This window comes from Lissotriton vulgaris, chromosome 3_1, assembly GCF_964263255.1.
Source record: "Lissotriton vulgaris chromosome 3_1, aLisVul1.2, whole genome shotgun sequence".
In the NCBI taxonomy this organism is placed as follows: Eukaryota; Metazoa; Chordata; class Amphibia; order Caudata; family Salamandridae; genus Lissotriton; species Lissotriton vulgaris.
This window is the reverse complement of record NC_141689.1, coordinates 951166057-951237786: the sequence shown is the minus strand read 5'-3', so window position 1 is coordinate 951237786 and position 71730 is coordinate 951166057. Positions and strand designations below refer to the sequence as shown.

The 71730-nt window shown below is 44.0% G+C and overlaps 2 protein-coding genes across 5 annotated transcripts; one reads left to right on the top strand and one right to left on the bottom strand.

Annotated features, from left to right (window-relative positions):
- Window positions 1–22354: 22354 nt before the first annotated feature.
- RMI1 (RecQ mediated genome instability 1) lies at window positions 22355–48824 on the bottom strand. Of its 3 annotated transcripts, none has more exons than XM_086961312.1 (2): window positions 48664–48824; window positions 22355–24195 (listed from the first exon to the last, which is right to left on the bottom strand). In XM_086961312.1, exon 2 carries the CDS (start codon window positions 24152–24154, stop codon window positions 22559–22561), a length of 1596 nt encoding a protein of 531 aa, XP_086817438.1. In that variant the 5' UTR covers window positions 24155–24195; window positions 48664–48824; the 3' UTR covers window positions 22355–22558. The 3 variants fall into 3 exon arrangements, with proteins under 3 accessions (XP_086817438.1, XP_086817439.1, XP_086817440.1); XM_086961313.1 differs by lacking the exon at window positions 48664–48824 and adding an exon at window positions 47126–47227; XM_086961314.1 differs by lacking the exon at window positions 48664–48824 and adding an exon at window positions 39161–39227.
- A 462-nt stretch (window positions 48825–49286) lies between these two features.
- On the top strand, window positions 49287–60442 carry HNRNPK (heterogeneous nuclear ribonucleoprotein K). Of its 2 annotated transcripts, none has more exons than XM_086961309.1 (15): window positions 49287–49523; window positions 50852–50929; window positions 51057–51154; window positions 51250–51306; window positions 52351–52394; window positions 53142–53214; window positions 53382–53495; window positions 53792–53920; window positions 54427–54734; window positions 54836–54872; window positions 56708–56758; window positions 58210–58225; window positions 58321–58388; window positions 59264–59433; window positions 59970–60442. In XM_086961309.1, the coding sequence occupies exons 2-15, from the start codon at window positions 50884–50886 to the stop codon at window positions 60007–60009; spliced, it is 1251 nt and encodes a 416-aa protein (XP_086817435.1). In that variant the 5' UTR covers window positions 49287–49523; window positions 50852–50883; the 3' UTR covers window positions 60010–60442. The 2 variants fall into 2 exon arrangements, with proteins under 2 accessions (XP_086817435.1, XP_086817434.1); XM_086961308.1 differs by having other exon boundaries at window positions 49403–49523; window positions 53364–53495.
- The last annotated feature ends 11288 nt before the right edge of the window (window positions 60443–71730 follow it).

Here is a 71730-nt window from a genome sequence, read left to right as displayed (position 1 = left end):
GCTTTTACTCACTGAAGAGCACGATAATTTAGGGGACCCAGAAACATAGCTTGGATAGAGGAGGAAAGGACACAGAGTAACCGGACTAGTTCCCTCAAGGATAAATTCTTTTGTTTCAGAGCGGGTCTTATCTCTTTTCTGATTTTGGATATTTTCTTTGATGGGAGTAGAAGACATTTCATCCCTAATTTCATGGTATCTACGGTAAATCCCAAGAATTCCAGGGTTCGGGAGAGGGATAGTATCAACTTCTCTCTGTTTATGATGAACCCCAGGTTTTCTCAAGAGGCCTATTACAGTCTTCAGGTCTTGAATGATTTGAGAATGGTCCTGGGATAGAATAAGGATGTTGTCTAGGTATATGATCATATGAATACCCTTTGTCTTAGGGAAGAGGAGATTGATCTCATCACTTTGGTGAAACACCATGGTGCAGGGGAGAGGCTAAAAGGGAGAGCTTGGAATTGGAAGAAAAGGTTTTTCCACATATATTGAAGAAAGGGTTGGTGAACCTTGCCATAGGGATGGTAAAATAAGCGTCTTTTAGGTCTAGTTTGACTAGCCAGTCTCCTTCTGGTAATAAATCTCTCAGAAGTTGAATGCCCTCCATCTTGCAGTGCCTGTAAACAAGATATTTGTTGAGTTCCCTTAAGTTTATGAGGGGTCTCCAATCCGTGTCTTTTTTCTCGACGAGGAAGAGTGTGCTTATAAACCTTAACATCTCCAGGGGAACATCTATAGTTGCACACTTCTGAAGTATGGAGGATATCTCCTCCTCTATTATTTTTTCCTGATCTAAGGTGAGAGGGATGTCTCTGGGAAAAGATGTTTGAGGGGGAATTTCTATGAAGTCTATCATAAACCCTTTCACTGTATTCAGAACCCATGGGTCTTGAGTGGATAATTTCCAATTGTGAGAAAATAATTTGAGTCTGCCTCCCACCTTTGGGGAAAAAGAAGGGGAAGGAAAAGGAGATATCGTACTCACTTTGAGGGATGCTATTCGTGATCTGAAGTTTCTGGAGCGAAAGCCTCTTCCTCTTTGTGGTTAAAACGGAGGAGTATTTGAGGCTTGGTAACCCCTTCCGCTGTATCCTCTGGATCTAGGGTAGGGCCTGCGGTTGAAGCGGCCAGGAGAGAGGCCCCTTCTTCCGGCCCTTCCATAAAGGTTATTGGTGTTGAAAACCCTTTTCATGTTTTGATGGGCTTTGTCTAACGATGTAAAGGCAGACACATATTTACATGGTTTCTTGATAAGATCCTCACCAAAAAGAAGTCCCTTGGGGTTGAGAGAGGGCTCTTTGTCAGCCAAATCACTCAATTTCGGAGAGATTTTAGTAAGGACTACTCTTCTCCTTTCTGAATTGAGGCTGGTGGCGTTGCCCAGTAAAATTAAGGCTCTCTGGCTGAGACCTCTAATTACTTCAGTGTGCAGGGGTGTGCCGTTGATGTGGCTATCTTCAGCTGTGTCGATGATCCTGGCCAGAGGGCCCAGGATATCAAAAACCCAGTCTTGACAGCCCTTAAGGGATCTCTCCATCCCTTTTCTCGGGTCCCTCCTGAGTTTAAAGAGATATTTGATTAGTTCTGGGTCGAGGTTTGGCAGATTTTGTTGTCAATAGAAGACCTGGAACATTCAGTTCTTAGAAGGTTACGAGTGTCTCTCTCCAGAGGGTACCTTATCCATTTTTTTATGAATTTGCTTATGTGTTTGTGGGGGAACCACTCTGAACTTCTAGGGTGTTTTATATTGAGGGGTAAAAACATTTCCTCACCTAGAGGGTTTACAATATTGTCTTTAGACGAAGAAGGGAGGTAGTCTTCAAAAGGTTGAGAATAAAACTCCTGGTCATCTTCGTCTAGATCCAGGATATATTCTTCTAGAAGGTCAGAGGCATCATCATCATCCTGAAAATCGTCTTCTCCAAACTGGAGATCATTATTATGAGCACTCCGATATTTTGTGCCGCTAGGGACACCCAGATAGTTTGTGCTGCTGAAAACACCATTAAGAGTAGTGCCGCCGAGGACACCATTAAGAGTTGTGCCGCCAAGGACACCCAGTGTAATTGAGGTGCTGGGACCTCACATAGTGCTCTTGGGGGTTGTTTGATCAAAATTCTTATTCTTTCTAAGTCTTTCCCCCCCCTTACTTCAATGAGATTGTCATTGGGTAGGGTATGTTGGTTTTCAATGACATCATCCTCCTCAGAGGGGAGTGATCTTTTAGATACATTAACTTCAGATAATGTCTCCAACATACAGGATCTCATTTCTTTATGGATCATACTTTTGAACGCGTTGTTATCCATACTAGGGATGGGGGTGCAAGCCTCATCAGAGTCTACATCAGACATAGGATAGATGTAGGAGGATTATTAGATAAACAGAGAAATGCCTTATCTGACCTCTTTTTTTATATTGTAATAAAATTAGATAAATTGTGCCCCCCTTTTTTACATTAATACAGCATTAATAGGTAGGTCAAGGGAGTAGGTCAACACTGGCTGGTGCCGTTATGCAGGAACTTGGGATTTAGGAGTCACCTGTATGCGTACAGAATACTGAAAACTAGTACTCTGCCCCATATAGTTTTTGCAGTTGCTAAATTCTTAATGGCCATGTGGCAGATAAGAAAAAAATCATTGAATGTACGGACACTGATATAAACTGGTTTTTAACCCTCATCTATGCCTGGATTATCATGATCATGGACTATTATGGGAAGTAATTGTATGTAATGTGTTTTTATAATAGTTAAGTTTTAACTGTGAATATGTATTGTATCTTTTATGGTCTAAATGACCGAAATAAAGAATTTTTGGATTGGATTGGAGTAGGTCAAACAAAAGGATGGCCGGTAAACTATAGCCAAAGTCGGTAAAATATAGCCCACAAGAAGGTGTTTCAATAAGAGAGTATGAAACACTAAAGATTCATATCTAGTTAGAATTGAATTCATATATAAAACAAAACCAGCCTCTAAAATCAAAGAAACAAGCAATGTCAGCTGATCGGGGGTCGAGCAACTGTCAAAGTTCTCGAGCGTCCGATCAGCTTGATCTCGCTATGGAATAGGAGAAGAAAGCACCCTGGGGACGCGACGCGCTCGTTGGTAAGGTGCCTTCACCTAAAGCGGCACTCTCCGAAAAGACGGAGTAGTCAGCAGGCCGCATGTACGGGTGAGGCAGCGATCGGGAAGTGGCATTTAAACAAACAGCGAGGATGCGTGGAGGATATATCCTGCACAGGTGGGGCCACGCAAGAGTCCGCACTTGCACGCGGAAATGGGGTAAAGAGTCATGGGGGAGAGGTGCCGATGGGAGGCAGGCCTCTCCCACTAACGAAGGAGTAAAGAGAGGTTAAATAAAGTAATATGACAAAAAAGGGGAGAATAAAGGAGGTCCAGGGCCAATCTCCATAAATTGGAGATAGGGTTGACCGGAAGAAAGAGGGGTGGAGGGGGGTAAAGGCCCCAAGTGAGTTAAGAGTAAGATTAAGCAGAATAAAACAGTATTAAACAGTTTTAGGCAACAATTTAACAGTATTATAAAACAAGAGCAAAGTAATGTAAATGAACTTATCTGCTTGTAGCCTCATTTAAAAGAGGCAGATTGTTATGGGCTCATACCTTTTATTTGCTGTTAATGTTCTATTCTGGAACCTTTTTGCTTTATGATGTGTGTGGCTGCTTGGGGTTGTATTAAAAGAAATATGCATAATGGTAGCCTTCGGTCTTGTAATCAAATCTTGTTTTCACAGAGGAAGGCTACAACCACTGACATGCACTTGGATGCCTGGGTGCTGATTTTAGTCTGAACTGTAGTACCTAGTACTGGTAGGGAGTTCTGCCAACAAAGGCCTTTTTTATGTTTTTTTCTTTACTGGGATGCGGAAATAAGCATCCCCTAGATCAATACAGCACATCCATTCTCCTTTCAGGAGTTATGGATACATTTGATGCAGAGATAGCATCCCTTCTCCATTTGATGGATTTGTTGGCTTGCCTCAGGTCTAAAATGGGTCTAAATATTTTCTCTGGCCCTCTTTTTATTTAACCAAAAAATACCTTTAATCAATATATCTTTCCCTTGCTGTGAGAGCAGGAACAGTTCTATTGTTACATTTTGGATTGGAGATGTTATTTTCGCTTGTAGATGAAGCAGCTAATGTCGCAACGCTTGCTTTGTTGCTATTGTCAATGGGGGACACTTTAATTGGATGTTGTACCCTCTCTGATTGATTTGTAAGACCCATTTGGTAATGAGTTTACCCTGCTCCAGGTGTTCTGATAAACTCCCTTCCAACAGAGAGGCAAACACATTAGACAGAGGGTTCTGCTCTTTGTTGTTGTGGGAGTGCGATTTCCCTGGAGTGGACTCTATACAAGTCTGTTGTAGCTGCTATTGTCTGCCTCGAGAAGGTGTACAGTAGTACTGGGGCTGGTGATGTTGTCTCTATTACCCATGAGAATGGTCGTATGACGAATGAGGGGTTAGAACTCTCTGTCTCTGTTGAAGCCTAGGTCACGGCATCTAAAGTGAGAACGATAGACAGTTTATTTTCCTCTATGCCCACAGCTTTTAGACTGCCAGATTCTTTTTTCTTTCTTTCCATCCCTTTGTCAGCATGTGGGATGAAGATGGCAGGACATTAGGAAGGCAAGTTTGTTGTTTTTTAAATGTGCATCATGTTTTAGAGATGGTATACACAGCCATGATGTTCAACATAAAGTAATGCCATGACACACCTACGCACCATAAGTGATCACAATTGTTTTCGTAGGAATTTAAAGACATGGATGTTAGACATGTTAATGTTAATGTTATGGGAAATTTGTACAAGCGCGCGGCTACACTACACAGGACCGGCTATTGTCCGGGACCTAATAACACAGTATCAACCTAGCAGAAACCTTTGTTCTAGCCAGGCTTGTATGGCCATAGTCCCCAGAATAAAAAACGCAAGAGCTGGCGGCAGGATGTTCACTCACAATGACGCCAAGCTATGGAACACACTTCCTTTTCAACTCAGGTCCAATCCCAACCTTTCCGCCTTTCGGAAACAGCTGAAGACCTTTCTGTTTAATGCTCCACATTAACTCCTCAGTGATTCCAGTCTGTTAAGCAATCTTACACTGGCCGCTAGCGCTTGGACGCCCCATGGCAGCAATCGCGCTCTACAAATTTACATTTCATTTCATTACTCTAAGGAGTGTCCCGGCGCTACATCTAACTTCATTGAAGTCTTATCCTCTCAGAGACATCCACCAGCGCCATGAAACTCTCGAGTGATATGCGCGCTCAATAAATGTTCATGATTTGGTTTTTGATTTATGACAGTAAGATATAGCCAGCAGTATAGACTCTATGGCAGCACTTCTGACCTGATTGGAGACAATCTGCCCCTCACTCAAAAATTGAAGGAAGTCTTATCTTCTATCTTTTGGTAGGTCATCTGTGAAAATGAGCAGAGATTACCATAATGCTGTCCTATCTGCCAAGAAGATCAGTCACTTGCCGACTTGAGGGCTATGGCCGCAGACTGGCAAAGTTTTCTACCCACCACATCCATCTTTTTTGCTTTATCTTTCTGGTAGTACTGAAGTACCTGGAGCCAATTAATGTTTATTGTGCCACACAGACAATAACGGACTCTGGGTTGGACTCTTGGCATAGATGTTGAGCAGGCTTGTATTTTATGCGGTGGCATGGAGTGGTCGATGTTAAGGTGGCTGGGGTTAAATATTTTCTTCCATGAGCTCCAAGAGAACCCGTGGTAAAAATGGTTTAGATGTTGTTTGGGGATGTAATGTTTTCAATGTCACTAATACAGAAGAGTAAGGGACCCCTATTTGTATATTGAGGTTTACACAAAAGATGAGAGGCATTGTTACAAAGGCAAAAAATTAATCGGGTTTAAATCCCACAAATGATGGAGGAAGGTGATAACCAAAGTGGTCAGTCTTTCAACTAGATGGTTTTGTAGATTCTTTTATTCACAATTTGATGCACAACAGCCAACTCGTTTCACCCTTGCGGGCTTCTTCAGGGCGAGTAAATAGTTCACACCGTCGAAAAAGGTGTCCAATTCGGTCGACACTTTAAGTGTTTAACTTCTATTGCAGAATCTGAAAAAGTATTATCAATGTGCACTGATCCATAGTAACTTATCCCATTCAGGGATTAAGGTGTTTTCCTTAAACACTGGATGTGATACGATGATGGCCGCATGAATAGGCTGGGGATTGAGCACGCAATACACCTTAATCCCTGAATGGGATAAGTTACTACGGATCAGTGCACTTGATAACACTTTTTCAGATTCTGCAATTGAAGTTAAACACTTAAGAAAGTGTATGAGAACACTGTTCGTTTTAACTCAGACATACTCAAACCGACCACTAAGGTAATGACCATGCTCCCATCCCCATTTACACCGTTGTTTGGTAACCTCGAATACATGTTTGGCATAGCGAAACCCGTATTTCCCAAGAGGGCAAATGCTGGGTGTAGAATGCCACGTGTCTGCTTACAGAATGGAGAGATCAAAGAGCTCCCTCCGTGCAAATGCGATCACTAAATGCTACAGAAACACTGCATACACTATTTTCAATTGCACCACTGGGCCCTTCATACCCCGAACAAGCTTGGGGCCATGAGAACACTTACACCATGGGAGAAGCTTTTTGCCACATACAGTAGTCCAAGGAGGCCCATGTATGACATTTATACTATACAGCCTGACACACCACCCAACACGGCGTGGTTCTACATGGATAGATGGGCTCGTAGCCTGGGACATGATATTACTCCCTCACAAAGGGCCACATTGTGGTCAGACATCCCAGCGTGTAGTGTAGTTCCTATTTTCCCAATAGGCCCTGCGCATTGGAATAACATAAACAGTAGTATCGACGTAGAAGTGCGGATCTTCCAGGCCTCCACTGACTATGCTAAACTTAATTGGGTTTGTTACCAACTAGCTCAGAGGTCACTGGAAACTTTCTTGACTGAATAGGAAGTGATCAGCTTCCCTGGTACAGACAAGAAGGGATTCAGTTTTCCAACAACCGTGCAACATGACAACTTTGCTCCTCAGATAAGAGTAAATCTCTAGGGTCGTGAGAAACAATAGACAGTTATTTTACTCAGTCAGTGGTTGTGCAGTTTACTTTCACAATATGTAGAGAATAGAGAGACAGGCGTTTTCAATAAAGGGTAACATTTATTGAACAGTCTTTCTTCTCGCACAAGAGAAATGAATTGCCACAATTGCAAGACTTGTTATTATAAAAAGTACGTACAGTAAGATAAGAATTGCGAAATAATACTGTAAAAGCATTGATATGGTTTCTTAGCCATACAATGGATTAAAATGAATAAAACATATATACATTCATATATACATTAGGCTAAAATACTCAACTGGTGCTTCTAACTACGCCTACCCCAGTGTACCTGACCTAAGCCTAATACTTGGGAGGGGAGTAAGTAAGTAGCTTTAAGTTGGTTTTGCCAAGGTTTGCTTCAAGAATTCTCTCTAAGGGTTTAGTCAACACCATACCTCTGGAATAGAATGATGGAGGTCTGGTATCTCCTTCAGGGGGTCTATATCCCAGTCACCAGCAAGGGTAGCCTGGAAACGCCGGAGCTGGATTTCTCTGCAGGAGAAAAGACAGCGTCTCTCTCAGCGCGTCGAGGAGGAGGAGCAGCGTCCGCGGGCAGCTTGCATCTGCTGGGCTCTTGCAGGGGGACGGCTGTTCAGCTCCCAAATTCACCACACCATCGTTCGCTAGTTAGTAGCGATAGCAGTAGCGATAGCAGCTATGGTATCATCAGCATAACAGCAACTTCAGCAGCAGCGAGACAGCGTTTGCTTAAGGCAACGTTGGTAATATTTATACCTGAAAGGTGCCTTGTTTGACGTACGTTTTTGGACATAAGACGTCAATAAAGATGTCACTAGGAAGTGATCGTCTATCAGTGCTCATTAGAGTTCTATTACTAATCAAAACATAGCAAGCGGGGATTTCCAGGTTGCTGAGTTTTTATCTTGTTGAAGAACTCGGAGTGTTAATCTAGGAATCTTAGATAGTAACTTCTGCTATGTCATTGCACTAATTGGTTGCAAAGGAAGTGGCAGAGAAAGCGATTCTGAAATGTGGCTCTGTTCGTGTGAGGCCAGAGACGAGTTTCTGAATATTGCACTTGAACGGTTATGGCAATATAGGGAATAAATGGATTTATAGCCGAATAGGGGCCTAAGGTCACAGTATCTATCAGGGTCCTAGATTAGAACACTACACCCACTCCACGAATTCATGTCCATCAAATTACTAAAACTAGAGCAATAAGATGCATGTGTAACATTGCCCACCCCAAAATACATATATGCATTTGAAATAGGCGTATTTGTAATACGTGAAAATTTTAGGTACTGTACGTTTTTGAAGCATAGAAATCATTCAAAAATTATAGCATATGAAAAAAGATGAATATTAAAAAGTGTTCAATTCAAAAGAATTATTGCCTCAACGGGTAAAATAGAGTTCCAACGCTTTTAGCAGTTTTTGTTGTTCAAAACTGAAGGCCGAATTCAGAGTTCATGGGAACGCTGTGTGTCGGAATGCTTCTCTAAAGTTATTGTTTCTGTTCGGGTGAGAACATCATATCAGACAGGCTCTCAAAGAATTGGTCTACAAAATCAGGTAACAGTTCGACCAAATTCGATAGTGCTGTAACTTGGCAGGTGTGAGAATGATTGCTGTCATCAAAGGCTGGATCAGCAATGCTCACAGAAGGTCGTACCTGGGTGATGTTGCTTTTGTCACTCGCTCCACTGTTACCTCCTAGCCGTAGCACAGGAGTCTCAACAAATGCCGTCATCAGGATTGTGAGCCGTTGGGGACAACACAATGCGTGAGCCGTTATCGGACTTAGCAAAGTATCGATATCCATTGGTACTGCTGATTGAAGTGAAAGACAGGTGTCCAACACGCACTCATCTCCGCATAGCATACATCGAAGTACAGGTAAGATGCAGTTTTGCCATATCGGTCTGAATGAAAGGAACCAGGTCATGTTTAGATCTCTCAGCCTGGCCAATCCAAGGACTCTAGTTATTCTGTCCCGGTAGCGGATTGCTAGGATTGTTTCTTCCATTCCCATAGGAGTCATGTCTGAGCTGTGGCTTGCCATAACGAAGCAGGAGGGTCAAAAATAAAATCCCTGCTAAAAGTCCCAAAAATAGGGGTATGCCGCCAAAAACAGAGTGGACAAAATTTGGAACGATTCCCAGAATTGCTTGAAATGGTGTTAGCAGTTCCGTAAAAATCGTCTTAAATATGCCTGGGATGCCTGTGGCACTAGACATGTTAAGGAGTTGGCTCAACATTTCTACGAAATGCACGGGGCAATTTGTTGATAAAAGGTCATGAACCTCCGTAGCTGTCCTTGCAACTAGGAGATCATACGTCTCTTTTGATGACGTGATGGGCACTGTTGTCTGCAAAAGCACAGACTTAATTTTGCTTAAAGTATCAATTCGTATAGAAGAGAAATGCAGACGAGGCCAGATGGGAGTCTCTATGTCTCCAGGCCCGCTCGGGAACAATGCTTGCATACAGCATTTGACCATGGAAGTTACGCTTACGAGATAGGCTTTTCCTGGCACAAGGCCACAACATCTGTGATCTGTCCTAAGAATGTAACTCCCATTCGCAAGTTGCATAAAGAAGGGCTCTATCTGCGTTGCAGGTGTGACAAGCTGGTGGCATGAAAGGTTGTTAGAATTACCTTCACAGGCTCCGTGTAAATGAATACCCTGGCACAAAAGTATACCGCTTAGTGAACGTTTACAGTTTTCACCACTAAGAAATACATTTTTGTCGCTGTCACTATAGCATGAATGTGTGTATGGTAATTTCCATGCTGATTTTACATATCCTTTACCTAATCGTTCATACTGGCCAGTAGGTATGTATTCAAGGCACTTTTTAAATCGGAAAGTTGTTATCGGAATAGTGATAATTCCGTGTATTATCCATTCAATGACAGGACTTTCTGACATTGTCAATGGTAATCTCTCAAGTTTTTCGATGCTCAGGATTGTATAGTCTGCTCCTTTCTGTGCCAAGCTGATTTGTTTATCAGTAAGGTTAAAAATGGAAAACAATGACGTCGTGTTGATTAAACGCCAAGGCACATAGCCTGAACGAAGATTTTGCAGCGTCCAGCCTAATTGTACAATAGAACGTAATTGTGGCTGGCCATGCTTTAACATTAGCAAGTCTCTGTCTATTATATCAAAGGCAGAGGATACAATATTGTCCAACGAATATATACTGGAGGACAGAGTCATTAACCCATTGTCCACTACAGAAAGTGATTTTTCCAAATTAATACAATCAATTTCTCGTATTTTTTCTGCCGTTTCAATTTGTGTGACTTTCCAAGCCTCGTTGTATGCAGCATAGATGCTGGCCGCTATGAAACGCTTTTGACGCTGTTTGCGTGGTCCAAGAATGAAATTGCGCAAATCAGCACCATCTTTAAGTAAAGACAAGTGTTGCTTAATTTCAGCCAGTGTGGATAATCCTAGCCATTTGAGGCAGAGTTTCCCTACACTGTATGTTGTTACTATCCCTGGATGTTGTCTCTGGGAGTATCTAGGGTCTTGTCTGGTCATTTTTAACCCCTGTGTTTTATTCAGGAATCCATCTTGACAGTTGTTTGTGTCAGTAGGCCAGATTAACCACTTTTTCCAATCAGGATGTGTTCTGTTAAAATGTAAAATTTTAGTTAAGTCTATCTCAATATCTGTTGTTGCATTTTCAGGTATTGGTTTCGGAATAGACGGTTTGTTTAGGTCTTTGATCTTAGCTAGGCCAAGACAGGATGTTTGGTGAATTGTGTCATTTAAAAACATCATTTGTTCTGGTATCATGCAGGTTCTGAAAAGTGCTTCTAGGCCTTGTACCTGCCAATCTTTCGTACCCCAAATGGTTTTTGTTTCAATGTTATTTTTCCAATAATCAAAACCAAATGTCATCATTTTTTCATAAAATGCTTCTGAATATATTAATTTAGTGTTTGTCAGCATTGTTTTCATTCCTGTTTTATCTAACAGTTTGTAATAAAACGTTTCTGCATCACTGGTGTTAAACCCTGAGAAGTACTTGAATTTCTTAAAAAATGTTTTAGAACTGCTTTTAGGTGGTGTAGCACAATGTTCCCATTGATTATACTTAAAAACATTTCTAGGCTGGGCAGATTTATGCAAATAATGATCGCCATAATGTGTATAACAGAACAACTATTCATAACTAGACGAACCTTGTAAATAATCATGTTCTGTGAATCTAGCGGACATTACTAAATCAGACATCATGTCATTAATACTGTTAAAGTCCCAATCATCAGAGAATGTACTAGGTTTTACAAAGTCACTTAAGGAAACCTTCAGTTGATGAGGATACTTCAAGATCTCGACCGGACCATAGATCTCATAGTCAGTTTTCTTCCATACTACCCCACCGGGTATTGGAATGGCTGTGACATTTACTGTTGACAGTTCTCTTTTCTTCACGTGGGATGATCTGTGTGGTTTGAGGACTAGGTTGATGTTCTGACTTGCTGTGTCCATTGTACTATATTTTCCCTCAATGAATTTTCCCAAACAAAGTACCATGATGAGCCAAAGCAGGAGGAAAAATACACCTAGACCGAACCAGAACTCTAACCAAGGGGAAATAAGGTAGATTTCCTTCAGTTGATGAAAGAGTTCCGTTGCTTTTTCTTTAAGAGTCTTTTTTATTTCTGGCATCACTTCGGGGTTGCTTTGATCCTCGGAAAAGTTGTCGAAGTCGATGAAATAACCAGAGGCAGTTCTGTCAATTGTTGGGATTGTTCTTTCAATCTGTCTTTCGGTAGCACTTTCTGATGCCACATTATTGTAGACTGGTGTTTCTTGATGAACTGTTTCAATCTGTGTCTCAAGAGACACGAGTTCCATGGCATTATTGCATAGTCCTTCTCTGTGCACTGCAGGCTGATCGAATGTGATTAGTCTTTCAGTTTGAACCTCTTGGATTGTTGCAAGTTTGGGTATTCTGTTGTTTCTTGGGAGTCCACTGGGCCTACTGTTGATTATAGGCCACATGCTTGTGGTTTTACCAGGTCGATAGATACAACTCTGTTCTCCTTTTTACCAGCAAGGGGCGGTAGTACTACTGATCTTGTTCCGGTGACTGCCAAGACAGGTACTGCTTTTCTGTAAGAAGGCCCAAATTCCTTCTTCACCGCTATTTTTTCTCTGACTAAATCCCCAATCTTTGGAATCCAGACAGGCCTTGCTGGGGCTGTTGCTTGTGGTGCCTCGTCAGTGGTAGCTGGCTGTTGCTTTAACTTTATGTTGCTTAAGGATTTTCTTGTTTCATTCAAGTCCTGTAAAACAGCCAAACGATCTTTGATGTCAAAGTTTGTTTTCTTATCTTGTACCACTGATACTTGACTATCTAAGTCCTGAATTCTCATTCTAATTCCGAACAATAGTTCGTATGGGCTGAAACCTTTTAGAGAATTTCTTGGCAAGTTATTAAGACTGGTTTGGACACTTATTAAATGTTTGACCCACCCGGCGCCTGAACCTAATACCTTTGCTGTTATAGATCGCTTTATGTCCCGGTTTTTTCTCCCTACCACACTATTCCCTTCGGGGTGTGACGGACAAGAATACCGCAGCCCAATTCCCATGCTGGCCATGGCCTCCTTATAAGCTCGAGAGCTGAAAGCAGGACCCTGGTCAGAATGGAACATGGCAATTGCGTATGTGCCGATAAAGACTCGCAGATCTTTTATAACCGTTCTGGCGTCAGCCGAGCGCTGGAGGCCACATTTTTTAAGTGTGTTTAGCCTTAAGGATGCACAATACAGAACTCCTTCTCCTGAATATGGTCAAATTTGAATAAGATACATCCCTAGAGGGACGTTCTCATTGAGAGACAGTGGAATTGCAGTGTTGTATGGGTTACTAAATTTACAACTACAACAATCTATTGGACCCACAAGTACTATAGAGACCTTATGCACACGGACAAAAGTTTATATAAAATGTCATTATTTTATTTTATAAAGGTTAAAAACTCATAATAACATAGGGCATGTTATATGAGGCAACAAGAAATACACTTACAATTTTTGCAAAAATATACACTCAAATGTTAAAAGACAATAATGAAGATTAAAAAATGCTATCATTAGCACTGTGTACATCAATATGTTAAAAAATCACATTTGTTAGTCAAACAATCATAAAGGAACAAACTGCGAACCCAAGTATAATGGTGTTCACTCTTTTCAAACTGTCAGTTTGTTCCTTTATGATTGTTTGACTAACAAATGTGATTTTTTAACATATTGATGTACACAGTGCTAATGATAGCATTTTTTAATCTTTATTATTGTCTTTTAACATTTGAGTGTATATTTTTGCAAAAATTGTAAGTGTATTTCTTGTTGCCTCATATAACATGCCCTATGTTATTATGAGTTTTTAACCTTTATAAAATAAAATAATGACATTTTATATAAACTTTTGTCCGTGTGCATAAGGTCTCTATAGTACTTGTGGGTCCAATAGATTGTTGTAGTTGTAAATTTAGTAACCCATACAACACTGCAATTCCACTGTCTCTCAATGAGAACGTCCCTCTAGGGATGTATCTTATTCAAATTTGACCATATTCAGGAGAAGGAGTTCTGTATTGTGTATGATTGTGACCCAATCCTTTTCCTGTCAGAAAGGGTAGCTCCCTACTCAAAACTTTTTAGCCTTAAGGATGTACAATGGGACGCGTTTCTCTTTTTTGATAGCGCGGATAGATTGCCTAATGCTTTCTATTAGGGCTTCTGACACTACACTGGCCGGTTCTCCACTGCGATCTCTATTGCAGTCTTTACAGTTTTTTGCAAACTCATGAATGCCTTCACTCATTTCCGGCCACCAGTACTCTGATTCTAATTCTCTCAGAGTCCCTGATTGTTTGGTGTCTTCGACCCAACCCCATATGTGCTTCCTGTAATAGGAAGCTCCTCCGGTCCCTGTTTGGAATTACCCTATCCCCCACTCCAGGGATTCGAGCAAAAGGAACAGAGTTTGCATCGATTACGTATGCATAATTGAGTGGGTAGTTCACTGGTAGTGCTGCACAGTCGCCTTTTACGGTCATTTTAACTGCCAGCATGGTTTCCCCGTCTATGTATTTTTCTGTACGCTTTTTTGTGGCTACGGAAGCCGGTTTAGTTGCTTCCGCTGTAGCTGTATTAGCCAATGAATTCCCTGCAACGTGAACGCCATCACGTTGAAGACTCTGTGCGTGTATCACGTGAGTCTTTTGTAGTTCTTTCTGTAAAAGAGCTACCTGTTTCCAGAGCAATTTATGCTTAATTGTGGCACCTGTGTCATCTTTGTAATCGTGTTCAATCCAGCTCTACAGTTTATTATTGTAAGAGTTGATGCAAAAATGAGAATCGCACACGATTAGTGTCGGGAATTCACGTTCTGCATTTTCAAGCGCCATCTTTAAACATCTGATTTCAGCTCCCTGAGCCGAACAGTACTTTACTGATTCAGTTTTTGTTACTTTCGGTCTGAATTTACCGCACAGCCAACGACCTTTAACAATCGCACAGGCTGCATCGTAGGATTTGCTCTCTACGTTGAAATGCTGTTCAAATCTATCTGTATAGATTATACAGGCGTACTGTGGGAGAGGCAGTAGTTCGATTGGCAGAGGATATTCTTCTTCATATTCTAAATCATTCAGTTCTTCGAATTGCGGGGCGAAATAGTATTTCACATCTTCCGCTCCTAGAGAATCTATACACTGTATCCATTTCGGATCAAGTGACACTGTAGGCAGGTTTACTGGGCTGAATAGCGCCTCGAAGGCGGATTCCGCTGTGAGGATGTTAATCCTTTTGCCGTGTGCTAGTTCTCGTTCATTGGCTAATGCAATTTGCACTGCTTTCACAGTATTTTCTGTGTGACTGAATGTTTTTTCTGCTTGTGTGTACAAGTGAGATTTAATTGAAATTGGTACCTTTTCTCCCTCATTAGAGGTCAGGTACGTGAATCCGTATCTTCCTTGGATGACTCGGATTACAAGATCGCGTGTGTTGTCACGTGTATCTAATTTTGTTTTTGCTAACATCTCAGTTTGCAGTGATCTCAAAATTTGTGTGTTTTTGAGTCCAGGTGATTTGTTTAAAATCAGGTTTTATTAGTTCGTAGAGAGGTTTAACTCTCTCTGCGTAATTTAGAATGTAAGTTCTTCCGAAATTCAGAAAACCTAGAATGGATTGTAAATTCTTCAGCGTTTTTGGAGCTTGGAGTACAGCGCACTTCTCTAAGAAGTTGTCCGCTAGGCTTTTCCCTTCACTTGATAATTCGTATCCTAAGAATAGTACTGTCAGATGGGCAATTCGAGACTTTTTAAAGTTGAATTTGTAACCCTCTGCTGCGAACCCAAGTATAATGGTGTTCACTCTTTTCAAGTGAGTATCCAAGTCGTCGTCTGTGAGGTAGATATCATCAACATAAGATAATGCCTCATCATCATATATTTGTAGTAACTCTGTTACTCTAGCTGAGAATAGTCCTGGGCTGTTCTTGAACCCCTGTGGGAGCCTACAGAAATTTTTCTGAGACCCCATTACGGAGAAAGCGGTCAAATACCTGCTTTCTGGTGCAATGTTTTGACAAAAGAAACCATTCGATATGTCTAATGTCGTTTTATATTTTTTCCTAACTATGTTGTTCATTAGTGCAGCACTATGCGAGTTTTGTACTGCAAATGTTTTGCAACATGCATTAAGGTGTCTGTAGTCCAAAACTAGACAATATGAATTGTCTGGCTTGGAGACAGGAAACAAAGGATTGTTCATTTGAGAGGTGCATGTTTCAATCACCCCCTGGTATTCAAGTTGATCTAAGATCTCCCTGACTTGTTTTTTAGCTTCTTGCTTAATGGGATATTGCCGTTGGGCAGTTGGTTCACTTTTTAACTGGATTTTGTGAGGAGGTGAGTCCTCATCCCATCCTACATGATTTTTATATAATGCCGGTGCCTGAGCTACTGCCCATTTCCTTGCATAAGTATATTTTTTGTGAATCGGAATGTGATTCGAGAAGGCAGGCATAATCATTTCTTCGCCACGAGGGCACTCCCTGACAAACTCTGGGGGCCAATCTTTGTCAGCTAACAGAACATCATAGCCTTTTGAGAGTTTATCCCAAAATAGACCCTTTATTTTCCTAGTCTTATCACCCTCTATACGCAATGTTATTTCGTATATCTTATGGGGCTCGCTAAGTCTGGTGTCGGCAGTTTCAACCTGAATGTATTCATTCGTGTCCACTGTCTCCAGATGACTCATCAAGATCTTGCGGGCTATAGTGATTTCTGCTGCACTGTCCAACATTGTCTGTGCCTACTCCCCGTTTTTCAACTGTGTCCTCAGTATTCTCGGCATGGTTGATTACTCTAATACTGGCTACCTTCTTTTTCGGAAATTGAGATTTTTTACTCTGAGCAGATTCCTTGTCTTTGGACTTGGTGTGCTCTCCTGGGTCTGACCGTCCGCTTCTTTCCGATTTCTGCGAAAAAGATCGAGAGGGACGTGTATCAATACTTTGATAGCTATCTGGTTTTTTCAAATTATCCCTATTTCTAAGGTTATATCTTTTCTCAGAGGGCTCCCTCTGGGGAGACATGTGTTCTCGAGTCGGAGTTCTTTCCCTCTGTCGAGGAGACCTTCCTCTGGACTGGAAAACTTTTTCCTTGGGAGTGGATTGTTTATTTCCATCCCAGCTCTTTTTAGGAGTGTTTGAATTATTTTTAATAAATAATTTTTCAGGATTTTCGAGCAGTTGGGGTTTTACCGGTTTTCCACCCAAGCTGTCTCTACCTAATTCTTCATAGCATTTTTCTATGATTCTGGCAAGCTCAACTGGCTGATCTGTTATATCTGTTTCCTTCAACTTCTGGCGGATCGCCACAGATGCTGCTTCTCCCTTTATGTTGGTTAATAATATAGCCGAGACCTGCTTGAAGTCTTTCAGTAATTTCATACCAAGAGTTAAAGCAGGTTCAGGACCGTATTCATTTTGAATCTGTCGTAGTACATCTGGTATTACTGCCATAGACGGAACACCATGTGTTTTTGTGTAAATGGAAGCAAAGACTGTACCCCAAGTATCACAGTCCTCCACGTGTGGTGTGATTCCCATAGGAAGGCAGATGGTCAAGATTCTGTGTTTCTCGATAGGGGTAGTATCCGGAAATACTGCCTCTATTTGAGTGATTTTTTGTGCTAACCAGAAAGGAATTTGTTCCTGTTTTATGGGTGTTTTACCAAGACATGACTGTATGTTCTGTGGTGTAATTTTATTAGTGTTCCCCTGATGAGGGGTCAGCTGTGGTACATTAACAGCTGGTTGGACTGTTGCAGTCCGCATTACATATTGGACTTATTGCCTATGTATTTTTATTAATGTTTTTAGCTGTACTAACAGCTCTTCTTTTGACATTTTTGCAATGCCCGGATGTGGTGTGTAGCAGGCTAGAACCGGCCACGTTGCTCCTGGTCTACCTAGTGGACCGAGCCTGGTAATATGATCATTATGTTTTAGGGCGCCATTAAACCAGAGCAGGTGTTCTTGGAATTTTAGAGGGATTTCAGTCTCCTCGAAAGGAGCGTACTCATCCGGAGGTTTCTCTATTTTGTAATAGTGAAACTCTTTTATTCTAGCGTTTGCCGGTGGAAAGTTTATCCATATATAGAATACCTCTGTCTGCCGATATTCGTGTGCCTCTATCACGAAAATTACTGTACCACCTTGTGGTGTCAGTCCGTTTTCTATAAGTTTTAAAGTTATAGACTTTCTTAAATGTACCGGGATGATTATTGCATCCGGTTCAGTCTGTAGGAGACTCGTGTCTTCCTCTATTAGTAGGGTTGCCAGTCTAGCTGCTTCCCTTTCTTCTTCACTGTCTGACATTTTATTGTCAGGAAGGTTTTTGCAGAGTAGGTCTCCAAGGAGACAAAGATTAGGTGCACAATATTATGGAACACTGTATCCTTCAACGTTGAATAAACCAGAGCTTTACATAGGAATCTCTTCCTACTGAGTTCGGGCAGATTTTAACCTTTCACCCACTCCAGACGTCTATTGGAGTATTTACGTGAGAAAGGGTTCTGTGTGAAAAATGCACGACTGAGTTACTCTAACGTCTTGCGTTAGTTTATCGCCTTACCAAACGTTTGGGCGCCATGTAGTGTAGTTCCTATTTTCCCAATAGGCCCTGCGCATTGGAATAACAAACAGTAGTATCGACGTAGAAGTGCGGATCTTCCAGGCCTCCACTGACTATGCTAAACTTAATTGGGTTTGTTACCAACTAGCTCAGAGGACACTGGAAACTTTCTTGACTGAATAGGAAGTGATCAGCTTCCCTGGTACAGACAAGAAGGGATTCAGTTTTCCAACAACCGTGCAACATGACAACTTTGCTCCTCGGATAAGAGTAAATCTCTAGGGTCGTGTGAAACAATAGACAGTTATTTTACTCAGTCAGTGGTTGTGCAGTTTACTTTCACAATATGTAGAGAATAGAGAGACGGGCGTTTTCAATAAAGGGTAACATTTATTGAACAGTCTTTCTTCTCGTACAAGAGAAATTAATTGCCACAATTGCAAGACTTGTTATTATAAAAAGTACGTACAGTAAGATAAGAATTGCAAAATAATACTGTAAAAGCATTGATATGGTTTCTTAGCCATACAATGGTTTAAAATGAATAAAACATATATACATTCATATATACATTAGGCTAAAATACTCAACTGGTGCTTCTAACTACGCCTACCCCAGTGTACCTGACCGAAGCCTAATACTTGGGAGGGGAGTAAGTAAGTAGCTTTAAGTTAAGTTGGTTTTGCCAAGGTTTGCTTCAAGAATTCTCTCTAAGGGTTTAGTTAACACCATACCTCTGGAATAGAATGATGGAGGTCTGGTATCTCCTTCAGGGGGTCGATATCCCAGTAACCTGCAAGGGTAGCCTGGAAACGCCGGAGCTGGATTTCTCTGCAGGAGAAAAGACAGCGTCTCTCTCAGCGCGTCGAGGAGGAGGAGGAGGAGCAGCGTCCGCGGGCAGCTTGCATCTGCTGGGCTCTTGCAGGGGGACGGCTGTTCAGCTCCCAAGTTCACCACACCATCGTTCGCTAGTTAGCAGCGATAGCAGTAGCGATAGCAGCTATGGTATCATCAGCATAACAGCAACTTCAGCAGCAGCGAGACAGCGTTTGCTTAAGGCAACGTTGGTAATATTTATACCTGAAAGGTGCCTTGTTTGGCGTAAGTTTTTGGACATAAGACGTCAATAAAGATGTCACTAGGAAGTGATCGTCTATCAGTGCTCATTAGAGTTCTATTACTAATCAAAACATAGCAAGCGGGGATTTCCAGGTTGCTGAGTTTTTATCTTGTTGAAGAACTCGGAGTGTTAATCTAGGAATCTTAGATAGTAACTTCTGCTATGTCATTGCACTAATTGGTTGCAAAGGAAGTGGCAGAGAAAGCGATTCTGAAATGTGGCTCTGTTCGTGTGAGGCCAGAGATGAGTTTCTGAATATTGCACTTGAACGGTTATGCCAATATAGGGAATAAATGGATTTATAGCCGAATAGGGGCATAAGGTCACAGTATCGATCAGGGTCCTAGATTAGAACACTACAAGCGTTAATCAAAAGCGTACAGCATACAGACGAAGAAAATGATGATGCATTTGTACATCATACTAGTCAGATTAAAGCAAATATCATGTTCTGCTGGGAATCATTGTTGGAGGGAATGTGAGCAAAAGGGAGACACGATACGTGTATGGTGGCGATGCCGGAGATTGACTTTGATCTGGAAAGAAATCCTTTGCCACTTTAGGGAAGTCATAGGTTATCTAATCAGAGGAAACCCTGCAGTGATCATTCTTTACATTCAATCCTTGGAGCTGAAGAACACGTCGAAAGGACACTCGAGACTTTTAACAAAACATGTTGCTGGCTGCGAAACAACTGATTGCATTGAAATGGAAATCTTCGCCTCTGCCGACGATTCAGGAATGGACAGTAAAACTAGGGACATTGCTGGCTATGGAAAAACTGACATGGTCCCAAAATGAAAACCAATGGCAACCGCTAGTAGGTTACTTGTTGGTCTATTTTAGGCTGCCACAGATCCGTGTGATCATTATGCTTGTCAGCTTGAAGCTTAAGAGACCAGTATTGGACCCTATTGTTAGTTTGGAGCTCTCACCAACACAATGGCCAGATGACACAGCTTATGTATCCCTATTCTGTTCTCATTATTTAGTTTTCAAGATAGAGCGAGGGGGAGTTTTTTCGAACAGCCCATGACAACCAGGGGTGAGTGCATGTGCTGTGTATTACTCATATGGCTGTCTGAGAATTCGGTCATGTGCATTTGTTGAAAAAATATTTAAGCACCGTTGGAGGAAAAAAGAAGTAGAATGAAAATGAGCACCTCAACCAGTTGTTACAACACAAGTGTTTAGACACTGCATGTGTTTTTCTGCCAATACTCTTGAAGAGTAGCTTTATTCACAATGTGTACTTCTTTTAGAAAGTGTCACACTGTGCCTTATCTATAACACAACATAAAGGCCATAATCTGGCACACCCAAACATTGAGAGAAGACTAAATCAAACACAATGTATCATCATGTTAGTTCATAAATAAAAATACTTAACAGGTTCAACATCACAGATAACTTGTTGGAATTAACACAGTGCAACAGGTGGTGTGTATCCAAAGCACACACTGAATCCCAAAAATATCCTGACACCCAACATTATCAAGTACTGACTTTTCACAAGCACTGTTCCTCGTCAAAATTATTGGAAAAAAAACAGTGACATCTACCAGTACCACCAAACTAACTGCTAACACCTCAACTGCTGGCTTAGTTTCAGACCATGCTGCACCACTAAAATGATGTCAATTGAAGTTGCCAAAGGCTTCTCTGATGTCATAGATAGCATCAACCCCTGCGTTCTTGTTACGATTCATCTATCAGCAGCCATCAGTACCACCAACAACCAAGCAATGAGTAACATCCTGTAAGCAAGCATAAAATACAATATAACCCTACTACAAATTCCCTCCTTCTGCCTATCCAACAAACACCAACATATTCAAATGGACACTCCTGTTCCCACCAGCTTGCACAATACATCAAGGATCCATGCTCTCCACTTGTGAACTTCTATTAGTAGAGGAAGCTTCTTGAAGTCCTCCATGCCAACGAGGAAGTCAAGATGTACCAAAACGCTCAGCATACACAAACCTATATTCTCCAAAATGAAGGACCTCCACCATATGAAAGACTATCTTGGGGAATATCAAGCTTAGTTGGTACATGGAAACCTTAAACTGAACCCAACACAGACCACATTTGTCCGCAATGCCACTAGTACCAGGCAAACTAAGATTCAACATTGCCTCTCCAACAAACACTGATATATTCACACCCCCAACTCTCCTAAAAAAAAGATCACTTGATTTATCATCAGTAAAAAAACTGCATAAACCTCATCGACTGTAAAAATCCAGCTCTTAGTTAAAATATTTAAAGCCTATTTCCCCAAATGAGGTGTCAAAACTACAACCAAAGCATTGTTATTCTGTTTCCCTAAATGGTTGCCCTAGCCGCTCTCTTACAAAACATCCCAGTAGCTCATCTGCCGCTCAACTCAAAGGACTAAACAGCTATAATGATATAACCCCATCTTCAGGCTCATGCATTTGAGCCTGCCTATGATGACATCATCTTTAACTCCGGCTGCATCACCTGCAAGCCAGTACAGAAAAATGTGTCACCCTACTTGGCAAAAAAACATGTCAAGACTTCATTGACTCTTTTGTTGTGATCACTGGACTAGAAGCTAATAAATGTTGAAAAAGAAAAATATCAGAATGGCTTCTAAAGCTATGCACCCATGGTATGAAACACTTCTCTAATATATAACACCCCCCTGTAATTCTTAGTAACAAACTCCAGCTCTCCCCAGCACTTCAGAAAGCATCAGAAAAGAACTCTTGAAGGAACACCACATTCTCCACTCATTATAAACTTTGTCACAAAAATGAAGAGAATTTCCCTACCCTGTGTGTTATAATTCCTTTCACCCCGCACTTTTTTTAGATCGCACAACTTGCAACATCGCAAGGATCCACATTTTATAAGCACCAATAAGGAAACCATTTAAGTTAACATTACTTTATAGGTAATCTTTATTTGCCAGTATTCATGTTAAACATTGTTAAAACCTTCGAAAATAAAAGTGTTTTCACTTTACTGTTTGCTTTTAAGATACTGAAATGTCTATGAAATGGAGTCTAAAAATATACTGGAATCTTAAACCTGGTCATGTTACCAGCGCATATAACAGAACTATAATTTTTGCTATCATCCCTCAGTTATAAACGTTTCTTCAACGTTTCCAAAACTTCCAGGTTTACATCTTGAATATTTATGACAGTTGCTTTTGCTGTAGATGGGTTAAATTCAATGGTCAGTATTCCACATAGATCCGTGAGTTCTCTTTGGCATTTCTGCAGGCCTGCTGCAAGTTTTTCACGATGCTTTGCATCCTTCTTTAACTGTTTCATTTCTAGAACCGAAAACCCAATTAGTTTAGCTAGAACACGGTCACTGAAATCTACATTCAGGTAAGCAGTTCCATCAGAGATTGTTGCTTTTATACACCACACACCATTGGTGTTTGTGAGATTTCCTATTAGAGTTACAATAAATCCTTTGATTTGTACAGTTGTTAGTGTTTCATTATTGTTGGCAAGTAAGAGTGAAATGTATGTAAAAGGTGACTGGTCAAAATCCGCATGTGGGTCCTTCTGACCAATCCGTTCAGAGAAACGATCAGCTAAAGATGAAGATATAGACAACTCTGTGAACCTTCCAGTTGGTATGTCTTTGTGGTCATTGTTGAGCTGAGTATGTGTCATCTCTGCTTCAGCACATTCTCGCCGGATCTCTTCTTCCAAGAAAAGGTCATCCTCCAAATCATGTCCATCACCCAATACTTCATTTAAATCGTCATCAAGGAAGTAATCATCGGGGTCATCATCCTGGCCCAGTTCTTCGCTTGCATTTGATGAAACAACCCTTGGGTCTGGCTGTTGATTGTACCGTCCATTAGTCACAGAGTGCGACTGTGTTGGACTGTAGCTAGTGATGTTGCTTCTGCTACCATAGCCACTATCTGAAGCAGTTTCGTTGTTCGCTAGAAATTCCACATTATCATCAAGACTAGCAAGCAGCTCTTCATCTGAAGGTCCAAGAGCCTGCCCTATTTCGTCAACAGCTGTTGGGGGAGCTTGTTGGTTGTTTACTCTGTTTGGAGGAGGTAAATCAGTCTCTCCAATTAATCCGGCTAGGACCCGTTCCTGGTTATTTTCCTCAAACAGTGCCTCCACTTCACCACCAAGTAGTTTCACATTTTCTGGTTTCAGCAAAAGTACACCAAGACGACAAGTAATGTTCCCCTGCAAACACATTTTTGTACCTGGAGTGATGTTACTGTGAAGAACGGATACAGGCTGATATTCCATGCCTTGAATTTGCTGTATCCCATCAGTTAATTGAAGCATCAACATTCGAGTGGGCCTTGCTTCCCATGGTTTTTGCGATACTTGGGTAGCGTCTGACACTTGCTCATTTTGGTTATTTCTTCCTCTTAGCTTTTGAAGTTGTGAATAGGCAGGTTGACTGACATCTACAAGAGAATCGATCTGGACAGAATAAAACCCCTTTAGTTCAAATTTCAGGGCCTCTAAAATGCCATCTGGTAGTACAGGATATTCCAGGTCCCTCAGGTCGGTGAGAAGCCACTGCTCAAATACCAGTTTGTTAATCTGTGCTGGTAGCAAGTTAACACTATTATGTTCTTGTTGGATCCAGTCCACACATGCTTCCACCCAGTGGTCGGGAACTTTAACATGCCATGTGGATGAAAGCCAAGCTTTCACTCTTGGAGTGACATTAGATCCATTCATTTTCTTTTAATTAACACAAGACATTTATTTGCATGAAGTTTCTGAAATAAAACACAGAATAATTAAATTTTATTTTAGCATAGTTCATTTTCTTTACCTGTGAATAATTGCATTAGTATATATTATAACAGGTTGACATTCTGCTTTCCAACTGCTGGCTTTATTCTACGTGAACCAGACTAGAGATATAAAACACTCTAAAAAAACACGTAAAAGGCAGATAAACAATACCATATGCTGTCTTACTGTCGAACAAAGGTGCAGATTATGGTGGTTTGGGTGATGTTGTAATGTGGAAGGTGTTGCACAGGCAAGTCAGGTGGAGGGTATAGCATTTGTGTAGAATAAACGGGAGGGGGATGTAGGAGGCCTTGGGAATGGACGACATATGGTACGGTGGTTTAGATGCATGGAGTGTACATGGTGATGCTGATGAAGGAATAGATGTACATTTTTGATGCTAAGATGTTTGTGAACATTTGCAAACAACAATGGCGACCTTAGGTGATTATCACATTTGCTTCACTGTAGGCTCATTTCATACAGTTGCATAACTCATCAACGTAGGCCATAACACAATCAACAGAACTTATAACAAATAACGTGTCTACAACCCATACTAGGTAAGATACAAGCAGTACTGTATTTGTTGGACTTGGTCAAAGGAAATTGGAAGTCCCTGTAGTAATTGTAGCAGACTAGGATCGCTGAGAGAATCTTGGGGAGGGGGGGCGGGGGGTTCTGTAGGGTAGTAGGGGTGTTACAAAACCAGCTTCATAGCTAAGTCAAAGCAAGTAACTAAAGTACACTAAAGTAACTGGCACATACACCTAAAGTATAAAAATGATGTGCAAAATTTATTTTCAGCCTCCCAACTGGGTTACATTCTAAAACATAATACAAAACATTTAAAATACCACCTAAAGTGGTAACACAATATACAAAATTACAGTCAAAGTGTAAAAAAGTCGACGCGGCGTTTCGGTGCTAATCAGTCTGGACACCTTCATCAGGACATTAAGGACATTTGACTCCGTATCTGTATCTTGGGTTGAGAGAGCTTTTCAATTGCTTTTCAACTAGCTGTGAGCTTCTCAGATAGTTTCCACAGTTATTTTAAATCTTGAAGATAAAACACAGTGTTTTCTATGTGCACGGAGGAACCACCGTTGTCGATAGGAGTGGCCTCTTTTTAGACAGTTTTTCTTTGGTTCATTTTTCTTCGTGACCAACTTTGTATGAGTTGGGTGTATAGGTACGGTTAATTAATCTTCACCGAATATCTGGATATTTTTCATACTCAGGAATTTTGAGGCATATTTGTTGGACTAGGCCCTGTTTGCAGGTCATCCCGAGCATTTTCGCCTTCCCCCCTACCCTTTTTTTAGGTCTTGTGACCTATCAATGCACATGCGCATTAAGCGGAGCGAGACTATAGGGCTTTAAACAGACTTTAACTAACTGGCGATTTGATGCTGTGCCCGTGCGCTTTTAGGTCAATGCGCAAGCGCATTGACCTAAAATGTGCGTGCACAGCATCAAATTGTCAGCCATCTGTTGCCCAGCTTGGTGCCGCTCCCCCCCCTGCAGCATCAAAGGCTTTCACGGCTGGCCGGCCGTGCTTTCAGTTTCACGGCCGGCCGGCCGGCCGTGTCTTCTTTTCTTTCAACTTGTTTCTTTTATCGTTGGGTGTCCTCTTCCTGTTTTCTGTACTTTATTTTCATTCTCTTTCTTCCGCTAGTTACTCGTTCTTTCGGTGTCTTCCTCTTTAATTTCTGTCACTTTTGAAGCAGGCTTTGTCTTTCCGTGTGAATCTTTTCCTCCACCTTCTCACCTCCCTCTTCACCCTTTTATTTTCACCCTGTTCTTTTCTTTAAATTTTTTTCTCTTTTACTTTTTCCTCCCAGGTTCCTATCTCTTTCTGTCTCCTCCTTGTCGCTTGTCGCCTCCTCTTTCCGCTGCGCACGTTCCCCCACGCTCTCCCCACGGAGCTGCCATCTCTCTCGTCTACTTGGCTCTCCTGACAGGACTTGCGGTGTTCCGTTTGCCGTGTGACCTCATTACAGTCGACTGAACTGAAGTGAGAGCTAAAGTGCTTCGCCTCCGGTCACGGATAATGTTGGAGGCAGCACAGAGACGGCGGCAGCGCTGCTGATTTACACGGGGTTATATACACGGAGACAGAATAGAAGCGTTAGTCAAAGTGCTGGGTAATGGCAGCCCTGGTGTCACACCTAGGACCAGCAGCGCATCTAAGCCCAATGAACAACTCCACCGGGAATTAAATTATAAGAAATATAACGCTGTCCAGCGTATGTCAGCAAGATAGCTCAGTGAGCTGAGCAATCGATGCAGAATTGTGACCTGCACATTTAGAATTTGAATCCCGGTAGGGTCACCTTAGTCTTGCATCCTGCCAAGGTCAATAAATTGAGGTCGGGAGATTTTTTTAAAAGGCTTTTTGAGAAGTGAAAAATAACTCTCCTCCCTCCCATCTTCCCTCTCTCCTCAACCTCCCCTCCCCCCTCTCTTCTGCCGCTCCACCCCCTGCGGCATCAAAGGCTTTCACGGCCTGCCGGCTGTGCTTTTATTTTCACGGCCGGCCAGCCGTGTCTTCTTTTCTTTTAACTTGTTTCTTGTTTATTTTATCGTTGGGTTCCTCTCCCTGTTTTCTATACTTTATTTCCATCCTCTTTCTTCCGCTAGTTACTTATTCTTTCGGTGTCTTCCTCTTTAATTTCTGTCACTTTTGAAGCAGGCTTTGTCTTTCCATGTGAATCTTTTCCTCCACTTCCTCACCTCCCTCTTCACCCTTTTATTTTCAGCATGATCTCTTCTTTAAAAAATTTTCTCTTACTTTTTCCTCCCAGGTTCCTATCTCTTTCTGTCTGTCTCCTCCTTGTCGCTTGTCGCCTCGCGCCTTCTCCGCGTGCCCTTTTCCTCTTTTCGCTGTGCACCTTCCCCCACGCTCTCCCCACGGAGCTGCCATCTCTCTCGTCTACTTAGCTCTCCTGACAGGACTTGCGGTATTCCGCTTGCCGTGTGACCTCATTACAGTCGACTGAACTGAAGTGAGAGCTAAAGTGCTTCGCCGCCGGTCACGGATAATGTTGGAGGCAGCACCGAGACGGCGGCAGCGCTGCTGATTTACACAGGGTTATATACACGAAGACGGAGACAGAATAGAAGCGTTAGTCAAAGTGCTGGGTAATGGCAGCCCTGGGGTCACACCTAGGACCAGCAGCGCATCTAAGCCCAATGAACAACTCCGCCGGGAATTAAATTATAAGAAATATAACGCTGTCCAGCGTACATCGGCAAGATAGCTCAGTGAGCTGAGCAATCTATGACCTGCACATTTAGAATTTGAATCCCGGTAGGGTCACCTTAGTCTTGCATCCTGCCACGGTCGATAAATTGAGAGGTCGAGAGATTTTTTTTAAAAGGCTTTTTGAAAAGTGAAAAATAACACTCCCCCCTCCCATCTTCCCTCTCTCCTCAACCTCCCCTCCCCCCTCTCTTCTCACTCACCCCTCATTCTCTCCCCTTTCTCCCCTCGCCTCTCCCCTCTCACCACTCTCCCCTCCCGGTCTCAAATCCCACTCTCTCCTCACTCACTCCTATCCCCTCTCCTCACTCACCCCTCTCCTCACCCACCCCTCTCCCCATCTCCCCTCTCAGCACTACACTCCTTCCCCAATCCCTCTCTCTCTCCTCACTCACCCCTCTCTCGCCTCTCTCCCCTCTCATCACTCACCCCTCACCTCACTCTCTCCAGGCCTGACTCTCTCCTCTCCTCACTCTCCCCCTTCACCACCACTCTCCTCACCACCACTCTCCCCTCTCACCACCACTCTGCCCTCTCACCACCACTCTGCCCTCTCACCCCTCTACTGTCTCACCCCTCTACCCTCTCACCACTCTACCCTCACCACTCTCCCCTATAACAACTATCTTCTCTCATCCCACCTCACCAGTATGCACCCTCACCACTCTCCCTTCTCACTATCACTCTCCCCTCCCTTCTCTTTTTCCCCTCACTCCTCACTCCGCTCCCTTCTCTTTTTCCCCTCACTCCTCACTCTCCCATCACTTTCCCCTCCCCCTCTATCCCCACTCTACTCTCCCTCTCACCACTCTCCACCCTCTCACCTCTCCACCCTCTCCACTCTCCACCCTCTCCACTCTCACCACTCTCCCCTCTCACAACTCTCCTCTCTCCTCTCTCTCCTCTCTCTCCTCTCCCCCCTCTCCTCACTCTCCCCTCCCCTCTACCATCTCCCATCTCTCCCTCCACACTCTTCCTTCTCTCTCCTCTACCCTCTCCCCACACTCTCCTCCCTTTCTCCCCTCACTCTCCTCCCTTTCTCCCCTCTTTTCTCACTCTCCCTTCTCTCCCCTCCCCTCTCTCCTCGAGGTACACACGATTGTCCCTCTCCCATCTCTCCTCAAGATACACACGATTGTCAATGAGCACTAACACAGCATCATTTATACCATTTCGGCATTAGTCAACACCACTAGTTTTTCCCTGTTGTTCTCATCTTCATCTCCCCCATGGTTACTCCTTTCCCAGGTCTATCTCCATTGCTCTGCCTTCCACCTCTCATGCCTCTCTCCCAAACTCATCTTCTCCCTTTCTATAATCTCAGACTCCCTCTCCTGCTTCTCTCTCTTGCTTCGCTCTTGGGCTCCCTGTCCGTACTTATCGCCCCTGATACACTCTGTCTCCCTCTCCATGCTTCTGTCCCCTGCTGCACTCTCAGGCTCCCTGTCCGTGCATCTCACCCTTGCTTCACTCTTGGGCTCCCTCTCCGTGCTTCTCTTCCTTGTTGCACTCTCGTGCTCTCTAGAGATGTGGCCTAACGACCAGAGCTGCCATCTAAGTCACGTAAATACAAAACTTGTTGCATTCCAAATGCTATAGGTGTCCTAATCGCGAAAGTTATAACTATTGGCATTGTAAATGACAAAGCTATCCATTTAGCTATTTTAAAAAGCAACACATAAATAAAATATTTGTCATTTACAAGACCAATAGCTCCAACTTTTCTAATGCGAAACCTATTGCATTTCCAATGCTTGTTGCTGTATGTGCGTGATTGAATGCTGCGCAATGGTGTGCAGAGGTTTGTTTTCACCAGTGAAGGAAATGTCACTTTTAAAATGGACGCCATTGCTGTGTGCTTTGTGCCGCCTGCATGAGGTGGGTTGGCGGTCTAGTGTTCAAAGTGACAGGGTGCCCTACACCTCCACCACAGTGACAGTTGGAACTGGAACTGCCAGGAGCCTTCTAGAAGGTTCTAGCCCTTTCTGGTAGGTGGGGTGAGGGGGGTATATATAGGGGGGCTGTGCCTCCATGGGGTCAGACTGTGTGTTGACTTTGCTTGAAAGAGGACACCCTGCCAGGAGATACCACTGCAAGGGCCTGTGTGCTGGCCCCTGTGCCCATCTGTACCCCTCTATTGTCCATAGGGCTAGTAAGAGACTCTGCTGGAGTGGAGACTGCTGAGCTAGCAGGATTGTCATCATGATGGAGGATGACTGTTCCTTGGAACTGCTGCTTCAGGTCTAGTGAGCTGCCCTACTGGCTGCTGATCTTGCCCTGCATTAACTGGTTCCTGGCCTCTAGCACCCGGGAGCGCTATATTACAAGTGACTACACTCGCCTGCCAGCACTCTAGTGCCTCGTGGGCACTTTTTCTTCTCGATCGCCAGAAGAGGAGCGCTATATTTCTACCCCTTTAGCGGAAGAAGCTGCATGTTTCGCAGCACGCTGTGGAGCAGTTTGGGGGAGGGAATCCCAGCGTAGGTATTTCCCTGTGCTGCCTGTAAGCGGGAGCCCAACCCGCGTGTGCCGCATTTTCGCTGCAGTTATGCTAATTTTTATCACGGGTGGCTACCCAGTGTTTTTGCAGCGCTTTTTTATGCTTATTTACACAGCGGGAGCCCGCCCCGCATTTGGCAACCTGTCGCGGGTGCCCACCCGCTTTATATGTTACTGAAAATAGCGGGTGCCCACCCCGCACCTTCAAGTATCTTTGAAACCGGCAGGTGCCCACCCCACCTTTCAAAAGCACTGGCAATCACCGCCGCGGGCCCAAGTCCCGACGCACCTGCACGATCACTGCAGCCAGCCCAGGAGGGCTCAGAAGCGCCGCGCGGGCTTCCCTGTGATGTCACGGGAGCCGCGCTGAGATTGGCGCCTGCTGGTGCGCCAACAGGAAGCCCGCTCTGCCACAGGGGAAACTGTAAGTCCGGAGCCCACATGCTCTGCATCGAAGTCCCGGGTCCCAGGAGGGGGCCCGGGTGAAGTCGAAAGAAGCGCTGCATTGGTGGGGCTCCCACGAGAGAGGAGAGCCCCACGTGCTGAGGCTGCCACAGGAGACGGAGAGGCGGGTACCCCTGAGGCACACTGTCGGTGCCTGGGACCGGCACAGAGGTTGCCAGGAGAGCCCACGACGAACCAGTGAGTCTGCCGGGGGCCGCAACAGGGGAGAGCAGATTCCACAAGAGGAGCCCGGTGAGTGGGGCTCAGTCATCCCATGGTTGGGGAAGAGGTGGTGACGGGGCACACTGCCCACCCCTGGTACCAGTATTCTTTTGGGGGCCGCTGCAACATTGGGCCTACCTTTGATTTCAGGAGTCCCGGAGATAGGCTCCCAATTGGTCAGTGGTGCCCATGTTCCTCTAGGGGGCATTTTGAAACCCTAGAGTCTCTAAGGGGACTCAACATGCCAGAGGTCCTGAAGCTACGCAGTGGCGGGCCGATATACTGCTCTAACTTGGGGCACCGGGTGACTTCAGAGCTCAAAAGGGGAGCTCCCACGCGCCAGTGACTGTCTGGTCGTCGCAACTGCAGCGTTGGTGGCCAATATACTTATGTTGGTGTAATGCATTTATGCTAATCTGGCTTATGACCTATGCAGAGATGATTCTGCCCAATGTCATGCAACAAGGTCTGCATTCTATGTCCACTGTTGGGGTTAAGACCTAATGTAATGAGGATGATGACTGACGTTATGCCTAAGGTGGTGTCATACCCCTAAGATGCTAGTATGTTTCCACATAATGAACCTAAGGTTTATGTATAATGCACTGATGCTCGGGTGGATGCCTCGCGTTTCCCCCGAATGCTTACATCATTGGTGTTCTGCATAACTTGATTTTCATGCAAGTTTGCCAAATGACAGGTGAATGTGCTGGAACATCAATGTGATGTTCCAGGTCCCTGTAAGATTACATTGTTCTGAAGTATGACCTAATGATGCCTAATATACTTATAGGGTATCCATGCCCCGGGTGTTTAGGCCCATGTGCCTCACGCTGAGTTGATACCTAATAGGTTTCTATGTTCACAGGTCTATGCCTACTGCAGATGTTCCTGCCTAATGCTCTATGTTACTGACAATGTTTTCCTCTAAGGCTGACCACTGATGGTTATGCATGCACTGTTTGTATGCCTACTGCATTGATGATGATAAAGCTTTTCTCCTAATGCCTACATGGCTGGTTTTCTGTTTAGGCCTAATGCTTTCATGCCTAATGGTTTCATGCCAACCCGATGCCGCATGTTAATGTATTTACATGCCTGACGCTAATGTGGTGATGCGTCAATTGGTCCACATATCGTCCAAAGGTGGACTCCATATTGTACACTCTTGGTGTTTTAACAGTCCTTCTTAAGAACTGTGCCATGGATTTGCCTGGCTTTCCGTCTTGTATTACTCCATATTGGCTTACCAGTTCCAGTCGTAGAGCGGGTTCCCATATCGCCCCAAGGTGGCATCATACAGTAGTCTGTTGGTGGTTTAACAGTGGTATCAAAGGTCTTTCTGATACTACTGGTGACTCCATAAACCAAATCCATAATGATCTACAAACATTAACCTTTGATACTATCCACCAAATGATAAGTTCCTGCATGCGTGACTATGATGCCCTAAAGCTCTGTGCTACACTCCACGTTTATGTGCAGCAGTTTTTTCAAGCGCTGCACCTACACCACATTGTCAAACCACCCATGTCCCAACAGAGTCCAGTCCACCCTAGAGAAATACCTTGAGAGAGACATCATCTAATTGAAGGGGGACCTACCTCAATGCCATATTGGGAGAGACAACAATGGGCGCGAAGAAGTCATGGGCAACAATAACCTCGGCGACATGAACAAGAATGGTGAAAGGCTTGCAAATCTTTGTGCCCTGAAGAGTCTGGTGATAGGCGGCAGTGTATACCCATAAAAAATACACAAGGGAACGTGGGTGTCACCAGACCATTCAACAGAGAATCATATTTTTTTAAACATATTTTTATTGATTTTTAAGTACCATATACAGTCATATGTATCGGTCATATTAGGTTAACAATCCAATAGGCCCACAAACATTCTTGTTTCGACCCCCGCCAGAGTTCTTGGGTAACAATTTCTGACTGGTATTCTCAAAAAACCTCCCTCATAATCCCCCCCCACTCCCACCCAAAACTGTGGTCACATCCCATATGCAGCACTGTCATCAATACATGTACACCCCAATATCATCTTATCCAATTCAGTAAGGTATAACACAACTATATCATTTTCTATATGTAATAAGGTAAGGACCATTGGTATGAGCGTCCCTACAGGCATGGATACAGTCTAAGCTGACAGATCCATCTCTGCGGATTTGAGCTCTTCCAACATGGTTCCCCATTCCAGTGGTATTGGTATCCTTCGAGCCCTCGCGCCTCTTCTCTACACAGCGCTGCGCCCTCTGCATTGCCCCATTTTAACATTTCCGTATGCCAGGTGTGTACCTCCGGAGGTTTACTAGACTTCCAACGCATCATGATATTCCTAACAGCTAGAAGTAACGCCAGATCCAAGAATCGATATTGTACCTTGTGTTTTGACCTGTGCTTGTGTAGTCATAGCAGACATTCCTCTACAGTATCTCGTAGCGTAAGCTGAGCCGCCAGTCCTGCAATTTCTCTTATCCTGACCCAGTAGTTTATTAGTTTAGTACATGTCCACAACATATGCATGAGTCATCTCCATGTGACATCTAGAACAAGAGTGTTTTGTCCATGGGAACATTGTCCAGTTTCTCTGGGGTCAGGTATGCACGGTGTAGTACCATGGTTTGAATGAATTTGAACCGCGAGTTCCGGGACACCTTCCTGGGGTGTTCCAGGATCACTGCCAATTCTTTATCCGACAGTTCCCGGTCTATCTCCTCCACCCAGGTCTCACGCAGGGTGTCTAAGGGTAGCCTAGAATGTGTGCTGATCCCATGGTAAATCCAGCGGATCAAATGTCTTCCTCCCCCCATGTAGTACACCATCTTTACCAACTCATTTTGGTCTGGTTCCTGGCCCTGTGGCGCCCAATGTTTCTTAACATATTGTAGCAATGCTGCATGTAACATAAATAAGTCATGTGGTGCACCCGTTTCATGGACAAACGTGTCATGGTTCAGCAGGACCCCATGACCGAAAAGATCCGCCACTGTAGTAACGCCAGCCTCTGTCCAGGGTGTTGTCCTACGTTTAGTGAGTATACCAACGTTGAGCGGGATGCCCATCAATGGAATGTTGCTCGCATATGTTGAGGTCGCCTTCGTATACTTTAGGGCCGCCTTCCAGCACTTAAGTGCGGTATCTAACAATGGAGGCAGACCTCGGGGTAACTTTTGTCTGGGTAGTAAAAGAGCGTGCATCGCACCGTTACTGACATCTGTATCAGTGTATCCTATCTCATGTAGATTACGCTCCGCCACCCAGTACGACAACCATTGCAACTGGCAAGCGTAATAATATGCCCGGAGGTCCGGTATCCCTAGCCCTCCCTTACTGGTTCCTACCTGCAGTTTCCACAGGCTAATACGTCATCGCCCCGTGCCCCATATTAGTTTCACAATCATCGTGTTTAGTGTTCTGAAAGTGGATAGTGGCACCATGATAGGCAAATTTGTAAAGTAATAGAGCAAGCGTGGTAATACGACTATCTTCGTTATTGCAACTCTGCCCATAATGGATAAGGGCAGGGAGGTCCAAAAAGCGACACTGGATCGTAGGGAACGTACCGTTCCGTCAAGATTACCCTCCAGCATATCGACTTGGGTTCTATATATTTGAATGCCTAAGTATTTACATATAGTTGGAGCGACTTGCAGGGCTGTGTCCCCAAACTCCACTTCCACAGCTTCATCGTTGTTCACAAAGAAGAAAGCATGCAACTTGGTAATAACTGCCAAACCGGACATGGTCTCAAAGCGCCTTAGCGGTCGTAAATTGGTACTAAGGGTTGGCGTAGGTCACGAAGATAAACAATTATATCGTCTGCATATGCCGAGAAGAGGTGTATGGTGTGTCCGAGTGGTATTCTCATATGCGGGAATGTCTGTCTCATAGCTATCGACAGGGGTTCTAGAGCCAGTATAAAAATCAGGGGTGACAGCGGGCAGCCCTGTCTCGTCCCCCTGCGTACCAAATATTCACTCGAGACGTGTCTGCCCGTCCTTGACCTCGCCGTCGGAGCAGTGTACAGCAGCCGGAGCCATTTCATGAATCCCTTAGGTATCCCAAACCGTGGTAATGCCCTGAGCATATATTCCCAATGCAAGAAATCGAATGCTTGCTTCAGGTCTAGGGAGAGACAACCTGCGTGTGGAAAGTGCTTCGGCGTTTCCGACGTCAAATGATGCAGTTTCCTAATATTTAGGGAAGTGCTACGTGCTGGCAGGAACACCGCCCGGTCCACGTGTATCAAGCGTGAGCGGGATGGTTGCAACCTGTTAGCGAGCACCTTACTTTGTATTTTATACTCTGTGGGAAGCAGTGATAGTGGGCGGTAATTAGCCATGTCCATGGGGTCTCTGCCTGCCTTCGGCAGTGATACTACCAGTGCCTGAGCAGTGGTGAGGGGGCAGTTCACCCGCATCCCACACTGCCTTATACAATTCAACTAGCTTGGGCACCAACGTGTCTGCATACACAGCATAAAATTCAATGGGAAGCCCATCCATACCAGAGGTCTTATTACAAGGAAGTCCCTTCATAGCAGTCCTGATTTCATGCGCCAGGGGCCAGGGAGACGGTCACTCGTACTGCACTCCCACCCAATGGTGAGCTATACTCCTTAGCCACGCTACTCTCGCTTAGACCTCCACCATTACCATGCCATCATACTAGATCCCCAAACTGGTTAAAAATAACGTAGCTTTTAAAAATTTCGTATCTATAAGGGAACCTCCTTGGGTCTTTATAACTGAGACTTGGGGTTCAGAGACTGCCGGTCCGGATCTGGTCGATGCCATTCCTGAGGGCTATGGACTGGTCCGAATGGACCGGGAAAGGCGCAGAGGTGGGGGGTTGGGAATTCTCTGCAAAGATTGTTTCACATGTCGTATTGAACCCCTCTCCTCCTCCTCGGATAAATTTGAAGCTCTATACTTCTCCATACAGTTTGCCCCTACATCTTCTTTTTCTGGCATTCTGTGCTATAGGCCCCGGGCCTCAGGGCCCCATTTGCTCATGATATACTTGAGATCTTAGAGCCACTTATTAACAGGCCTCAGTTTACCCTCCTGGGTGACTTCAATTTTCATCTTGAAAAGTCCGATGACCCTGACACTATGGCATTGGTGGAGGGTCTGAATGCCTGTGGCCTCATCCAACGGGTAGATGGTCCCCACACACCTTGCGGGGCACACGTTAGATGGTATCTTTTCCAATGACAACAGGGTGGGGACTCAACCGCTGATCCCGCTATCCTGGTCAGACCACTGGGCAGTTCCCTTCCATCTAATCACACCTTCCCCTATACCTAAAAATGCCAAAACATGGGAAACCATAAGGAATTTTAGAGAGGTTCACAACATATCCTTAGCTCCTTTTTTGACAGAGGTTATCTCTTCACATGGGTCAGACCCTAATGTTGCTGCTTGTAGTTTGTCCAGGGCATTGAGCATGGCTATGGACACTCTAGCACCACCTAAGAAACATTATTCTGCCAGGAAGAGTCCCTCTGCCCCTTGGTACTCTGAAAGACTTAGATTTTTACGGCAGAAATGTAGACAAAAAGAAAGATCCGGGATTGCCCATCCCAATGCTCCGGAGAAAAGCCAGCACAAACTGGCCTTAAAGGAATATAAAAGGGCGATAACAGAAGAAAAAAGGAGATATTTTATTAACAGCACTGCTGCACTTAAATCTTCGAGAGAGCTTTTTAAAATCATTGACTCCTTATCCTCACCCAGGGTCGTTAACTCAGTGGTTGAGACACAGGCGCTATGTGATAACATCGCGAATTTCTTTCATACTAAAATAGCAGATATACACACTGCCCTAGAAAAACTAAATTTGGACCTGAACACCGGGCAACCTTCCACTCTACCCTCACCCCATTGCCCGGTTGTGTCCGTGGTCTCGGAAGCAAGTCTCTGCTCCCGTCTGACTAACTTCCCTAAGATGTCATTGGAAGAACTTAACCGTCTCCTCGACACTACCAAGTCCAGTTCCCCTCTAGACCCCTGCCCCTTAAAAACTCTCAAAGCTTGTAGAGAGGTTGTTCTTCCTCCTCTATTGGAGATTATGAATATGGTCATTACTGAAGGGATCTTCCCCATAGTCTGGAAAACCGCAGTGGTTAAACCCCTGTTAAAAAAGGCCTCATTGAATTCTGAAGTTCTCAAAAATGTTAGGCCTATTTCCTTACTTCCTGCCCGGGCCAAAATTCTTGAAACATACATCAACGGTCACCTGACCTCATTCCTGGAGACCCATAAACTTTTGGACGTCTCCTAACATGGGTTCCGTGCAGCCCATAGCACAGAGACGGCCCTCACTGTAGTTGCTAATAACATCAGGTCAGGGGTAGACAGAGGCTTTGTTGGTTCTGTTGGACCTCACGGCGGCCTTCGACACCCTGTCCCCCTCAATCCTGGTCGACAGACTGAGGGAGATAGGTGTCGGGGGCAGTGCTCTGAATCTCCTTTCCTCCTACCTGCATCAGAGACAACAAAGAGTAAAACTGGGAAAATTCTTGTCTCCCTCTCAGGCGGTACAATGTGGGGTCCCACAGGGCGCAGCTTTGAGCCCTGTTTTGTTCAATATATATGTGACCCCTCTTGCTAAAATTGTAAGATCTTTTGGATATCAAGTACTTTCTTATGCCGACGATACCCAGATCATCGTCTCCACCTCCCAGCCTATACAAGACTCCGCCCCCAGATTTAGAGCATGTATGGAAGCAGTAGCAATATGGATGATACGTAACCATCTCAAACTGAACGGAGAGAAGACCGAAGTCTTGGTCTTTGGAGGGAGTCATGAGTCGTGGAACAAAGATTGGTGGCCTGACTCCCTTGGGGATTGCCCCCAGCCGGCACAATCTGCCAGGAACCTGGGCGTATTAATGGATCCGGCCCGCTCATTTGAGCTACAGGTCAACAAAACAGTGGCCACATGCTGTACCATCATTCGGACACTAAAAAAAAGATCGCCCCTTATCTGTGCTTGAAGGCACTTAAACAGTCAACAGTAGTCCTGATATCTTCCAGGCTTGACTATTGTAATGCGCTCTATGGTGGCATTAATAAAAAAAAAATCGATTCAACGTCTTCAGGTGGCCCAGAATGCCGCTGCTAGGCTGGTTCTCAACCTTCCTAGGCGCTTATCTGCCACTAGGGCCAGAAAAGATCTCCACTGGCTACCTATCCAAGCCAGGATTTCTTTTAAACTTCTATGTATGGCCCATATGGCGATATTTGGGTCAGGTTCGGAAGGGATTAAATCTTTAGTTAGCCCCTATATCCCCAGCAGATCTCTTCGCTCCTCCTTCAGAAACCTGCTTACTGTCCCTAGATTTAACAGGGCAAGATGGGGAGGAAGAGCTTTCTCCCTCTTAGCTCCCAGACTTTGGAACTCGCTTCCGCCTGAACTGTCTGATCAATCCTCTTTGCCGGTCTTTCGAAAACTCTTAAAGACATGGCTCTTCTCCCATGCCTATTAACCGGACCGTATTCTCTTTCTGCTCTCTTTTGTCTTCTTGTCTGTTATCTGCACCTTAATGCCCCTCGGGGTTAAGTTCTTGCGCATTATAAATCACCATTCATTCATGTGGGGTGATGGGCCCCGTCAGGTCCTTCTGCGCCGGGGCGGCAGCGTTGGACACAGCAATGTGGATAAAAAAGCATCCATTTGTTCCGTGGGCACTCCCTCAGGCGCACTGTATAATGAAGCATAGTATGTCTTGAAGGCCTCATTAATCTCGCCTTGCGTACATACTCTTGTGCCATCTTCCTGTCTGATTTCAGTAACCATGTTTGTGGGAGGGGCATCTCGTAGTAATCTGGCTAGTAAGGTACCTGCCTTATCCGCGTCTACATGTGTTCTTCGAGTGTATTCCTGATAGTCTATTTTTCTAAGGGATTCCAACAGTTCTGCATGTTTAATCCGCTTTTCTTGGAGCGCCTCTGTGTGTCGTCATGCGCCATCAACTGTTCTAACCTTCCCATTTGCGCTTCTGTGTCCACCAGAGAGGTGAAGAGCTCTTGTCGTGCCCCGACCGTCATACTAATCGCCCTGCCTCTTAATACTGCCTTAAACTCATCCCATTCTATTAACATGTTAGTCGCTGTGTTGCTATTTTCAGTAAAATATCGGTTGATTGTGTGCAGGAATCTGCACGAAACACCGAATCTTCCAATAATTGCGGCCAAAGTCGCCACGTAGGAACCGGTGTGGGTATCCTACCTCATGTAATAGTTATCTCCAGTGGATTATGGTCGGAGAATGTCTTGGGTAATTCAACAGAGAATCATATTGACCATGTCTGCATTGCCAACACGTTTCTGGGGTCTCTGCAGGATGTGAGAGTGTAGAGAGGAAAGGAAGTGGCATTGGACCAACACCTTGGTGTGGCTAGGCTAAAGCTGAAGAAAGTATGGATGGACCAGACAAACCAACACCATTGATAACACCCCTCTCCCAAAGATGCATAGAAATGAAGTGAATACTCACCCATAATTTTCAATTCCTGCAAGAACAAGAGGATGACAGAGACCCAGTAGAAAGTCAGTGAGAGAAGATCAAAGAAAAAGTTACATCAACCTGTCAGGAGGTACTGGTTTCCAAGAAACACAGGCATAAAGAATGGATCTCCACTGGGACTCGCCGCAAAATCCAAGAGAGAAAAAAAAAGAAAGCTACAGTTAACATCAGCCGAACAAGAGCAGGAAAAGTAAAAGCTCAAGGCGAGCACACCAAAAACAACAAGGAAGCAAAGAGAAGCTTAAGAGCAGACAAGCGAAGATTCATCGATGGTCTTGCCACAGAAGCAGCAAGCCATAGAAACTTGAAAGAAGTGTACAACATTACAAGGAAACTCTCTGGCAGATACAGCAAGCCAGAAAGACCTGTTAAAAGCAAAGCTGGGAATACATCATAGGCAAGAAAGGCCAACAACAAGGATGAGTGGAGCTCTTTGAATAACTGCAGAACCACCCAGTGCTGAAGTCTCCACCAGACATACAGCCAGCCAAAGAAGAAATATGGCAAGCCATTAAACATCTGAGAAATGGGAAGGCAGCAGGACCTGACAAAATTCCCTAAAGACAGACATTGAAACATCTGTAGGCATGCTTCACCCCATGTTTGGAAGGATCTGGGCAGAGGAAAAGGTGCTGTCAGAATGGAAGGAGGAATATCTCATCAAGATCCCCAAGAAAGGTGTCCCGAGTAATTGCGCAAACTACAGAGAGATAACCCATCTTTCAACCCCAGGCAAAGTATTCAACAGAGTCATCCTGAACAGAATAAAGTTTAAGTTGCAAGATCAGCAAGCTGGCTTCCACAAAGATAGATACTGCACAGACCAGATTGCAACACTGTGCATTATCATTAATTAGTCTGTGTGATGGATCTATCCCCTTTGTCAACTTCATTGACCATGAGAAGGCATTCAACAGCTTAGTCAGAGAGACCCTTTGAAAACTCCTCTGTCACTTCAGTGTGCTTAATAAACGTGTAAGAATCACCAGGAACTCGAGGACCTGCAAGATAGTCCATGGAGGACAATTTGCAGAAGCCTTCCAAGTGAGGAACAGAGTCCACCAGGGTTATTTGCACTTTCTCTTCCTGCTTGCCATAGATTGGATCATGAATACATCCAGGGCAAGGAGAAGAAATGAGATCCAGTGGACACCTTGGTTGCAGCTCGACGACGTGGGCTTTGCATATGACTTAGCTCCACTATGTTATACCCATCTTCAGATGCAAGAGAAGACTGACAAGGTGGCAGCCACATCAATACAACTTGGTCTCACCATTCACAGGGGGAAAACCAAGATCCTGAATCATAACACAGCCAGCACAACTGCAGTCACTCTTGCAGGTGATGCACTGGAAGAGGTTGGTGCGTTCACTTACCAGGACAGTGTTAGAGACAAGCAGGATGGCACAAACACTGTTTTCAAGGCAAGAATCGGTAAAGCATTCAGCTAAAGAAGAAGATCTGGATCTCCAAAGACCTAATGCTGAAAACCAAGACGAGGCTTTTTAACACCAAAGTAAAATCGGTCCTCCTGTATTGAGCAGAATCTTGTAGGTCGACAGTGACCACCACCAACAAAGTCCAGGCATTCATCAATACCTGCCTGAGAAAAATCCTCCACACTCGCTGGCTGAACACAATCTGCCACCGCAACCTATGGCAGCAGACTTTCCAACTCACTGCTCATGAAGAAATCATGAAAAGACGCTGGATAGGTCACACCCTCTGCAATCCTGCATTTAAGATAACCAGGCAAGCCCTAGCCTGGAACCCTCAAGGGAAGAGGGAAAGAGGAAGGCCAAGAAACACCTGGCGCTGAGGCCTCGAGGCTGACTGGAAGGAGATGGATTACACATGGAGTCAAATTGAAAGAAAACCTTTGGCCAGAGGTGGCTGAAGAGTGAAGTAGTGTGGCTCACTGGTTAGAGGCGGCAGACCCGAGAGCAGAGGACGGCCCGGGACCAGGGTTCGATTCCCGACGCGGCAGGTTTCTGGACCAGGGTCAGCGGACTCGATAATTCTCTCGCATCGGTGCCCACTCTGATCAGCGATCACACTCGGCAACTCTGGGCACTAGCTTGCCTCATCTTCACTAACGGCCCCACCAGACCGCCGGGGATGCCTGGTCTCACCCTGGAGATACCCATTAAGGGACCATCTCTCAGGGAAGCCAGGAAGGGTTTCGCAGCGGTCGAAGCGCGGAGGTACCCCTTCGGGAGTGATTCCAGCGCTATATAAGCACACAATTAATTAATTAATTAATCTGGATGATGGCATATACCCCAGGAGGGGTAGTAGAAATAAGTAATTCAGAAGAAGCTAAAAAAATGCCTGTGTTTAGCAAACTAACCCCAACACAGCTGCCTCTGCACTAGCCCTGTTACTAGTGCAGAGGAACAGATCTGACCCTTAGAAAAGGCATACATCTCAATTCATACCTTCGCCTTTGTAAAACGTCACCTGCCCAGAAATCATTGTTGTCTTCCCATAAGCTTCAGCACATCCACCTACCCTTGATTTTCCTTCACCCTTTAAAAAATATATTCCCGTTTTTACTTTCAATGAGATCACTTCCCACAAAACACTTACAAACACTGCATAGGTTGAAAGGCATGAAAGGGGGGTGAGAGAGAAACATGATGCTTCAGGTTCGGGAAAGGGGACTTGGGACATGTACACTAAGCAGCGAAGACGAAGGTTGTAGGCCAAACTAAAGGACTGTATGGGCTATTTTGTCAGGGGCAGCAAATGTTTTAAGCCAGTCCTGCACTTTGTTGGAATTAGCTGAACGAGAGGGTGAATTTGAGTGGTTTAGAAGAGTCTGGTTTGGTAACAAAAGACAAACCGTGCTTAGCTTTCTCCATGCCATAACTTTGACATGTCCAACATGGGTTGTACTAGTTGGACATTTAAACAAACCACTTCACTGAGAAATATTCAGCTGACCGTATAAGGCAACTTTTAATGATAAGTAATCCTGATGTTATGGAGTTTTTACTTCGTTATGTCAAATAAAAAGTTGGAAATGAACAAGTCATATAGGCGCATGCCGCTTTATATCGCACCGAAAATATAATTAAATGTGCACCATGTACGTATACCTCGTTTGTCTCTTCAAACTGTCCTCTTTGTTCAAACTAAGTTCAGAGGCAGATCAAGACATTAATCTTTCGAGTTCGCATTCCTGCTCCAGGTAATGCCTTAACGGAAATCAGCATGCATGTTCTTAACCTTTTTAGCAAAACTGGAGTGCCATACTGTGGTCAGATGTGCCGAAAACGCCATAGACAATGGTTTTAACAATGCTCAACGACGTGTTAACCGCGGTCGAGAATGTGTTGAGCAGCTCGCATCCCCACCCAAGAAGGCCCTTGTTTACATTTCAATTAATATGTCTTGCTGGACTAAACCGCCCTAAACCAGTGGCGAGTCCTGTTGCTACCAAGTCTAGGTCATTTTTCAAAGCAAAACTAAGAAACAAAAGTCGTAAAGAATATGTGTATATAATCGGATGCAGTTTTTCCCCCTTTGAACAAAATGTATCAGTAGCTCGGAAGGAAAATTTAATTTAAACGTACATAAGGACAGACGCCAAATAATTGTATTGGTTTACAAAAACATGCAAATGACATTGGTAACAATTTAGTTGGGAGGCTCATGTATATTTTCTCTGGCTTTGATATGTCGGGTATTCGAGCAACAGGGACAATAGAAGGTTCCTGAAACCATACGTGGGACTAACTATTGAGCAAAGAAACAGGACAGACCTTTATAGGTTTGATCAATACCGAGCTTTAATGAAAGCTCTTTGTATCATCCCTCCTAACCAATGTCACAAGCTGATGCACATTTTCAACTACATCCCTACAGGTAAGCATGGAACTGTTGCTTGTCAAGAATGTTAGCTGCCCACCCTGTAACTTAATATACCCATGAGGCGGACCATTTCAATAAGCAATAATTACTTTTTATAACCCCAGTTCCCAATAATGGGTACTACTACTTTCGTCTGCTTGCACAGGGATACTGGGGGTATACTGAAAACTTCCATAGGAGTGCATTTCACCTAATGCTTACCATTGACATTGTGTTTTGTAACTAAGCTATGCTAACTTTCTATTTGCTGGCTTTATTCGTTTTAGGCTGGCTTTACTTGTTTTAGGCTGCCCGGCATTTCTTTGTCCCTCCTTTGGAGCATAGCCTGTTTACCACCTCTCTGACTGGCTCCTTCTATTCTTTCATGAGTGCTTGCTTTCTGGGAAATCTTTTTTCTTTTTTGTGAGTATGTGTTTTCAGTTGCCTGTATTGATGGCTAGTTCAGGAAGCAGTAAACATGCTGTATTTCTTTAAAAGGTTTCCTGCCTCCTATCTATCTGCTGGACTGATTCTACTTATCTCTGCCACTACCAGTTCATCAATCTTGCATCAGGAGCAATGGTCCGTCTCCCAGCCTGTTCATTTTGGTCAGTGCTTTTTACTACTAGAATAACTTAAACAATCCTCTTCCTCAAATAAAGTCACGTCATAGGCGCGGGGAGTGGGTGTTGCTAAAGCACCCCACAAATAACTGTGCTGGAATTCAGAAGTGAATTAGCGATAAATAGGCCTTTAAATTTAGTTTTTATCTGGTCTCATTTGCTGCACATTCAAAGGCAGAGGTTAGGTTACGCTCTGTCAGAGAGGTTGGTGTTTAATTTTCTTTCTCTGACAGCAAAGTGAGAGAATTTATGTGACAATTTTGCTGGGTACAAGGGGGGTGTGTGAAAGAAAATGTTATAACATGTTATTTTGTTCACGCACATAACATTTAAATGCCAGTAATTAACTGTGAAAGTATTTCAGAATATATCAGGAAATCTCAATCAAAGCACTTTTTCTGTAATTCTGAAGCTTGGTGGAAACAAATATTTTAATACGATAAAAACAAAATCAGTACATTAGGCGATGCTGTTTTCCACACATTATAGTTTGTGTGCTGTCTACTTTTATCAGTACAAATGTATGCATGTGCAACTGTGATGGTAATTTCAATTGAAAATCTGCTTCCGTAATGGCAGTGCGCTACCACACCATGCTTACTTCACACCACATGACCCCACTGGCACTTCATGACACACTACTCCACTCTATCATAATATACTCCACAACACTTTATTCCACACTACACCACTCCACGCCACTTTACAATACTGCACTCCACTATATGACACGCCAGAGCAATCTGAGCCACTTCAATCCATGCTACGACATTCTGCTCCACTCCGTGCCCGCCATTCCAGTCTAAAACACTGTTCCACTCTTCTGCACTCAACCACGCTCCACTCCAGTCTACAACATTATTATTATTATTATTATTATTATTGCATTTCTTGAGCGCTCAGCTACCCGTAGGTTTCCCGGCGCTATGGGTGTGAAACAATATTAAAGATGAGAAGGGAAGGAAATCAGCGAACTTACATATTAAAAAGCCAGGTTTTAATTCCCTTACGGAAGGTAAGGAGGCACATTTCGGAGCGCAGAGGGGGGGGTAGAGAGTTCCAAAGAGAAGGCGCCAGCAGAGCAAAAGAGCGACCACCCATTTTTGCTCTCTTGATGCGTGGGATCCTGAGCTTATTCTGGGTGGAGGACCTAAGTGTACGAGGTGGAAGATATTGCTGCACCAAAACAGATAGATAGGGAGGGGCTTTTCCTGTCAGGATTTTATGCATAAAACATAAAGCCTTGAATTTAACCCTGCTCTCAATCCGTAGCCAATGTAGGTTACGCAGGTGGGAAGAGGCTGAGGATCTGGCGGGTAGATTGCAAATCAGACGGACCGCCATATTTTGTACTACCTGGTACTTCTTAGTGACCTCCTTACAGGCACCTAGAAGTAAGATGTTGCCGTAGTCCAGGCGTGAGATGACAAGAGCCTGGACTACAGATTTCAAGGTGTCAGCCGGCAGCATCCATGAGATTTTCCTAAGCCACCTGATGATGGTAGTACAGGTGGCAGAGACTTTCACGACATGCTGCCTGAAAGACAATTGATTGTCCAGGAGGACCCCGAGGTTACGGGCAGATGAGGTTGGAATGGGAGGAGGGCCCATCTCCGGTGGCCAATGATGTGGGCCCCAGAGCGAGGTGTCGGAGCCAAACAGGAGCAGTTCTGTTTTCTCCCCGTTTAGTTTTAGTTTATGCTCCAACATCCATGCCGCAATCTGCTTTAGTCCAGTTTGGAGAGAAGAGAAAGGGAGATGTTTGTTGGTGGAGAGAGAATAGATGACCTGAGTGTCATCAGCGTAGGAGTAAATAGAGAGACCTGCCTGTTCCGCCAAAAAAGCAAGGGGTCTCACATATAAATTAAAAAAGAGAGGACTAAGAATAGATCCCTGAGGGACACCGTGCTTAGAGGGAAAGATAGAAGAGATGGAAGTAGAGGAAAAGACTTGAAACGAGCGATTAGATAAAAAGTTAGAGATCCAGGCCAGGGCAGCACCATCGACACCCACCTCTCTCAGGGTGGACAACAAGATGGAATGGGAGACGGTGTCGAATGCGGCACTCAAGTCAAGCAAAATGAGTGCCACCGTCTCCCCGTTGTCCACTTTCAGCCTGATGGATTCCGACACACCAAGGAGAGTGGTTTCAGTCGAGAAGCCAGCCCTGAACCCGGATTGTGAACCATGAAGAAAGTTAGAGGACTCCACGTGAAGATTAAGCAAAGAATTGACATGTTTCTCCAAAATTTTAGAGAAACATGAAAGCAACGAAATAGGGCGGAAGTTAGAGGGGTTGTTAGGGTCTAAGTTGGTCTTTTTTAATAATGGGACCACCATAGCGTGCTTCCATTCGTCGGGCACGATCGCTTCAGAAAGGGAGGCGTTCAAGACTTTCAAAATAATAAGGAGTAGGGAGGGATCCAAAGAACTCAGGATTTGAGGGGGCATAGGGTCGAGCGGAGACCCAGATTTTATATCCTGTAAATACATTGTACTCTCTGCCTCTCCGCTACACTCCCCTCCACGTCACTATTCTGCAAGTTTAGAGTAAACTTTGATGGAACAATAAGCCAGAATCAAAAATCTAACTTATACAAAAGTCAGCCCCCAGTTCACTTCATGTTATCACATGGACAAAGTTGCCTGTTTGCAAAGCAACTAAATATAGTCTGCCATGTTATACATATGAATATCATCAACAATGGGTACTATTAGTTAGTGCGGCAGTGTTACGTGTCAACTCTTGATTTAGGCATGAGTTTTTTTTTTCTCATGCTAAACAAAATGCCATTTCACTATACCCTTGTCTAAAATGTACTCCACTTCATTGAAAGTCAACAGAGAGATCAAATTCAAACACTTTTTAGGTCTTCACTAAGACAGCACATGCACGGTCTGTTGCAAGACATGTTGAAAAATTACAGTAGGATTAGCCCACTGCTTACTTTTTGGTTGGCTTCAGTCACTCATTGCTTGCTTATTATTCATTAGCATGGGTGGGCTGTACTGCCTCGTCTTGTGTTTGCCCCACCCATGGAGGATGGACGTTGTACTGTGTCCTACTGTTCGCCTTTTTCGAGAACTACTTTTTTGTTTCCATTTAAACATTGTACGAAAGTACACCTTTTTTTAACTACCTCCTCCAAGCTTACAGAAGAACACGTCAGAACCTTTTTTGTTAAGCAGAAATGTTTAGCCACGCAGCACAGAATTAGGGATATTGTAGTATTGTTGTAGTAATCAATCTAATCTAATTAAGTTAAGCAGTCTTTATTTCCAAATCAAGTAAGGTATAAGTTGATGGTAGGACAGAAGCAGTAACGAATGAATCAACATTCCACATCAAGGAAACAAGTAGGTAGGAATATAGAATGCGGCACTCTGAAGAAACTCTAAACATAGAATGCAAAATACAAGAGAAATAGGTGAACATGCAGATGGACATGCACTTACCCAAAAGTCCATATAGTACAGATATGCTGTGCAGTATGGTTAAAACCAGTTGCAAAGCCAATAGGTCTCGAAGGCGAAACCTATTGGCTTTGCCAACACCTATTTTCTCCAAAGAGGTCTCCCACGTGTGTATGTAGGGTTGCCACATGAACGTCTTTTTAACTGAAATTACCAGCATTTCATGCTCAGGATGGTAAAAATAAAAGAAATCACCAAAGCGTTCCCCTTCTCCGCTTTAAACGAGCAAATCCAATGCGAAATCACTTTAAAATGTTCCAGAACTGCCTAAATGAACCCTGCCCAATAATTATTCATACAGAAAAGGGCTTTAAATACATTTCTATTCAGGTATAATGTCCCTACGACATGAACAAATGATCGATATTATCCTCCGGAAAAGGTTGCAACCCTACGTGTAGATAATTAAACTAGGTTTGCTCCAGGAGTAACAAACTCAATGAAGCGGACAAAAAAAAACACAGCCTAAAAAAGATACGATTCCAATACAACGCAGTTTACAGCAATATTAGCATGCAGCATCTGCTAGGCACAATTCAATGTACATGGCTCACTCCGTTCTGATTACTTGAACTAACCCTAAAAGTTATCCCTATGTTGCAAGTGCTAGAGTAAAGAAGCTGATTTACACTGAAAACCATACAGGAGAATAGGCTGATGGGTTTGTAATAGCTATTAAATGTAGCAACAGTTCATTCACTTTGACGGTTGAGGGTAAACGCACGTTTAACATCACGAGTCTTCCGAGCGTCGCGTCTTTCTTGGCAGACATGTTTTGAGGGGCATTCTACAAGTCTGCTGTGATAAAAGCGCCATCTTAGTGAGGGTACGCAACCCCAGTAACAAGCAATTATAGACAGGAAGAGCTGTTTGTACAAGCTCTGGTCCGGGAAAAATAAACAAGCCAGATTAGGCTACAAACGCTTACGGAACAAACCTCAACGGTTACTGCAGGAAAAACAATGTTCCCATGACACGTGGTTAGAACGCAACCCATGTCGCTGTTCTGAATCTATTATAGGTTGCAACAACCCAAAGACTCTACAATAAGTACATGGCATCGAGGTGGCACTATCCTTTTTACAAATGTACATTAATGAATGCGGGTTTCTGAGACGCGCCGAAAAAAAACAGTTGTAGAATGGCCATGGAAAAATAAACGTGCAGTTTCTTGTTTTTAAGAACTGGGTGTATGTACATTGTAAGAATCCATTGTTTTCTTCACGAGGCGTATTACGTTATACTAAACGGAAAAGGAGTGTTTCAGAGCCTTGTCTAAGAAAAATATTTTAAAAAGTAGGACTACGTTTTAAGGAGCTAAAAACTGCTTTTAGCGCCTTCAGCGACCGATTATGGCGTCATTACTTTCCTCTACGAAAGTCCTTCATCCTAAATTTAAGAAGATGCCACTCTCGGCTCCTTTGTTTCAACGAGAAGCTTCAACGTAACCCCCGTTTCACCCAACATGGCTGTTACATAAAATTTGCGAAGGCTTAAAGCAAGAAAGAGGAATTAGGTACCGGTGCGAGAGCACAGCATGCGCCAGTTACTGGCCCTAGTTGTCAGCTACTGCTCCACGATGTTGGAGGCTGCGGAGCCGGTGAACTTAGGAAAGCGACAGCCCGCCAGATCCGACTGTGCCCACTCTCACCTCGCGAGATTTACCCGTCGCCATATTCCCTCCTACTACAGGCCCGATGACCAAAACGCACTCAGAGTTCCGATGTGAAGCGAATGTTTCTAAAACAGCTCTGTATGCTTGCAGTAACTAAAAAGTAAATTTCGTTTTCCTAAACCGATCACTGCACAGTATAAACCAGGCAACCGTTAGTCCCTTTCGCAAACTGTCACGTGTATACTGGAGCTCCTCGGCAACATGAAGCGTCATGACTACGACTTTGTTTCCTACCAAAAGGGAACAATAAGGAAACCGCCGCCCTCGTGCACCGTCAACTTAATTCACATGATTACTTCTGAGACATATTTTAAAAACATAGCTCGGTCCGTTGGTTCATTACTTCATCGCAATTATATTTTGTTTAGTTTCAGACCATTTAATGATTGGTCTGTAAGTTTGAAATAAATAACCAGTACAGGCAGCCTAGTTACTGTATAACTGGCACAGCAGGGACAGGAGGCGGTCACAGGAAGAGGTTGGGAAAACAAGTGATGGACTAAGAACGCCCAAAGGTTTACTGGCACTCAAGCTTAGCCAATGAACTAGCGCACACGGAGAAGGCGGGTTTATTCGCCAGCCTATCAGCTCGCACATGCTGTAGCGTCGGAGGCTCTCTGAGTAGATATTACAGTAAGGTGCAGTCGCATTTCCTCTCTACTTCAGTCCGTGTTGAGAGCGTGTGGGCCTAAGCGAGTGCGTGAGGTAAGAGGGAGCAACCGTTTTTTGTTAACGTTTCGGCACTGCTATAAAAGAGGAATAAGCTATACTTTAAATTATTCTACTTTGAATGCTTTACGTAGACTTTGGTTGGTAGGTTCCTGAACCCTTTTTTTTCTTTACTGGTGTGTGAGTGAGACGTAGTTTACGTGTATGCCGGTGGACGATACGGTGTTATAAGTACATTTCGGGCTTATACAGGATTCGGCTCCGCTTTTGTTCTGTTTGATGGCTATTGCTTCGCAGGTATATAGCGGGTATATGTAACACTTTTAACGTATCATTATTTTTTCTTCTTCTCAAGACGTAGTTGGGCGTAGGGAAGTATGGTAGTCGATAATTCCGGCTTCCTTTGTAGCGTTTTATTGTTGTGAGTGTGCACGGTTTTGAGGCCTGTGTTGCCGGGCAGATCGCGTGAGGCGCTGGTGCAGTGCGTGTAACGCAAGATGGCGGCGGTGGCCATGTTACTTTAGTGTGTAGACGGCAGCCCGGGAATGGCGGCCTGCAGCCGTTAACAACCTTGCCTTGAGACTACCCGTGTAATTCACCGGCCCTCGCTACTGGTGTTAACGGCGATATCCGTACTGGATACAGCAATCACTACTGGGTTAGCACTTCGCTTGTTGTTGAAGCGTACTGTCGGGGTTACTGAAGCCGCCATTATTGCCGCCTGCACGAAGACAAAATGGCGCCATGTAATGGCGTAAGAAATTGTATGTGGGAGGGCTGTCTTGTTGGCTGTAATAAAAGGCTCCAGGAAACGTTGTAGTTTGGTAACTTCTTTATTCATAAGGAACAACACCTTGCTGAGAACAGCACGAGGAGAATAGGCAAATACTACATTGGTGCATTGTATGTCTACTAAAGTGTTCCGATGTGGTGCTTGAAAAGTGCCTTTCTACACATGGAGTTGCAGTACTTCGCTTGAAAAGCATGCGCGTTTCCTTTAGGCTGTTAATCTTTAAACCGGACGTTTTATGGTGCCTTTCTACATGTGGAGTTGCAGTACTTCGCTTGTAAAGCATGCGCGTTTCCTTTAGGCTGTTAATCTCTAAATCGGACGTTTTATGGTGCTTTAGAAGTGCCTTTCTACATGTGGAGTTGTAGTACTTCGCTTGTAAAGCATGCGTGTTTCCTTTAGGCTGATCTCTAAACCGGACGTTTTATGGTGCATTGTATGTCTACTAAAGTGTTGTGTGATGTGGTACTTTAAAAGTGCCTTTCTACATGTGGAGTTACAGGATTTTGCCTGTAAAGCATGCGCGTTTCCTTTAGGCTGTGAATCTCTAAACCGGACATTTTACTTACAACAGGCTAAGTTTACATCCAGAAGGTTCTCAAGAAAATGGAGACTGAACAAGAAGTTGAATTCTCCAACACAGAAACCAACGGTAATGTGATTTATGCTATAGTGTAGTAAAGGGGTTGCATGTGTAGCGACTGTTCTTAACTGGAAGGTTTAGCGAGTCAAAGAACAGTAGCAGACATTAACGAGAACATTCACGGTGTATTATATAGGAAAACGCCCAGCAGAGGACATGGAGGAAGAACAGGCATTCAAAAGATCCAGAAACACAGACGAGATGGTAGAATTGCGCATTCTGCTCCAGAGCAAGGTATTTTAAGGATAGAAGTGGCCGCTGATCTTACTGTTATTATACCTAATCTCCCAGATTTGTTTTTTACTCGTGAACTGTTCATTTACATTTAGAATGCCGGGGCAGTAATTGGAAAAGGTGGCAAAAACATCAAAGCACTGAGGACAGACGTGAGTATTCACTAATTACGTTGTTTAGGGCTTATCAACTACTGGAAACGTTGCTAGCTAGCATCGAGTTGCATGAATCTAGTTTCTCAAGCATAGTAGATATCCTTGAACACGAGTCCGATAGAATATGTTATTAATATCGCTTATAGAAAGAGCCGTTAGCGTTAAAGTTATTCGGAACGCAGGTGAACACGCTTTTGTAACGTAAATCATTATATTAGGGTGATGTCGTAAGAGTACTGAACTACCAACATTACAACTAGCCCTCTGTTGCCGACAGTCGTGCGCTGCACTCCCATAAAAAAGTTTGTGTCCTCGACTGTACCTCACATTGCCATTACCCTCAGCATCTTATCCTGTAACCAATCTGAAATGGGCGTGGTCTAATGCGTGCTGATCCCGTTGGAGCGTGAGCAATGCGCAGTCCATATGCGAGGTCATAAAACCGATTGTTGTCGTTGGGTTTTGCTCTTACATGTACATTTTATTAAGTGACATGGGTCTTTACTAAAGTCCCTGAGCTAAACCATTTATTGTGGGCAGTGTTCTCATTTCAATACTAATAGATCCTGGTCTATTAATCATTATTTTGCATTGATTATAAGACTGTTCGTGCCCGAATTGGAGCGCTTTAATTTTCCCATCCTGATAAAAACCTGCCTGCTTTGAATGCCAATATTTTAATTAGAATCTGTAACTTAGGTCCACAAATGTTAAAGCATTATCCAGTATACGGTTACCTATAGTACAACTTGTTTCATTAATGAGTTATTGAGTATAGTTTGTATTACATTAAAATGTGTTGCTTTTCCCCCTTTTCCCTCTCCTTGTTTTTTTGGCCATATATCTCCGTTGCCCATGTACTGGATCGACCTGTCCCTGCGTTGCCCATCATGACGTTGGCCCATCCACCCCTGAACGCCCATGTGAACCCTGGTTGGCTTTGCCCAAAAATGTGCTTGTTGCTTAACGGGCACTATACCTGACAACTTCTGAATACCCATACCCAATGCCAACATCCACGACCGCCAATGACCAATGCAGTACAATGCCAGTGTTTCAGTCCCAGACAGCAGTGGCCCCGAGCGGTATGTCCCACAGTTTATGCCTCACTGCCTGATTAGCAAGAGAAATGTGTTTTATTATTACCTGCCTTTTATAATTAAATAGTAACCCCGTATAAAAATGTTATTGTCTTTATCGATTTTGTCTTTTTTCCCATAAGTATATATTGTCACTGAACTTTTATTACGTAAGTTTCCCACCCAAAATCCACTAATTTCAATGGAAGGAGCACAGTTTAAAAGTTTCGCATTTTGCTGCATCATACATCAAATTATTTCTATATTTTCTTGCTCTGTCTTTGTGGCCCACCTTGCTCTCCCTCCCAACATCTTTTCTGGCGAGTTCTAAGTCTGGTTCACTTTCACTTCTCATGTTTGTTTGTCTCGTGTCCTGCATTTCTGTTCTTGCAGAGCCCATTAGTTACCTACTTTCTAACTTATCTCCATTTCCTTGCTCAAGATATAATGTTCTGTTCCACCACTTGCATATTCCACTTACCTATAACTTGTCAGGTGTGCCATTGGTAGAAAGGTGGGAATTCTAATCTAGTAGGGGGGGGGGGGGTAATCGCTGCTTTAGTTCTGCGCTAATTATTGCCCATTTAATCTGAGCCCTTCCACAAATCCGTAACTATAGTGCCATGTAGGCGTTAATAATGCATGTTCTCGTAGACTTCCGGGTGGGCGTTTTTGTTGGTTGCGACACTGAAAAAGCCACTTGCTGCACACTTACTCTATTCTGTTCTGCTTTATGGTACTTTCCGTTTTCAGCATATTGAGCATCAGCGCGGACATAGAAACAATTGGAGAAATACTGAAGAAAATTATTCCCACCTTGGAAGAGGTAGGTTTTAAATATCGTACTTGTATAACCTGCCCACAATGCCTTAAAAATGCTTTCTTAAAACTGTTTTACCTGTTAGTATTTATGTATATGAAATGTATATTGATGGGGAGTTTTCACTTTATTTTTACCAACTAACTTTCTAATAGTCTCTATTTAATCTGCAGTACCAACACTTCAAAGGAAGCGACTTTGATTGTGAACTAAGGCTATTGATTCACCAGAGTCTCGCAGGTGGAATTATTGGTGTGAAGGGTGCGAAAATCAAGGAGCTCAGAGAGGTACTGAGCTGTTACTTTACCTTACACCCCCGTTCCTTTTTCGTTAGTCACTGGTCCAGCCCACGTTGGTAACTTCGAGTCACTTGCTTAGAAGACCACGAATGAAAATGTCTCCTACAATGGATACTGTTTTATTAAACTCCATTTCAGTAATTCGAATTAATCATACTTAGCAAGTAGTCCAGTGGATTGTTATGAATCCACATATCCCCCTTTACTTTACATAGGTTAAAAATGTCTTTTATAAATGGGTATTATACTAATACTGTTGAATTCAACGTCCGTTTTCTTTTTAGAACACCCAGACTACCATTAAGCTCTTCCAGGAGTGCTGTCCTCACTCAACTGATCGCGTTGTTCTAATCGGAGGAAAACCTGACAGGGTTGTTGAATGCATCAAAGTTATTCTTGACCTTATATCAGAGGTAACTGCCTATCCCGTCTAATAGCTTTCCGAATGTAGCTCGATATTCCGTAACTACACCTTTAGAGCTCGGTGCGAGTGATCATGTAAGATTCACCTCGATGGAGCCCACCCCTAGATTACAAACCCACAATAAAACTAAGCCTGCTATATTGTATTCCTCCATAGGAGGTGGGTGGTGCTAATGTGCTCCAAACTGCAGCAGGAGGTGTTATGATCATGGATAAGATGTACACAATGGAAGCTAGATGTGTAATGCTCCAGATAAGAATCGCGGTTGCTAATGGACTCCTTAACTGTAAGGAGGGAATTGTAAAACTTCACACCTGAAGCCCACGCCGCTCTCATCACATTTATCCCGTGTACTAAAAAAATAGTTTCAACTGCCTAAAATATTGACTTGATTAAGATTCATAGTGTCAGAAATTTCTACCCTTTGGATGCGTGTGATTGTTGGTCTGTTTCACTTGTTTTTGTTTACTAACTTTGCGTGTTTCCCACCTCAAGTCTCCAATCAAAGGCCGTGCTCAGCCATATGATCCAAATTTCTATGACGAAACATACGACTACGGTGGTTTCACAATGATGTTTGATGACCGAAGAGGACGTCCAATGGGATTTCCTATGCAAGGTAGAGGCGGCTTCGACCGCATGCCCCCTGGCCGGGGTGGGCGTCCCATGCAACAGTCAAGACGAGATTATGACGACATGAGTCCGCGCAGGGGGCCTCTTCCGTTACCTCCTGGCCGTGGAGGTAGGGGTGGTAGCAGAGCACGCAATCTTCCTCTACCACCACCACCACCTCCCAGAGGAGGGTAAGTTGTCTTGTTTTTTATCTAGACACTTTATTTGTGGTGATGGCTGTTGACACCTTTATTTCTTTAGTGGTATTACATATCTACCTTTATTTCTTTAGTGACAGAAGAGGACGACCCGGCGAATATGACGCAATGGTAAGTTAATCTTTTCTTGTAAATAAGGCGAAGGCCTCTTGCGTGTATTTCGCTCTTGCACAGTGTAACTTACACTAGTGTAGTTCCACAACTGTTGGTCCTGTAATTTGGGCTCGGCATGTATTTGTATTCAGAATATTTTCGTGATGAGATCCTGAAGGGTGTATGCGAAACTCGGGTGAAGAGCGCCTAGTCAGCAGGGTAGCAGTTACCTCTTTTATCCATATTCTGTAGGTATCCATAACAAATGCCCAGAAAGAATTCGTGCACCGTAACCGTTAATGACGCTAACGGAATGAGTTATCCTCCATATCTTGGATGGTGTTCCAGACAACGCCACCAAATTTGTTACTAAAGCATTCCTGACCTCGCAACTCCACAAACCTAGACCAGTCATCCTCATTTAACATCGTGGCTATATCCTCTCTATTTACTTACCAGATTTGCTTTCCTAAATGACCTTTCCTGTGTTCTTTGCATGGATGTTTTTATTCTTTTCCACAGCGCATACTTCTGTTTCACCCCGTGGTTTTATTGCTGCTCTAGCATATCATCGTGATGTCAGTCTTTCTTATCAAAACCTTTCTTGCACCTAGAGCCTCCTGGAAGACTACAAATCTGCACGCGATAGCATGTTTTTGTTAAAGCATATATACATCTCAGGTTTCTCGTTGCTCTGGTTTGATCTTATAAAATCGACGCCAATAGCAATGCAGATTAGCGGATTCTGAAATTATTCACCTATAAAGTGCGACTTTCTCCATTGCTTATATACTGTTGCTGCCTTGAGGTCCATAAAGAACGGCAGCATACTTTCTTTTCCAAGGCTATGCCATTGGAAACATTGTTTGATGCGCCCTAGAACAGGGAAACGCTGAATCGTGGGGCATTAACGCTAGGATTGGAGTAGCACACGTTTACACGAGAAGCATAAGTTTGCCAGCAAAAATTAGTGTCCAGCCGACCATGGCAGGATAAAAATACGACCAATGCGTATTGCAAGCCGTACTCTACAGCTCGCTGCCTTGCAGCAGAGTAGGGCAACATCATTTTCCAGTTGCCCCAGGCTGCTGTGGCTTTCCTGGCACTACCATTATGCTTCAGAATACAATATAATAGTTATCCAACTCCTAGATTTAAATGCGCGTTTTGGATTTAAAACCTTTTTCTCCATGCAATTGCTTAAACATTCTAACTCATCCTGAACGTTTTTTTTTATGTTGGTGTACAAATAATATAGACCAGCAAAAGCTTCTTTTAAAGTAAGCTGGGCTGTACACGAGCTACTCGCATGTACCTGGGGAGCTACTGGAAGCTCACGAGCTACTTGGAGATGACAGGTCTTAAAACCATAATTCTGTGCACAGCTTCCCTTTGCCCGAAAAAAGGGCGACTAATGCGCAATCTACCTGAAAGTACTGAGGTCCTGAAGGGCGGTGGAATGTATGCGCGTTCATGTTTGAATGGTATGTGTGAAGAAATAAATCACGCTTAATACCGCATTGGTTCCCTCGGAATAGAATGGTCCAGCTGAGTTTATTCCAAGCTATCCTTGACGTGCGACCAACCTGTAGCATTTAACCACATGCGCGCTAGTGGAATTCTGCACCTATGCTGATATTTTAAAAAACCCATGTTACATGACGAGCTGGGCTCGTCATCAGCGTGCGAGGAGGCTACACCATGACGAGCCCAGCTCGTCATGAGCCTGGAAGGGGTTAAGGAAAATATTTCAGGCATACAATGCTATGATGTTTGTTATGAGTGTTTAGAGGGGCTTTGCGAATGGCTTCGAAATTAACATTTGACTAAAACGCCTTTTACTTTCATTCTAGTCTTCTCAAACTTATTATGACGCTGGACGACCTGGCGAATATGATGCAATGGTAAGGTTCAACTGTTTTTTTGTTAACATCAATTTGCCATGCTCCTTTTAGACTTAAGTGACCGTGTCGATCTTCAGAATCGTGGCATAGCACTTAAGGGTCTAATCAGATATTTTGATGTAACATTAGGTACTTCGGTCTTGTAAAGTGTGGCTTTGATTCGGCCCCTTAAATATGTCAGTAATGTAGTCTAGTAACTTGACTAATCTACTCGGCCTGTGAGCTGGTATCAAATTGTGTAATCCTAGGCAAATATTTTGTTTTATGGAGCCGGCTTTATCTCGGAGCGCGCTTGTAAATATGCACCTTCACTATTCCTGCTGTATAAAAACTTTCTGTTTACTAGACTGAATGTTTGCGCCACGTATAAGCAGAATCAAGCCCCTATATAGGTGCCTGGCTTTTGCTGTCACTAGGGGGGCTTTTGCTGTCACTAGGGGGGCTTTTGCTGACACTAGGGGGAAATTAGCCCCGCAAAAATTATGCTGGTATGTATGAACTCTATTATGCGAGTAGGTGGCTTGCAAAATAATGTTAAAGTTTCTATTAGGAAGGGTTTCCTTTCCTAATAGCGAGTCTGAATGGCATGTCGCTAAACACTCCCTAACATCAAAGAGGTTGTGTTTGCAGGCCTTTCCCAATAGGCTGCAAATTCCGGGCTGGTCCCTTGCGACGCAACTCATTTGGAATTGCTAACAGCCTCAGTCGCAAAATGGAATGGTTGTACATCTGGCCCTTAGTTCACTGTTAGCACTTATTTGGGCAGGAGCAGTAATAATTTCCGGTTCATGTTAAACTCACTTTTCATAAATATATTACTAAACCATGATGCACTGTCCTTTACATAAAGCCTATTTTCCCACTGACGTGTACTTTCACTGATGGTGCATAAACAATTTTTGGAAATTAGGTTTCAGTAAAAATATGTAAAATTTGCACATCACCAAGTAAAGTTCAGTCCTATAAACGGACTGAAATGTCTTCAAATATATTTTGCTAGTTATGAACAGTTCACTTGGCTCTTCCAGTTTTTATTAGGAAAAAGCCTGAGCTATTTCGGTGTTTTATTAGAAAAAAACTGGCCTTACATTTTTAATGATTTGCACAGTTCTATTGTAACGGTTCACTTTTCAAAATCCTCAAACTTGAGCCACAGAAAAATGTAGAAAGACTGACTTATCGAGTCTGAAAACCAGCAAATGTGACAAGATGAGATTTCACTTTGTATCAACGATGCCTTTAGGTCTTAAGTCCGTTTGTCTCAGAAGTTATGGCATTTCCAGCTCGATTTGTCCCTATAAATAACTACCTGATCGAGCTCTGAGTATTGGCTTTTAAAAAGTTAACTCTGCTGTTTAACATTTAGCGTCTTTACTTTTTAGCATTTTTAAATGTGTCTACTTTTTTTCCCCACCCCTTTCTTCCAAAATGTCGTGGCTGATTTTCTTCAGGGTGCATCTGGATATGGTAGGTGCCCTTCCTGTTTGTTTTATTTAAAGAGAATTATGTCGTGTTAGTGTAAAATAACTTGGAGGCTGATTTTGTTTAATGTTCTCATGTAGGAGGCCGTGGTTCTTATGGCGATATTGGTGGGCCTGTCATCACCACACAAGTAACAATTCCCAAAGACGTAAGTTTCTAAACCCCCCCCTTGTTTTTTTTTATTGCTCGACTGATTTGAGGCTTTGTGTTAAAGAATTGGCACCCGTTGCACTTTTTTAGTGAAAGCATTTTCCACCGAGCTAAAAGTTATGGGCCATAACATAATTATGTATAAAATTCGATTTTTTTTTATATACAAATGTTCTGTCAAATTGGTCTCCACATTTGATAGGCAATTGATGCAAACTCAGTTGGTTTGATAAGTAATTAAAAGTCAATTTTAGTGCAGAGCATCTTCAATCTCATTACAAAATGTGAACTATTACTGAATGAGCTTCCTGTCTGATTGTACGTTTTGTAAACTGACATTCTGGTTAGGTCGTGATCCAGCTGACCTAATTTGCGGCTAGGTATGTGGTGAGGAATTAATTAGGACTAGTTTGCACTGAAAAGGAATAACCTGACTTAGTGTAGGGAACGCCACCAGAAAACTGATCTTCAACTATAGTGTCTAGTAATTACCCTAACCCCTAACTGATGGGTAACAAACAAATGTCTATGGGGGTTGCAACAAGGTTCTGAGACTACATATAACTCTTATATCTCACAAGAATTGATCTGCAGGGTGCACTACGCAATCCACTCTTGTCAGCATGAATAACACTGTATTGGGCATAATGTTTCTTGTGCTCGACTTTGCAGTTGCTGGAAGGGTTTGTTGAAGAGTTCTAAGAACTAATTTATGAATCGTGCCAATGACTAAGTGTTAATCGAATCCTGAATTCTCCAAATATGTTAACATTAACAATATTAATGGTAGTTCCAGCGGTCCAAGTTATGTCCGTGTCTTGCCCTTAATTTGGAATCTTAAGTGTTTTAAGTGACTTACTCTTGCTCTTTCAGTTAGCTGGCTCGATTATTGGCAAAGGCGGACAAAGAATAAAGCAAATACGGCATGAATCGGGAGCTTCCATTAAAATAGACGAACCTTTGGAAGGATCAGAAGATCGGATAATTACCATCATTGGTACACAGGACCAGATACAGAATGCACAGTACTTGCTCCAAAACAGGTACAAGAAACAGTTGATCATCGAGATCCTTAGCGTACTTGCTCTAACCTGTTTTGCTCTTTTTAACTTCTCTATACATTCCCTACTAAAACGTACCTGCTAACCTCCCTGGAATGGAAGTTTTCTTTGGAACTGCTGCAAAATCAACTTGTATAAACTCAATTTACTTGAGCCTGTAGAAAAAATAGAAGATTCAGTGGATCTTGGCCTAGTTCTGTGTGGAAGACTAGTGATTTTGTTGTTTTTAGATAACTAAATTGACAACAAATCGCAGTCTGCCATATGGCACAGGCCATGCCTCTACAGGACAAGCTCAAATGGGTTGGTTTTGATTGATGTTCATTGCAGCATTTCACAACTAGCACTTTTTCTGCTATATTAACATCTTTGCTTGCCTTTCCTGCTGTTAACCTGATTAGTCGTGCACTGTTCCTTTTAAAAATGGCCTTGGCTTTCTTGTGGCTCAACTACTGCCTTAACTTGATGTGCATGCATACCTCTGTTACTGATGCAAATTTTTCCTTTCTTTTTTGTAGTGTGAAGCAGTATTCCGAAGACTATTCTTATGGGTTTTGACTTCTAAACAATTGAGGCACATACTCAAGGGTTATAATGTACAATTTATTTTAGTGTGGAGCAGCATTTTTTGGCAACTTTTCTATAAGACTAGTGAAGAATGAAGGAATCCTGCACCTTTTTTCTTCTGCGCTTCTGGTAAAGCCATCATTCCTCTGCTTCATTAGGTCATCTGCGTTTGAGGTGTAGCAGCATCTTTCCAGTTAACCCAACACTTAGTTCTTACGTGGAGTGGGAAGGGAAGTGTCTGAACGAGTTTTATTTTGGTTGTAAATTGTCCTGTTAAAATGTAACTATTGTGAAGACTGATGTACACTGCATCTTTTTGAAAAAGTTAGTATGTCCTGCCATGAGCTATGTGCAGAATGTGATGTTTTGTAAACATTTTATTATTTTTAAAAAATAAACTTCGAGAACCTTCTGTGTCAACTTGTATAGTGAGTAAATTGCTGGTTTTGTGAGGATTAAAAACGATTGTTTAAAGTGTCAACTCTGCAAGTAGTACTCTCATGGCTGTACTAGAGCCTAAGGGGCAGGTTTAATCCTTGTCGGACCATGTGAAGCCGAGGGGCGGTGAGAATGAATTCTGTTTGAATTTGGAGTGCTTGTTTGCGTTTTAGTTACTCTGGCTAACTGAACCTGCCTCGCAGTTAAGGCTACTAGATAAAGGGGCTGTAGCATGAGCAGTACCGAGATTACACTTGTGGCTGTTTAAAATAAAACGCTTGTTTTCTATTCTCACAAATAAAATTAATTTTAATGGAAGGTTTGTGGTGTCTTTATGACCTATGTTGATTTTATGCTCCTGGATTTCCTATGAATTAACTAGAGCAGTTATGTCCCGTTTTATCTGTCGTGGTAATTCCCTCCCTGCTGGAAACTGCCAAGTAAAAATAACATGGCCTATGGTAGTGCCACCTTGTCTTGTGGCTGTTGCATGTACGCACATCTGCGGGGCTTTCCTAGTCTTCCGAACGTAATATAGTTTTGGGAGATGTCCGCCATATTTACACCGTGATTCCCTATTCCTGTTTAGTAACAGTGAAGCTAGTCACATGCGTGCTTCTAATCTCTCCCTCTGGAATAGGGTCGTGCCTCTGCATAACCGACCATTAAATTGCAGTACCTTTTTTACTACTAGGTCAAATGGGTCAAGTTACTGCTTGACATGTACAGCAGGCCGTTTGCAAACGATGGCTACTTAACTTTAATTAGCTGCGATTTGTTTTCAAGTGATAAAATAGCGAAGCCATGCCACCGAATGCCTTTTTGTGCTGCATAAAATTGACTACCCATTATAGTATTAAGCAAGCATGTTGGATTCCTAGTATCACGAAGACCAGCGCAAGGCGCTTGAAACGTAGTTCTTGGGACATGTGTTTAAAAAAACCTAGGCTCTTACGCTGGGTAAGCGGAAAAGGAAATCGTTGCCCTGTAAATCAACTGTTATAAATGTGTAGTTACGTAGGTTCGCATGGTTTCCATGCGCCTGTCATCTAGAAGTTTCGAGCCTGGTGTAACTTAGCCCTTCACTGAAGGTGAAGCCGGTCCCATGATCCATGCAGACTGTTCTTGAGAATCTTTAAACGGCTGATTGTACGCATTAGGAATATGTAATTGTTTACACTTTTATTTTATGTAAAATAAAATTTTTATGGTATCTGTGCATACTCTTTCTGACATGTCGAGCAAAGTAAAATATCCTTGCTGACTACTTTAACCCACTGAGCTCACATTGGTGCCACTAGGATGAGGGTCGTGGAGACCATTTTTAATGGGGGAGAAGCGGCGATGCGTCTGCGAAAATCCCTGTAGAGTTGGTGCACTTATCATAAACTATAGATACCGCTTTAGGCACCTTTTTGTTAGATTTGCGGGTGGAGGAACCACTCATGGAGTTGATGCGCCCTGCTTCACAAGTCTACAAAGATGCCAGCCACTGGAAGGGAGCAGGTCCTCGTGCAACAGTTCCGTCTATCTTGCCCTCAGTCCGCTCGTTTCTCCTTTATTACCAACCTCTGCACCAGGACTTAATCCGGCTTTGGCGCGACCCCCGCCCAAAAAAAATTAAGCGGGTCCTAGTGCCAGCACCTCCTGCATCAGTTCTGCCCACAGTCTACCTACTGTGGCTCCTACTCGTTTCTTGATTTGTCCTGCCATTTTTGCCCGGTTTCTTTTTCTGCTAGTCTTCCTGCCGTTTCCGCAAGAACTGGTTTTCCGGCTGAGCCTTCACACCCTCTGTGCCCAAATACCCCTGCACCCTACAAATGCCGTTTGAAGGTCTATTGCCATAAGGCGATGGGGCAGAGCTCACAAAGTTGTGCTCAATCCTATTAGCGTTGGTATGAGTCTGGTAATGGTCATCTGCAGAAGTGTCTTGAGTGAAGCCAGCCTAGTGACGGGTTGCAGAGCTGGTTTTTATCAGCTCTCGAGCTTTCCATGGACCCGCCACTCGTATTCACTGACTTGTGAGGCACTGTTGGAATAGGTGCATGTGGTGCAATTTTTATGCCAGCATTCACTAACTGTTGCGGTGATGATTACATAGAGTAGGTGCCATTTCTCATTGGTGTGTGGGTACTGACTGGACATTTGTAGTTGCAATTGGTCTTGTAAGGTAAGTGGTTGGACCGGGTAGTATGAAATTTTATGTATGAGCCCGGTTTGACTAAAAGTGGATTATTAGTTTGAGTGGTTTGAGACCTCACCATATGTCTCCATTCTGTATGGGGTCACTTGTAACCATAGCTCTGTCCTAGGGGTGGTGGCCGAAATCAGTAAGGCTTATTTTGAAACTACATCAGAAAGTATGGCACATCCCTGCCACACAGCATCCTGCTATTTTGTGAACATTCTAGAATCCTTCCAGTGTCAATTTTTACATTGACTGGCCCACAAGTACCAAACTAATGTTCATGGCATGAGAGGTATACAGTTACCTTACCCACCCGTTTTTTTTTTCTTTCTATTTGACCATAGCATCGCACTAACGTGAGTGCAACAGTCTAGGCCTGTTCCTTGACATGAGTTACGGTATTTAACTGCTCTGTGGCCTGGAGAAGCACACAAAAGTTGCCCCAATTTTGATAACTTGCCGCATCAGTTTACGATTTAGTGGCAGTGTAGTGTTTGAGAATCCGTTTCTGTGGCCAGCCTATTTTCTCTCACCTAGGCAGCGCATGGACTGTCAAGACCTGGTGTATGGGTATTATAGTCCTTTCTGTTCATTGGTCCGTAGCTAACATTTGTCCCCCATCTTTTCTCTTCTGGTCACGTCCCAGACTGTCAGTTACATGCACTAGTTGAGTTATTCATACGCGCTACTTTTTCTTTTCTCAGCTGATAGTTTCCTGCTCTAGTTTGCGTTTTTTTTTGCAGTTTTATCACACTAACTTGACCCGAAGATGTCGGAGCGCTTTGCATGAGCACCAGTTTTATTACAGATAGACACATTCCTTTTTAGGCAAATGGAGATTAAGTGATTTGCCAGAATCAGGATGTTGGAGCCTTTTGCCAGACTCCAAGCCTGGTAGCTCAGCTTTAAAGTTAGCTGTTCTAGCCTTTAAGCCACATAAACTAGCAGTTACCATTTGACTGAAGATATTGAATCAAGCTCTAGCTTCAATGTAAGATTTTTAAGTCACTCGTTTAACAGCTGTAGGTTCTGTTTTTTAAGGCCCAATTTGCAAATACACCAGACAGCCTAAATCACCAACCCATATTAGAACCTGATACCTTTGGAATTGGAGAGGTCAAATCAGCCTTGGACTTTATTCCTAAAACCCTAGCCCTGATTGCATCCTGGCCGACCTATATAGGTACCATAGTGATAATTGGCACAAATGCAATAGCCATGGGGGCCCCCCATCCCAGACTCCTGGCGAGGTGCAGAAATACCAATATTTAAAAAGGACCGCACACGCCCAAGCAACTATAGGCCTATAGCCTGTTTTTTTGTATTTTTTCAGTGCATAAATCTTTATTCCAATATGGCGTTCGTCAGCATGACTTGTTTCGGCTGCACACAGGCAGCCTTGATCACATGACACCCCGGATGTAGTGCTCAGTTTATATTTTTTAATTTCAGTACTTTTATTGAGGTATTTACAAGGTACAGTATAGAGTCACGGTCCCCCCAGGGGGGAAGGCAGTTGTCAAAATTTTTTTACGTAGCATGTGTATTACATTCGTATTGTAATAGTATTGTAACTGCATTTATATATCGCTTACTACCCCTGACGAGGCGTCGAAGCGCTTTTTCGACGGGTAGCACGCTACTCGGGACCCACAGAGGATTAGTTTTGAATTAGTATAGTGAAACATGCAAGTACATTTTAAGTGGTGGATAGGTTAGTCAGTTATTTGGAATGATAGCAGAAAGAGTAGGACAAAGGTTAGTATTTATCGCTCGCTTGTTGACGCATGCTATTCAGGGAGCCTACAAAGGATTAGTGGTGAAATATGAGGTAATTTCAGTGGTGGATATTAGTCTGTTACTTGGCGTGAGAAGGGTAGTGGATGGATAAAAGGGGAAGAAAGATTTGCATTCATATAGCACTTGTTACCCCTGATGGATGTTGAAGCGCTTTTTTGGCGAGTAGCACGCCACTTCGGTACCCATAAAGGATTAGTGTTGAAAATTAGTATAGTATAAATATGAAAATTTGAGTAGTAGATATGTTGTTCAGTTATTTGGGCAGTATATTAGTATAGTTGAACATGGAATTTGAGAAGTGAACATGTTAGTCTGTTAATTTTGATAGAAAAAGGATAGTGGAGGGATAAAAGAGTGAAGGATTTTTTTTTTTTTTAAAGAGAAAAAGGGCAGCATTTCGGGCCCTAGTCCCGAACAGGCCTTAGCTGAGACGCCCGGGCTGAGACGCCCTAAGCCTGGCCCTTTTTGTAGCCCTAGTAATCAGGTGACCCCTTCAGCCAATGGGAACCCTAGCCCTAATACTATCCAATCAAAACACTAGCCCTAACATCTTAAACCAATAGGAGACCAGGACCTTGCAGCCAATCTTAACCCTAGTCCAAGCACCCAATCAGTTCAAAAACCCTGATCTCGACATCCAATAAAGGCCTTAGTCCTACCACTAGTCCCAACCCAAGTCCAAGCAGCCAATGGTACAAGTAGCCCTAGTCCCTACTTCCAATAGAAAGCCTAACCCTACTCTTAGTCCCACAACTGGTCCAACAACCAATCACACCAGAAGCACTAAATCGCTACTTCCAATTAAAGGTCGAACCGTAGCCCTAGTCCCACCCTACTCCCAACAAATAACATTGGTAGCCCTAGTCCCTACTTCCTATAGAAATCCGAACCCTAGTCCCAACCCTGCAATGATTGAAACACAGACAGAGAAACCAATCAGAACCCTCAAATACCCAGCCAATGAGGACATTAACCCTAACCCAATAGAAACACCAGATACAACCACCAATCAGTGTACACATGTGCCAACCATCAGCACACCATATAAGGTCCCAGAAACCTCAGACAAGGTTTGCTGGCCAGGGAGTTGGAAGCTGCTTGCTCCTGTTCAGAATCTCCTAGGAGACAGACAGGCTCAATCCACAACTTTGGACTTCAGCAGGTAAAGGCTTCACTAACTCGAAATCTAACAATACTGTTTGAATAAAGCATTACTCCCCCTGCTGGCCAAAAAACGAAGTGCACAGGCCCCAGTACATACAGTTTCAACAGCTCACAGAAGCACCCTCTGATTTAGAAAATCCCTGTTGCTGGGGGGGAGGGGGGGCTGGCCTCACTGGCTTGTGAACACAAAATGGTGGCTGGGGGTGCACTGTTTCAGCACACAGGCCTAAGCACAGAGCAAAGGAGAAATTTGGAGGGAAAACAGATTTGTCACCAAGGAATGAGAGGAACAAACTACAGAAGTTGGACTGCAAATCCCACAATTCAACACACTAAATGAAGGCAATCATGGACAGGGAAAACCACACATTTAAAACACAACACAGGTGATCAAATATGCGATTACAGGCAGGCTAAAACTACAATTTTTAACTGTAACAACCATAGACATAGACAGTAAACACAGAGTGAAATTGTTTTTTAAATAACTTTTTGTCTTGGGAAGAGACAGCACTAGCCTCCCGATCTGGTCTTTCTGGTGCGGGGGAACTCGGCGTAGGAGAGCTGGGCTGATCGTAGGGTCCTTTGGGGTGCGTGGAATTTGAGCCGGATGTTCAGGTATGCTGGTCCGGTGCCATGGAGGGCCTTGTGTGCGTGGGTGAGCATCTTAGAGGTGATTCTCGCCTCAACAGGGAGCCAGTGGAGTGTGCGCAGGTGCTGGGAGATGTGGTAGTGTTTTGGCAGGTTGAGGACCAGTCTTGCGGCGGCGTTCTGTAGCTTGCGGATGAGGTTTTTGTTTGTTCCGGCGTAGAGTGCGTTGCCGTAGTCGAGTCTGCTGGTGACCAGGGTGTGAGTGACTGTCTTTCGGTGTTCGAGGGGGATCCATTTGAAGGTCTTACGAAGGAGGTGGAGGGTGTGGAATCCGGAAGATGAGACAGTTGATCTGGCGGTCCATTTTGAGCTCTGAGTCCAGGATGATTCCCAGGTTGCGTCCGTGGTCTGTGGGGGTTGGTGGGTTTCCGAGGGCGGTGGGCCACCAGGTGTCGCTCCAGGCATCGGGGTTTGGGCCCATGATGAGTACTTCTGTTTTGTTAGTGTTTAGTTGTAGGCAGCTGTTTTTCATCCATTTGGCGACGGCTTCCATGCCTTCTCGAAAGTTGCGTCTGGCAGTGTTGGCCTCGTTGGATAGGGAGAGGATGAGCTGGGTGTCGTCTGCGTATGACACGATGTTGAGTCCGTAGGTTCTGACGATGGGGGCAAGTGGAGCCATGTAGACGTTGAAGAGCGTTGGGCTGAGGGAGGAGCCCTGGGGGACCCCGTAGGTGGTAGGTTTGGGGTCTGAGAGGAAAGGGGGTAGTCTGACCCGTTGCGTCCTGCTGGAGAGGAAGGAGCAGATCCAGTCGAGGGCTTTTTCCTGGATTCCTGCGTCGTAGAGTCTGCATATTAGGGTACGGTGGGAGACTGTCGAACGCTGCTGATAGGTCTAGGAGGATGAGGGCTACTGTTTCTCCTTTGTCCAGTAGGGTGCGGATGTCGTCTGTTGCGGCGAGGAGGGCGGTTTCCGTACTGTGGTTATTTCTGAAGCCGGATTGGGAGGAGTCTGATGTTGTTCTTCAATGAATGTGGCGAGTTGGCTGTTTATGGCTTTCTCGATGACTTTCGCTGGGAAAGGGAGCAGGGAGATGGGTCTAGTTTTTGAGGTCTGGTGTCTGCTGAGGGTTTCTTCAGGAGGGGGTTGACCTCGGCGTGTTTCCAGTCATCGGGGAACGAGGCGGTTGCCAGGGAGCCGTTGATGGTGTGGCAGCATGGGTGCGATGGTGTCAGCGGCTCTGAAGATGTGGTGGGTGCAGGGGTCCCTGAGTTTGACTTAATTGTCTTCAGTGTGTCTTTGGTGGTGAGGGCTGTCCAGTCATCAATCGCTTGTTTCCGGGTGTCGGGGGTGGTTGGTGAGGGTTCAGTGTGTTGGTTGTCTTGGTCGAAGTTGTCGTAGATGCTCTTGATTTTGTCGTGGAAAAAGGTGCTGAGTTTGTCGCAGAGGTCTTGTGAGGGAGGGATGTCTGTAGACTCGCTGGTGGGTTGGGCGACCTTGATGATGCTGAAGAGTTCCTTGCTGTTGTGTGCGTGGGTGGAGATTCTGTCTTCAATTGCTTTTTTCCTCGTTTCTCTGAGTTGATGGCGAGCGTTGGTGGTGGCTCTGAAGTTGTTGTGGACTACTGTGGATTTGGTGTTTCTCCAGGCCCTTTCGAGGCGGCGGCATGTGTGCCTGGACTCTCGAAGTTCTGTGGTAAACCATCTGGCTTTCTTGGCACGGGTATTGTTTTTCTTGAGGGGGGCTATGGTGTTGGTGCTGTCCGAGATCCATCTATGCAGGGTTCAGGCTGCGGTGTTGGGGTCATTGTTTTCCGCGATGGTTGGGGTGGAGTTGAGTGAGGAGATGAGCTGGTCATCAGTGATTTTGGTCCAGTTTCTTTGTGGAAGCAGGTGCTGGTGTCTGTGGATGGTGGGTGTTCTGAAGGTGAAGTGGACGCAACGATGGTCGGTCCATGGGAGTTCGGTGGTGTGGCTGAAGGTGATGGAGTTTCCTGTAGTGAAGAGGGGTAAAGTACGTTACAGAATAGGACAGAGTTTGAAAAGATTAAAACCTAATGAAATGCATATGCTTAACCACATGCGCGCTGCTCCTATTCTGCTGGAATGCTGACTTTTTAAAAAACCCATTGTTCACGACGAGCTGGGCTCGTCATCAGTGTTTGAGGAGGCTACACCATGACGAGCCCAGCTCGTCATCAGCCTCGAAGGGGTTAAAAGAGTCAAAAGAAGAATAAGACTATAAAGAGTCTCACCGTAGTGAAGATGCTGCAACACAGCTTCCCCAACTGCGGTATCGTCCTGATTTGCCGACTGCAGACAGTAGTGCTTCGTAAAAGTGTGCACACTTTTCCACGTAGCAGCTCGGCAGATGTTCTCCAGCGTCACTCCAGCGAAAAGGGCCGTCTACGCGGACATTGGTCTGGTGGAATGTGCTTTAACCTTTCTTGCTAAAGGTTTGTTAGCTTTGTCATGACAGAAGAGAATCGTAGATGACAACCATCTAGCTATAGTTGCCTTTGTTACAGCCTGACCCAAGGTGGCTTGACCATAAGCAACAAAAAGCTGATTAGATTTGCGTATGTCCTTTGTTTTTTGAAGATAAAACTTTAGACACCGTTTCACATCTAGGGAATGTAAAACATTCTCTGCTGGAGTTTTAGGATCTGGGAAAAAAGTCTTGAGCTTGACTGGTTGATGTGAAATTGGGTCGGCACCTTTGGGATGAATGTTGGGTTGGTTCTAAGTGTCACAAAGTCTCTAGAGAATTGCAAGAAAGGGTGTGCAATCATGAAGGCCTTTATCTCGCTGACTCTGCGGGCTGAGGTGAGAGCCAGTAAGATCGCCACTTTCCAAGTTTGAACCTATTCATAAGGCGTTGCTGAAGTATCTAAGGGCCTTTTCAGAAGTTAGGACAAAACAATATTGAGATCCCACTCAGGAGGAGGCCGAACTGGAGGAAAAGCTCTGAATAGCCCTTATGTTCATCATCTTTGATCAAACAATTCCTTAAAGATGGTTTGTTGGAACTCTTTCTGAATCTGGATATTGCTGCCATATGTCCCTTAATGGACGAGAAAACCAGTCCTGCCCTAGCTAAGGACCACAGATAAGGAAGATGTCCTCGGGTGGAGCTTGGAGTGGGTGAACATTATTTTCTCCACACCATAAACAGAATTGTTTCCACTTAAAACGATATGTCTTGATGGTACTTTGTGCACAGGCCTGTGATCAGATCGCCCTGCAGTCTGAGGAGATGTTAAGATCCTTGAACTCTAAGAAGTCAGGAGCCAGGCGTGCAAGTGCAGTGATTGAGGATCCGGGTGTCGGATCTGGCCCCCCTCTCTTGTTAACATTGACACTGTCAGCTTGAGACTAAGTGGAGGTTGCTGAGAGAGTAGGAGTTCCTGAAACCAATACTGCCTTGGCCAACGGGGAGCAATGAGGATTAGAGTGCAATGCTCTCTTCATCTTTTGTAGTACTTTCGGTATGAGCGGGATCGGAGGATAAGCGTATGCAAATATCCCGGACCATCTCATCAAAAGGGCATTTTCCCCTTGATCCCTGTTGAGGAAACCTGCTGGCATAAAATAGGCATTTGCTGCTCTGTTCCATGGCGAACAGATCCAGTGTTGGTGTTCCCCATGTTTGAAAGATCCTCTCCACTTGCTGGTGCTCGAGTTCCCACTCGTGACAGCCTGTGAAAGCCGTGCTGAGGTTGTCGGCTAGAGAGTTCTGAATGCCTTGTACATGTTCTGCTCTGAGGGATATGCCATGGAGTATGGCCCATTCCCACATTTCTTGAGCTTACAACGACAGGGTGAGAGAGTTCGTTCCCCCTTGTTTGTTTATATAATACATGCTGGTGGTATTGTCTGTGCGCACCAGCACTGACTAATTCGCAATCCTTGGAAGGAAGGCTTGTAGGGATAGAAAAATGACTCTCCGCTCCAGGCTGTTGATGTTTCTTCTGGTACTGACGAGACCATCGCCCTTGAATCTGAAGGTCCAGGAGGTGACCTCCCCAGCCTTCCATGGAAGCGTCTGTTGTCAGGATGAACTCCGGTATGTCGTGGAGAACGGAGGCCGGGTGACAAATTGTGCGCCTTCGACCACCAAAGAAGGGCTTGCTTCATCTTGGATGTTACTTTGATGCGATCGTCGAATGATCCGTCGACTTGACTCCACTGTTGAGTAATTCCTCCTGCAGCTGCCTTATTCTGAGTCTCGCCATAGGGATAAGGCTGATTGCAGACGAGCACATCCCTAGAAGGGAAGCAAATGTTCGAACCGAAAGTGATCTTGCAAATATTTTTTTTGCCTGCTTTAACAGTTTGTTTGGCTGCTCCTGAGTCAAGAACGCTTTGCACTGGCATGTGTCCAACACCGCTCCCAGAAAGGTCAACTCCTGGCGAGGTTGAAGCTGAGATTTGCTGGAATTGAGGGTCTGTCCCAGATTTGAGAATAGGGATAGGGAACTCTTGACTGCCTCCATCGTGGATTTTCTTGATGGTCCTTTTAGTAGCCAGTTGTCGAGGTATGGGAAAACCTGTATTCCCTGTGACCTCAGCATGGCTGCCACCGGGGCCAAACATTTGGAAAATATTCTTGGCGCCGATTTCAGGCCGAATGGAAGCACTTTGAATTGAAAGTGGACACCAGCCACTGCAAATCTTAGGTATTTGCGATGTTTTGGGTGAATAGGAATGTGGATGTAGGCGTCTTCCAGATCCAGAGAAGCCATACAACCCCCTTTATTGAGACAATGCAGAATGTCTGTTAGCGTTACCATGCGAAAACTGTTTCTTTAGATATTTGTTGAGTTTGCGCAGATCTAATATTGGACGCCACTCTCCTGAATTTTTCTCTACGAGGAAGAAGCGAGAATAAAACCCTTTCCCTTTCTAAGAGGCAGGAACTCGTTTTATCGCATTCTTGTGTAACATCTTTAAGGCCTCTTTGAATAGTAAGTGAAGACTAGGGGGAGGGGGACCCCTGGGCGGCGCTGTTGGTGGTTTCTGTAAAAACTCCAGCGTGTCCATTCCTGACAAGATCTAGGACCCACTGATCCGAAGTTATTTTCCGCCGTATTGGTAAAAAGCGGAAATTTTGGTGCCCACGGGAAGGGGAGGATGAATGACTGGCGTCCGGCAAAGCTCATTGGTGCTTGTTGGAATCACGCCCTTGATTGTTTGAGCGCCGTTTTCCTCCCTGACGAGAGAAACTACCAGAGGCAGGTTGTCTGTAGGATGACTGATAGTACAGTTGTTTGTACTGGCACTGGTACTGTCGATTTTGCTGGTTGGAATAGTTCCCCCTGGAAGAGTAACCACGGCTTCTTGCTCCTCTAAAGGACCCTCTCTTGTATTGTAGGGGACCTAGTGATTTGGCAGTGTCCGTATCAGTTTTTATTGCCAGTAAAGCGTCATCAATGTGTTTTCCAAAAAGTGAATCCCCATCGTACGCCATGTCCAAGATCTTCGTTTGGACCTCAGGTCTGAAGGTGGTAGCCTTGAGCCAACCTTGGCGCCTA

What these genes read in the sequence shown, in the direction of transcription:
- RMI1 (XM_086961312.1), bottom strand. Translation starts at nt 24,154, where the DNA reads ATGAATGGATCTAATGTCACTCCAAGAGTGAAAGCTTGGCTTTCATCC.
- HNRNPK (XM_086961308.1), top strand. Translation starts at nt 50,884, where the DNA reads ATGGAGACTGAACAAGAAGTTGAATTCTCCAACACAGAAACCAACG. An exon ending in CTCCAACACAGAAACCAACG is followed by an intron (nt 50,930 to 51,056) that starts GTAATGTGATTT and finishes TGTATTATATAG; the next exon opens with GAAAACGCCCAGCAGAGGAC. An exon ending in CCGGCGAATATGACGCAATG is followed by an intron (nt 54,873 to 56,707) that starts GTAAGTTAATCT and finishes CTTTCATTCTAG; the next exon opens with TCTTCTCAAACTTATTATGA.